Raw genomic sequence first — 65,790 nt, forward strand, 5'->3', positions numbered from 1 at the left:
CAGGGCTGCTGTGGCAAAGCAATGTGAAATTAAAACAGACAAACATTTAGATCATTTATTCAGGGAGTGTGATATCACCCGGTGGCCACACACTGATGTGATGCTGGACTGGCCTGCAGTGAGTCTTTGACACTCGCGTTTCAGCCGCATAAAACTAACCACACATGAAGCCACAAACATAAATAAGCAGAGTGCCGCAGCAGTCACATCAACGCTGTAAATGTGTTGAATCAAATTAAAAGAAAAGAAAATAAGGAATTATAGCTCTGTTCTTTGCAGGCACTGCCAAAGCAGCTTACAAAGAAAGTGAACGTACTGTATTTGTCAGAGCAGGTCAAATTGTGACCCTAAAGATCAATGAGAACAATGTGCCACTACAGCTGAAGATCAATAAAAGAGTCAGAAAGAATAAATAATTGTGAGAATAACTATAGATAAAAATATTAAAAGATGTTTCTTTTCTTTTCTGTTATGGCAATGTGGATCGCACAGTGTGGAATTTGGATCTTCATCACCACCTTCTGGAGAACTGAAATAAATGCTACACTAGGACAATCAATCCAATAGGCCTACAAACTGTGTTTGATGTTAGTAAAGATATGCATATGCTGTAGAGTTTACTCACGTGTGAGATATGTGTAAATGTTTTGACATGGTAAGAGATTATGTTTGCTGTAGTTAAAGTACAGATGCATTACACCAACCCTAATACCCAACACATGTCAGGAATAGAGTAACAGTGCTTACGATACTCATTTAGCCTGGCTCCCAGAGAACGGAGTTGTAATTAATGAATTGACTATATTATGATCAAATTAATAGAGTTGCATTGTGTTTAGGTTTTAGGCCACTATTGTACCACAAGTATTTACTGCCACATATGCATTCTTAGCCTTCATAACCAAAAGTATATCTCAGTTTAAAGGAAAAGTATATTTTGTAATATTGATCTGTTACTCACCCACAACTATCATATCGCTTCTGAAGACACGGATTAAACCACTGGAGTCTTATGGGTTACTTTTATGCTACTGTGGCAGTGGGGGCATGGTCAAGCGCCCGTCTGGGAGAGATAAGGGCGCTTACACCTGAGCTAAATTATGTCTAACACCTGTCTCTATTTCAGTGAGCACGGGGAGAGCGGCATAAAAAGGCAGCGAGAGGGCCTCCAGGGGAGGGAGACGACAAGCTAACCCAGTGCGCTTGTGTCATATTGTGTGTTATTATAAGTTGTATAAATTACGACGGCATTAAAAAGCTTACCTTGTGGTGAAGACCTGCTTCCTGTCCTCCTTTCCATTGAATAGTATTACAGCTACCTTTATGTGCTTTTTGTGGCTTCAAAGTTCTGGCCAACATTCACTTGTTGTATGGAGCTACAGAGTTGAAATATTCTTCTAAAAATTAAATTCTTCATTTGTGATCTGTAGTAGAAAGTCACACATCTGGTATGGCACGAGGGTGAGTAAATTATGAGAATTTTCATTTTTGGGTGGACTGTCCCTTTAAAAATCTAGACTATGACGGCTTAACATTTCTAAGTAAACACAATGTGAACCTGAAAGTTTAAAGGATACTCGTCTTTAAACAAGTCTTTACAATTGAGAGCATTGTGTATATATCTTTCGTTTTTTTTTTTTTTTTTTTTTAATGTTTTTTTCCTATGTTCATATTTTCTAAATGAGATGTGCTTAAAAATTGTAACACGGCTGTGATTCGGCGCGACCTCGGGTTGCGATATTGCTGTTACACAACAGTTCAACAAACAAGTCAATTACATTAAATAACTTACGTTTCAGACAAAATTGGCTAATTGCCCAGCAAAAGTTGTTCTAAAAGAAGCCTTCAAGCACAACTCCACTCTGCGCTGCTCTCACTGGAGTGTTGTTCCGGTTTAACGAATCGGCGTTCTTGAACAAATCTTTTAAATGAATGAATCGTTCTCATTCACTTCAGTGTTTTTGGCCGTTACCAAATCATTTGAAACCAATTACTCACTCATAGCATAAAAGACGCTAATTTGCAGCTAACTGTTTGTCACCTAACTGGTGTTAAGATTTTACAATCTACAAAATGTTATCACCGAATGAATCAGTGAACAAAATAAACTGTACAATGAATCAATATCACTATCAATTATCTTGGAACACCACTATGCCAATCAGATTCGAGGACCAGAACGGTTTGTTTTATAATATACACAGGGTTGGGAAGTAACGGAATTACATATTTAAAATACAAAATATAAGTAACTGTATTCCACTAGTTACAATTTAAATAATTGGTAATTAGAATGGTTACATTCAAAAAGTATTTTGATTACTGAAGAGATTACTTTGCATTTTATTGTCATTTGTTTAATTTAACATTTAGTCCTTTCAGATGGAAAACATTTATACATATATATGATGCAATCCAAAGTGCATTTGAACAGCGGTGAAACACTTTCTTATAATGTGTTACATTCATACGAGCAGACAGAGAAGTAAGTCTGAAGTAAGTTTGGAGCAGAAGAAATAGAAATAAACCTTGTGTAAATTGTTAGCTTTATGCTAAGCTAAAATGCTATTTCAGGCCAACCACGTTACCAGACAAGATCATATTTTTTATCAAGAAAATTCACATTAGATCATAATTTCTTTTTTCTTATAAGACCTTTGATATTAGGGCAAAAATAGTATTCTTGATAATAATTTTTGTATTGTTTTCCTGTAAAAATATATTGCATATATTCTGTAATCTGTAGTAGAATACATTTCAAAAGTAACCCTCCCAACCCTGAATATACAGTACATTGTTACTAATTTTCATGGGCGAGCTAGATGGCAATCAGGTTGATTTAATAGCTATCTTTGTAAATCCATAATTAATTGATATGTCCTCCTATACTTGCCACTTTAAAAGCATCCATACTATGCAATCTGAATGTAACCTGCTGGTTTTCATCAATAGAATCCCTTGAATTCTTACCTATTCCGGCTCTGTAGAAGTCAAGGGCTGAGTTTTGTGCATACCAACTGAAACTGTACTTTTCTGTCTTCTATAAAATATACCATTTAAAATAAGATGTCTTCTTCTCACCATTGAAGACATCAGAAATGGTTTAGGTGTTTAAATGTTTTTAAAAAGGTTTGTATTTTAGCAATAAGCCTTTCCTTTTTAACAAACCAAAAAGTTAGAAAATATTCAATAATAAGTGGGTTGTCTTTTAGAAAACCATTTATTTACCACAAGAGGAATAAAAAATGCAGTGCACCAAGATGTTATTAGAAACGCTCCAAGCAAGAAAATTTCACAAGTTATTATAATAATCAAAACTGCACACGTCATTTTAGGTTTAGATATCTCTCCTCAGTCAGAAAATCCATGTGTCTCACAATTTCTTTCAAAGAATGTGAGTGTTCAGCCCTTGGCGTGGTGCAGTAGTCCCCGGATCCTGCGCGTGAGGGCTTGTATGAAGGTGTGACGGGAACGGGCTTTGCCATACAGCCCTTCTACCTACAACAACTTCCTCTGTAGTGGCTCGTTAAAGCTATTCACAACATCACTCTGCAACAACACACACAGGAACGTGTCAACAACAACACAAAAAAATAAATAAACAATTTTTATTTCATATAGTTTTTTTTCATAATACCATGTTCCACTATATTTGTTGACTTACTATGCAAATACCATGGTACATGAATATGGTTTTCATTCAGACTTATGGAGAGTATATACAGTATATCAAATGCTATGGTAATTCTATCTGATACCATCACTTTACCATGGTACCGGCACAGCACACAGTCATTTTTTCAAAAAGGATTCACCTGTTCAAGATCTTGCTGGCTCCCTCTTGACACACCTAACCCTCTGCCCAGACTAGGATCTACACAAAGAAAAGACAGGAATTATTCACATATTTGGCAAACATCTCTCCATATTCTTTCTCCAGAAAATGAAATCATATTCAATATTTCAAGAAAGATATATCGAGGATCAGCTCACCTTTGTAACCTGGCATCAGCGAGCAAGTAGAGCAAGTAGAACTCTAGGTGGCGCAAAATCACAAACAGGCATGTCTCAATAATATCTTTAGAGAGAAATGTCAAGAAAAACATGTAGGATGCTGCCCCTCTCCTTGTGTAACCAACATTATAATGATCCAAAACCTAAAGTAAAAGAAAACAAGTAGAATTACTGAAGATACTGAATTTGGAAAGAAAACAGGCCCATCCCTAAATTTCACTGGCAAATCAATAGAATAGAGTGTGTTAGGATACAAGAGCAGAGGGCAAGCAGTTTGGCTCGGTTGTTGACCAACTGGACGAGCCGTCGTTTGGCAAGCACAGTTCTCTGCACTGACGGGATCTTTTCTACTCCAGCAGAACCAGGAACCAGACACCAGACCCTGGCACAGCTGTATAAGGTACAAAAAGAAGTATTAAACTTATACAGCTTATGTTTGTCCAGTTACAAACAATTAAAACGAACAATAAAGAAAACTGAATATATATATATATAAAAAGGCTTACTACTTCAGTATACTCCTTACTTACTAAGAGTTTGACTTGTATATTATATAAAAACGGTGATGTGCCATCTTTTTTGTGGGAAGTTTATGAAGTAACTTGGATATTTACACTGTTGTGCAGCTCTCATGTTGGTGTAAACATGGGACTGCTTGAGCACCAGCACCATTACAGAGCAAAAGGGGTCTCAAATGAGTGTTGATCTTGATTTCAATCTATATAAACACTGTTCTCCCTATCATCATTTTGTGTATACCTCCTTCAGTTCTTCAGGGGGGAGCTGTTCTACTCTCTCCAGCTTGCTCAGGCTCTGTCTGTGGCTGTCATGGTATCTAAGGCAGCCGGCAGTGGTGGTGGCGTAGTGGGCTAAAGCACATAACTGTTAATCAGAAGGTCACTGGTTTGAGCCCCACGGCCACCACCATTGTGTCCTTGAGCAAGGCACTTGACTCCAGGTTGCTCCAGGGGGATTGTCCCTGTAATAAGTGCACTGTAAGTCGCTTTGGATAAAAGCGTCTGCCAAATGCATAAATGTAAATGTAAATGTAAGGAAGTTGGTGGCACTGTTCTTCAGCATGAGGAGAACCACACCCAGGCTGGGAACCCATGCAGAAGAAATGGACACATCTGATACAGAAAGAGAATGCACAGGGAAACACCACGGCTATTATTGTTTGCAGAATATAAAATAGTCAAAAATAAATAAATACATTTTTTATAACATAAATCATTTTTAGATTTTAATAAACAGTATATTATAAAATGTTACATTTTTACAACCTGCCCTCATTAAACATGAAAATGCAACTAGATGGCAATAACACTAAATGGCCCCAAAAATTATAATTATATCAGTTAAAAAATACATTTTCCCAGACCTAAAATACTAAAATTAATATTAAATATACTGACAATAATAATAAAACTTACAATCATAGAGCAAAAAAAAAGATGATAAAACTAAAAAATCTGAACTATTAAGTGAAGTAACAGTAGCCAACCAATATTTTACATTTTAGCCCCCCCACATCATATTTATTGTAAATGAGAAAGTGATTATTTTGTTTTGAGTCATTTCCCTCTTCCATGATCAAATCAATAATCTTGTGTTTATATCAAACTGTAATTCCAGAATTTGCTAGAATAAACAAGCTCTTCCGCATCACTGAACGCTTGTCGAGTTTAGTATAAGCACGTGCTGTGAGGAAGTCGCATATTACTGAACTTATAAGATTCGACATGCGAATGGCATCTCTTGCAATAAAACTATATTTTCTGTTTATAATCAAGAAAGTAAAGCTGTCAACATTTGCAAGCTCGGGACTTCGGAGCGATCTAGTTTTGACACCTGTGTATCGTGGTGCTCCCTCGCAATACAACACATTTGACAAGAAATGATTTTTGTAAAGCTACAAGAACTACTCTGGGTAAAGAAAACCTACTGCAAAAAAAGAAAAGAAACTCTTAAACACCTATTTATCTCTCATCTCCATCTCTTTAGAATTCCAACTGATGTATACAGCTATTTTATCTGCCATGTGAATCAGTCAATTTTAATAAGTATGCAGGTCTCCAGACTAAAAAAATGACTTAGAGCCATTGGCTCCTTAACTGAAACATTATGGAGCCAAATGGCTGTTTTTAGTCCCCAAATCAAATAATTGCTTGATATACTGTAGAATGTAGTTCAAAAACAAGATAGAAAGCAGAAGAAATGGAGACAGCTGATAACCCATTAATCAGAGGTTTAATAAACAGTATATATAGTTGAGAAGATGTGTTCATCAATGTACACACCCCTTTCATAATTTATACAAATATAAGAGATACTTTTTTATTTTATTTTAGTACTGCCCTTCAGAATCTACATAAGTGGATATTTACATAAAGTATAGTATACAGCCGTGGCCAAAAGTATTGGTAGTGACATACATTTTGTGTTTTGCAAAGTTTGCTGCTGCAGTATTTCTAGATTATTTTTTCACATGTTTCTATGGTATACTGGAAAACAATGATAAGCATTTCATGAGTTTTAAAGGCTTTTATTGGCAAAAACATTAAATATGCAAAGAGTCAATATTTACAGTGTTGACCCTTGTTCTTCATAACCTCTGCAATTCGCTCTGGCATGCTGGTTATCAGCTTCTGGGCCAAATACTGACTGATGGCGATCCATTTTGCCTTATTAGTGCTCGGAGTTGATCACAATTTGTGGGCTTCTGCTTGTCCACTCGCCTTTTGAGGATTGACGACAGGTTCTCTATGGGATTAAGATCCGGGGAGTTGCCTGGCCACGGATCCAAAATTTCAATGTAATGATCTCCGAGCCACTTCATTATCACTCTTGCCTTGTGACATGGTGCTCCATCATGCTGGACAATGCACGGATCATCAACAGATTGTTCCTGGATCGTTGGGAAAAGTCCTCTTGCAGGATGTTTTGATACCATTCATTATTCATGACAGTGTTTTTGGGCAGAATTGGGAGAGAGCCCACTCCCTTGAATGAAAAGCAACCCCACACACCTTTTCTTCTCCGGACTATTGATTTTCCAGATGTTCCAAAGAGTCGGAAGGGGGTCTTCTGCTGTCCAATCCTTGTACTTCCTGCAGAATTTCAGTCTGTCCTTGATGTTTTTCTTGGAGAGAAGTGGCTTCATTGCTGCCCTTCTTGACACCAGGCCATTGTCCAAAAGTCTCACTGTGTGTGCGGATGCACTTACACTAACCTGCTGCCGATATTGAGCAAGCTCTGCACTGGTGGTGACACGATTCTGTAGCTGACTCCTCAGGAGGAGACGGTCCTGGTGCTTGCTGGACACTCTGGGACGTCCTGAAGCCTTCTTCACTGCAGTTGAACCTCTCTCCTTGAAGATCTTGATGATCCGGTTAATGGTTCTTTGCAGCAATTTCCTTGCATGTGAGGCCATTTTGATGCAAAGCGATTATGGCTGCACGTCTTTCTTTAGAGGTAACCATTGCTAACAAGAACACAATGATTGGAAGCACTTCTTTACTCCTTTTATAGCAATCAGTCTGCTCTTATAATCCAATCAGAAAGATAGAGTGATTTCACCTGACTTGTACTTGTTCACACTTTCCCAGGTGCTGCTGATATGATTAGTGAAATTATGTTGGCTGGTAATTTTGTGCCAGGGCCAAAAAACTTTGAAATTTGGGTTTTTGTGATAAAGTAAAACATTTTTGCAATTATTTAAAATGCATTTGATCACTCTGCACAATGTGTATCAACACCACAACAACTGAAGCAGAAAACTTTGTGAAACACAAAATTGATTTCACTGCCAATACTTTTGGCCACGGCTGTACATAGAAGTGTGTTGCCTTCTTGAGCATCAATGAATCCCTCAATTGACCAGAAGTGTCAAAAGCTGGATCTCATACAGTGCTGTGGAAAAGTATTTGCCCGTTCTGATTTCTTCTGTTTTTGTGTATTTTTTTTATACTAAATTGTTTTAGATCTTCAAACGAGATATAACATAAAACATAGGCAACTTGAGTAAACACCAAATATATATATTTTTTATTGAAGCAAAAAAGTTTTCCAACACCTATATCACCCATGAGAAAAACTAACTGCCCCCTTAAACTTAATAGCTGGTTGTGCCACCTTTAGCAGCAACAACTGCAACCAAACGCTTCCGATAACTGGAGATCAGTCTTTCTCAACACTGTGGTGGAATTTTGGTCCACTCTTCTTTGCAGAACTGCGCTAGTACAGTGACATTGGAGGGTTTTTGAGCATTAAATACCTGTTTAAGTTCCTGCCACAGCATCTCAATCAGGTTCCGGTCAGGACTTCGACTATGCCACTCCAAAACTTTCATTCTGCTTCTTTGAGCCATTCAGTGGTGGACTTACTCCTATGCTTTGGATCATTGTCTTGCTGCACAATACAGTTGCTCTTGAGCTTCATCTCATGGACTGATGACTGTACCTTCTCCTTTCTGGTAGAGAACCTCAATTATTGCAATTTCCCCTGGCCTTGAAGCAGCAAAGCATCCCCACACCATCACAATACCACCACCATGCTTGACAGTAGATATTATGTTCTTTTTGTGGAATTCTATGTTTGATTTGCGCCAGATGTAATGGGACCCCCGTCTTCCAAACAGATCCACTTTTGACTCATCAGTCCACAGAACATTCTCCCAAAATGTTTGAGGATCATCAAGGTGTGTTAAAGAAATATTTAGACAAGCCTTAATGCTCTTCTGGGTTAGCAGTGGTTTTCGCCTTGCCACTCTTCCATTGATGGCATTTTTGGCCAGTGTCTTTCTGATAGTAGAGTAATGAACAGTGACCTTTATTGATACAAGAGAGGCCTGCAGTTCTGTGGATGTTGTCCTTGGTTTTTTTGTGACTTCCTGAATGAGTCATCACTGTGTTCTTAGAGGAATTTTGGAAGGTTGGCCACTTCTTTTCTCCATTTGGAGATAAAGGCTCTCATTGTGGTTATCTGGAGTCCCAGAGCCTTTGAAATAGCTTTGTAACATTTCCCAGACTGATGTATTTCAGTCACCTTTTTTCTCATAATTTCTGGAATTCATTTTGACCTTAGCATAGCGTGTTACTCTGTGAGAACTTTTAGCCAACTTCGTGCTGCTGAAAAAGTTCTTATTTAGGTGTTGATTTGAACAGAACTGGCAGTAATCAGGCATGGGTATGTCTAGTACAGCTGAACCCCATTATGAATGCAGTTTCATAGATTTGGGGATTTAGTAACTAAGGGGGCAAATACTTTTTCCACACATGTCCAACTTTTTTGCGTCAATAAATAACATTATAATTAAAAAACTGAATTGTGTTTACTCAGATTGCCTTTGTTTTATGTTAGATTTTGATTGAATTTTTGAAAAAATTAAGTATGAGATATACACAAAAATAGAAGAAATCAGGATGGGACAAATACTTTTTCACAGCACTGTGTGTGTATATATATATATATATATATATATATATATATGAGATCCAGCTTTTTTTAAATAAAGAAGCCCAAAATACTCATGGGACCTCTATTTTGAAATGTTTGCCTTCCCAGTTGTGAGCTCAATGACGGATGGTTTGCTTAGAAAGTGACTGATTCAAACTGCTAACCTGAGCACCTGAGTTCAAACCCTCAGTTTTTTTTCTGTTGATTCATGAAAAAGATCTGGTTCAAATGAGTCATTTGTTCATGACTCTCTCGTGCTGGGTTTGTTGTTGCATGTGGTGCAGCAAGCAAACGTTTATGATTTACTTTCTAGTAGTTAGTTTCAGTCACCATTTTTCATTGGATGAAAATTATTTTGTAGGTGACAGTGCATGGTAGCATCTTTTTTGTGTTCCACAGAAATTATAAATTTATACAGACTTGAGAGTGAGTAATGATGACAGAACAATAATGAATAATGATTGCATCATTTCTTTTTGGGAAACACATGACTAAAGTGGAGTACCATAATTACATTTGCATTTATTGATTTGGCAGATGCTTTTATCCAAAGTGACATACAAAAGAATAATAATACATAAGCGATTCATCTCAAGGAGTGATACGAAAAGTGCTGCAGCACAAAATTTCACTAGTATCAGAATAGTAGTAGCCAAGACAGATTAGAGTGCAACAAGAATATAAGAATATAAATATATATATATATATATATATATATATATATATATATATATATAAATAAAATACACACACACACACACACACACACACTCTAAAGGTCTAATTTTTTACACTATTTTTCACATTTTAGAATACCGGTAATAGTAAATTCATCAAAACTATGGCATAATCAAATTATAGTTTTATAATAAACTAAATTTATATGTTGGCACAATTATATTTTTGTCTACAAAACTAATTAAAATAATTTATGCTTATGCCTCCAGATCAAAAGATTTTTAAGATCATGAGAAACATTTCAGTTAAGGGTTTCAAAACTTTTTGGCCGGTAGTGTATATAATTTTTGTATTTTATTTTTATGAGTGATTGGTTAAGTGCGCATGGAAAATATGTGTTTTTAACCATTTTTTGAAGACAGAGAGCATGTTTGCTTCCCGGATGGAGTGGGAAGGTCATACCACCAACGTGATACATTGAAACAGAAAGTCCGGGAAATTGTTTAGGTGCCTCTTTGTGTTGGTACAAGGCGCCGCTCGCTAGCACCCGCAGGCTTTTAGTGGGAACATAGCTCTGCAGAAATTATTTTAGTTAATAAACTAGAGGCAACCTCCATACATAACAATGGTCATTATGGCTAAACAGTAACATTTTTGTTTCATTAGACCAGAGAACATTTATTCAAAAAGTAAGATTTTTGTCTCCATGTGCACTTGCAAACTGTGGTCTGGCATATTTATGGCAGTTTTGGAGCAGTGGCTTCTTCCTTGCTGAGCAGCCTGTCAGATTATTTCGATATAGTACTCGTTTTACTGTGGATATAGATACTTGTCTACCTGTTTCCTCCAGCAACTTCACAAGGTCCTTTGCTGTTGTTCTGGGATTGACTTGCCCTTTTAACATCAAACTATGTTCATCTCTAGGAGACTGAATGCGTCTCCTTCCTTAGCAGGAGGCTGCATGGTATCATGCATGTTTATACTTGCGTACTATTGTTTAGGGCTCCAGACTGTGACTAAAATGGTCGGAAATGCAACCCATAATAATTGTTTGTGACACTAACTTAAAATCTAGTTGCCACTGGTGACAGTCGGGTTGTGTGTTCATATGCGGTTTCGTCAGATATCATCTTGTGAGTTATTGAATATATCTTTTGAGGGTGTACCAGTGTGTCTCGAGCCGCTTTTCACCCATTCTGTTGAGATGAGCTCACTGCGCCACACACAACTCTTTTGAACAGAGTCTGTTTCATGAATAACCTGACAAGAGCTCGTTTGAACTCAGGAGCTCAGGTTAGCAGATTGAATCAGAGTCACTTTCTCAGCAAATCAGCCATCAGTATGTTCACAACTGGGAGTGCAGACATTTCAAAATAAGAGTCCCATAAGTATTTTGGGCTTCTTTATAATTAAAAGTCCTGCACCACCATACAGTATGTATGTATGTATGTACGTACGCATGTATGTATCTATCGACCGAAACTTAGGACAATTGAGGGACTCAATTATACAAGGTGCAAACATTCATTGATGCTCAATAAGGCAACACACTAATATGTACACACTTACATACTTTATGTAAATATCTGCTTATGTAGATTCTGAAGGGCAGCACTAAAATAAAAATAAAATTTACCTCTTATATTTGTATAAACAATATACAAATATAAGTTTACTGACAGATTGTGAAACAATCTGTCAGTAAACAATTGTTGGAAAAATGACACGTGTCATGCACCAAGTAGATGTCCTAAATGACTATCCTTTAGGGCTGGGATAAACGATTATTTTTTAAACGATTAATCTAGCGATTATTTTTTCGATGCATCGATTAATCTAACGATTCATTTTTTTTCAGTCCGATTCGATTTCGATTCGATTAATCGACTTGTGACAACACCAGTAATACCTGTTTCATCGGGGGTAGGGGTGTATAAAATGTAAAAAAAAAAAAATAATTGCCGGGAGTTTGATTGACAGGCGATCTGATCAATCAATCATAATACGCCATTTTTGTCCGACAAAGTAGTCAGGAGAGAGAAGATTAACATCGGTGGATTTGAATTTGAATAATGGATTGTAGGCTACTGTACTGACATCTTTCCGTGGATAAAACGATAGTCCTTCTGATGTAGGCTACATTCATGTTTAGCCCATTTGATGCTATAAATTAACCAAGGAAAAGATGATCGGTTCACGAGCAGCTTTAACTGAGGCAATCTGTCACGACACATTAAAGAGCCACAAAATAGTAGGCCTATTTATGGTTGAATTTTCTTTGAATGACCAAATTTGAAAGTTGAGACTTTATTAAATGTTACCTGCTTGGTCCTGTCTGTCAGCGCGTTGTCAGTGTCCTCTATGTATTTTTCACGACATTCATAGCTATAAGCGCATTATTAATAGCTATAAGCGAAAACATTAGGTGTCGACAACGTATTATAGCCTACTCCAACATCGAGTGCAAAGTGGGGAGTTGAAAAAAAAAACTTACGGTGCTCTGTCATCTGCGGCTGCTCCCGGGTGGCGCTAGAATGGAAGGCCATCTCCATTTTGCAAAGATGACATATCACGGAATTTTTTCCTTTTAAATTAAATAATTCCCATACTTTAGAGGAACAAGTGCATGCCGCCTTGCACTTCTGATAGTCTGAGGAGCCACTCGTGTTGGCGCCGGCATCTTTGTTTTGGGTCTGACAATTCGACGCACATATTTTGCGTCGACGTATTTTTTGCGTCGACGTCATCCCAGCCCTAGTGCTGGTGCATTGCCGTGGTGCTAGAATGGAAAGCCATCTCCATTTTGCAAAGACGACATGTCACATAATTTTTTCCTTTTAAATTAAAGAATTCCCACACTTTAGATGAACAAGTGCGTGCCGCCTTGCACTTCTGGTAGTCTGAGGAGCCACTCGTTTTGCTTCTACTCTCCGGCGCCGCCATCTTTGTTTTGGTCTGACGAATCGACGCGCATAAACGTCATCGATTACGTCGACGCGTCGTCCCAGCCCTACAATCCTCCCAAATATGTCTACAGAGAAATAGTATATATGAAGAATTTCAGTCAGGATTTAGGCCTCATCACAGTACAGAGACTTGTTAGAGTTACAAATTACTTGCTATTATCAACTGATCGTGGCTGCATTTCTCTTCTAGATCTTTAGATCTTAGTGCTGCATTCGTCACGATAGACCACAACATTCTCTTCAATAGGCTAGAGAATTATGTTGGCATTTGTGGAGTTGCATTAGCATGGTTTATGTCATATTTAGCAAACCGCTACCACTTTGTCTATGTAAATGAGGAATTGTCAAATCAAACAAAAGTAAAATATGGAGTGCAACAGGGATCAGATTTAGGGCCTCCACTTTTCTCCTTGTATATGCTTCCCCTGGGAGATATTATCAGGAATCGTGGAATAAGTTTCCACTGCTATGCCGACGATACACAACTTTATATTTCTTCAAAACCTGATGAGATTTCACAATTCTCGAAATTAGCAGAGTGTATCAATGAAATAAATGATTGGATGGCCAGAAATGTCCTTCTACTCAATTCTGACAAAACAGAGGTAGTATTTATTGGACCAAAAAACTCAAAAAATAAACCACTACAATATAATTTGACTCTCGATGGATGTACTGTTACATCATCTTCAACAGCGAAGAACTTAGGTGTTATATTTGATATCAATCTGTCCTTTGAAAATCTAATTACCAATGTTTGTAGAACAACATTCTTCCACCTAAGAAATATTGCTAAATTAAGGCACATGCTCTCTGTTGCTGATGCCGAAAAACGAATTAATGCGTTCATGACTTCAAGATTAGATTATTGTAATGCATTACTGGGAAGATGTCCAGCAAGATCAATAAATAAACTTCAATTGGTTCAAAATGCAGCAGCCAGAGTGCTAACGAGAACCAAGAAATATGATCATATTAGCCCCATTTTATCGTTGTTACATTGGCTACCTGTTAAATTCCATATTCACTTAAAATTCTGTTAACTACGTACAAAGCTTTGAATGGTCTAGCTCCGCAGTACTTAAGTGACCTTCTGATATGCTATATTCAATCACATTCAATCACGTTCATCACGATCGCAAAATTCTGGCCTGTTAATAGTTCCTAGAATATCAAAATCCACAAAAGTAGGTAGATCCTTTTCATATTTGGCTCCTAAACTATGGAATAGTCTCTCTGTAAAGCGATCAATGGAAAGGAGGAGGCGAGAACCGGCTTTTCAATATAAATCATATTTTAATGATAAACTTAAAAGACAACATAAACACACACATGACGGACATATCCGTAAACGATCTCTCTCTCCCGCACGATCCTCTGCAGTCGACTTTTATCCTTCACAGAGGCTTAATTAGCCTAATACGGGACCAGGTGTGTAGGTTCACGACCCGGCCCCGCCCTCAGCCCTGACACACTCCCTAACACTGTTCGAGATTCAGACACACTCCCTCAGTTTAAGTCTAGACTAAAGACTCATCTATTTAGCCAGGCATACACCTAATTTATCCTCCAACCCACAATTAGGCTGCTTTAGTTGGGTCTGCCGGAACCAGAAACCAGAAACATTGACCATGATTTATATCTCTGCAATAAATTGAATGGCATCCAAGCTTATATTATTTTATTTGTTTCCCTGTCTCAACCTCGGGACTCCTATCCTGAGGTCACCAGAACCGGCTGGATCCAGCACCATTCCTGCTTCGTGTTGGACTCCACTGCTACATGTCGCAGAATGATGATGACTAAATGCAGCTGGTGCCAGCCAAACATCACTTCAGTCTATTATGATGGACTTCAGAGGATGAACTGATGCCAACTCCAACCATAAGACATGGGATGCTTCATATGCCATTGTCTGAACCTTGGATTTAAGATGGACCACACCGAACCTCACCAAAATTACCGGCCAGGTTGAACTGCGTTTCACAAACCTGATCTCTGCCTGCATCACCTCAGTCTATTGATGGATTACAATCTTGAAATGCATAGAATAACAATTGCCAACAAAAGCCTTCATCAGCCAATTAACAAGGACAATTGCATCTATGTGAACTTCTGCAGTTAATCCAGGATGGACTTCAAAGACATTAGTCATTAATCTTACAGTTCAAATATAATCGATGTTTAAACACTGACCCTTAACACTTACTTAGTTTAATAATTTTAAACCATGACTTTAACTATACATAAGTAATATTTACATTATATTCATGATGTTAGCCAGAGGGGAACTGGCCCCCACAGTGAGTCTGGTTTCTCCCAAGGTTATTTTTCTCCATTAATCAACATCTTATGGAGTTTTGTGTTCCTTGCCACAGTCTCTTTCAGCTTGCTCACTGGGGTTTTTCATACAATTTTATTTATGTTTGATAGTTTGGGGAAGGAAAAATACTAAGGTATACTAAGGTGGTTCCTAATTATCCATTCGGTCAGAACACAGGATAGGATCCAAACAGCCAGGTTCCATTCAAAAGGGGTTTATTTACATTGAAGAAGCCACAAGTCACAGGCACATGACTGGTTGCATATTCAGGTAGTCAGGTTGATATGAGGGTATAGGAGAGTATTTGAACAGGTTTATACTTGTGTGTACGTGTCTATGTGTGTGTGGTTAGCCACTCATGGATGCACGCACACTTTAGCACACAAAACAAGTTATCTTAGCACATATCACGGGCATGTATTTCGTCTGCCTTGCTCTGCTGTATAATGTCGTTGATTGACAGGCGCTCAAAGCACCGCCTTTCCAACAATTTAATTACTTAATTTTAAACACGATTAACAATCAGATTTTATCTAATTACACAATGATGATTCATTGACATTGTAGACATTACAGATTTATCGTCTGTTAATGCCTGATCTTCTGTAAAGCTGCTTTGAAACGGTGTGTGTTGTGAAAGGCGCTATAACAAATAAAAATTAATTGACTTGACATTATTTGCAAAACAAAAATAATCAAACCAATAAACAAAAACAACCTTGAATTGGGTACTTCAAACCTTAAATATTCTTACTTTTAAACTACCTCAATCACTGCACACCTGTCGAAGACTAACTAGTAGCTATCTTGTGTGGCAATTTATACCCACGGGTACAACCATTTTTCTGACAGAAAATGTTAAGACAACATTTTTACTTCTACCTACTGATGAACAATAAAAACAAACAATTATAATAACTCAATTCATGCAGAGATTTGTGGAAGTTTAAAAACACAAACATTATAACATACAAAGTGACCCCGAGTGCCCCTTTAAGTACTTTATAACTCTAAATCTTCGCTTCCGGTCAGCAGCAGTACGTACATGTTAGGTGATCACTTTGGATGAACTGATGCACGTGCTACACACCCGAAAGGGCAGCAAAAGGGAGGAACGCTGTACAGAAGCTTAGTTGATTTTGGTTTAGATCAGTATTTGTATCCGTTTCTTTAGTCACAATGGTGCGTTTGTATGCTCATCCTGTATGTATCAACAGATAGAAGAATGTAACATTACGTCCATAACATGCCGACGCAAATATGTCACATGAGAGATCGTGTGAACTCCACCCTCCACAAGCTTACAGGAAGTGATGGTTTATAATTAAAAAAATAATTAAATAAATATTTTTTTCACACCAAAAGAGATCAGGTCGCTTTAGAAGACATTAACTGCTGGTGTCGTATCGGTGACGTTTATGCTGACTGTCGTGATATTTGGAGATTCAAAATTAGGTCTTTTTTAAGGACCTAGTGAGCTAAGATATTTTTCTTTTTTCCTTCAAATGTGTTCTGCAGAAGACAGATATTCATACACACCTGAGTAAATGATGAGAGAATTTTCATCTTTGGGTGAACTAACCCTTTAAGGACTGTCAATAGACTATAGAAGTCTTTCGTCATCATTTCATTGTAAACAAGTGCCTGGAGCATAAACACTTCTTCCCACCAGTCAGACAATAGAATGAAATTATCCAATTAGTTAAATGCATTAAATCTGTGAGACAACTGTTACAATAGTAAACAATTAATTCATTTTTATTAATGCAAGTTAATGCATTAATGTTGCCAGCCCAATAACTTGAAGTTCACCCAAAAATGCAAATTCTGTCATAATTTACTCTTACTCAAAACCCATATGTCTTCTTTCATCTATGAAACACAACAGGAGATGTGAGGTAGTATATTAGTCATCATTCACTTTCATTGCATCTTTTTTTTTCTCCTTACAATAACAGTGAATGGTGACTGAGGCTGCCTAACATCTCCTTTTATGTTCCATGGAAGACAGAAAGTACTACAGGTTTGGAACAACATGAGGATTTGTAAACGACAGAAGTCATTTTTGGGTGAACTAATACCTGTACTGCCCCCTGGTGGTGCTGAGATGTAGTGGAGGTTAAGATGACTTGCATCAGTCTGAGAGTAGGAAGAAGGATCTGTCTGTATCATTCAAGAGGACTAGGAATAAACCCTGATGGATCTCTCTGACCAAATGCTCTAGAAGAGAGATGGACAAAATGCAGAGAGTAAGACCGAAACCAACAATGGAAACTTTTCTTTTTTTTTGCTCATGCTCTGACCTGAGTGCATCATTCTGAGGCAGCATGTGAAAGACCTGGCATTCCACCAGCTGACCGACCAGCCCACAGCGCAGGAGCTCATTGCACCTTGTGCTGTCTTAACCACACAGGTAAGCAGTGCCATTTTGGACTCATATATGTATAAAGGTTTCAGCAGTGGAGGCTGAGGTGTGAGCATTGTTTGCAAGGCAACATCATCTTGTCTCAGGCTCTCGACCAGCACACGCAGATAGCCACTGTTACACAGGTACACCAGCCACTGGCACTGCCTGTCTAAAGACAACACCCTGTCCAAAACAGCCAGAGCCATCATATGAAAAAGAGAAGATATGCTTGAATGAAAAAGGAACATGCTGCTATCCCAACAGCCCATTTCCATGTTGAGATTTTCAAGCCACAACACCCCTTCTCTGAGTAACTCTTTGATGACTTGAGATTATGTTGATTTGTTTGCCATACCCTGCCAATCTCATGTCCGTCACAAGCATCTCTGCACACCACTTCCATCAGGGCGGTACCGTAGCTCTCGATGATGGCCAGGTTCTCTCTCTGCAGCTTGGAAAAACAATCTTCAGGGGCAGTCAAGCAGGGTGTGCTGAGTGACTCCAGTCAGGTCTCCTAAGCAACCAAATTGGCCCGATTGCTAGGGAGGGTAGAGTCACATGGGGTAACCTCCACGTGGTCACGATAATGTGTTTCTCGCTCTCGGTGGGGCACGTGGCGAGTTGTGCGTTGATGCAGTGGAGAATAGCGTGAAGCCTCCACACGCACTAGGGGTCCGCGGTAACGTGCTCAACAAGCCATGTAATAAGATGTGCGGATTGACTATCTCAGATGTGGAGACAACTGAGATTTGGCCTCCACCACCCGGATTGAGGCGAATCACTACACCACCATGAGGACTTAATAGCACATTGGGTATCGGGCATACCAAATTGGGGAGAAAAAAAAAAAAACATTAGTTAACTGCATTAGGTAACATGAACTATCAAGTAACAGCATTTGAACAGCATTTATTCTAGGTTGATGTTAATTCCAACATATATTGGCATATTTTTTTACAATAAAAGTTTGTTCTGTTGTCATTATTCTGTTGACATTATTCAATGCACTATGAACATAAAGGACCTAATTGCAAAGTGTTTTCAATATTATCTGTCTATGATGACAGTTAATCAAATTACTCACTCAAAATAATACCATAGTAACACGTTTTTTTTTGTAGGTCAACTATGTGAGGCTCTAATTTCTTTCATGCAGTCTTTGCAATGTTTCATAGATGGCAGCACCGTTATTTGCCGCCATACTTTGTTGCATACAGGTTTATTTTGGTGTTGTCCAGAGCCCCTTCCCCAGATTTACATTCCTCTTAGTGTCACGTTTTAAGGCGAACTGTTGTTAGTAGTGTCTACATCAATCAGATGGTGAAAAAACATTTGAAAACTAAAGCCATTTTATCTTCTATTTAGTGTTTATTCATATTGTAGTACACATTTATAGTTTCAGTTATTTTTCTTTTTTACAGTTAACAAGCATATATTTTCACAGCTAGTTTTCATCTTAGTAATCTTTTTCGTTAACAATAAAAACCTTGGTTCAAACCAAACATTTTTTGTTTTTTTATGAATTTATGGTTTAAAGAACAGCCAGTATTTTTTGACCAGGCCTGGGTCTCAAACCTTGGGCAGGTCGACATGCCCACATGAACGATGTGTCTACAAAACAGCATTCTAACCAAAATGGAACCTCTAAGTAACTGCTTTTAAAGGAATATTTCAGGTTCAATACAAGTTAAGTTTAATCATGTTGATTGCCACAAATAATAGTTTAGACTCATCCCTATTTTTCTTAAAAAAAAAAAGCATAAATCTGGGTTACTTTAGGCACATACAATGGAAGTGAATGGGGGACAATTTTTTACGTCAAAATCCTAACTTTTTCAAAAGTATGGACAGAAGACAAGTGTGTTAACATGATTTTAGTGTGATTAAATCACTTTCTAAACTTTTCTGTGTAAAGTTATAGCCAATTTTCAAACTTCAAATCATTGTCATGATGACAACGCTGTAAAGCCTAAAATAACCATAATGTAACAACTTTACAGCTCAAATAATACACAAGATTTAACAAAAGAATTGCAAAGATTTTAAGTGCTTTTTAAGTGCTTTTATAAAATTATAAGCTTCACATTTCTGCCTTTAAACCCTCTAAAAATGTACCACTTTCACTTCCACTGTAAGTGCCTCAATGTAAAGGCTGTGTCTCACAAGCCGATTTTTACCAATGTTTGTCAGGTGATAGCTTCATTAACATAATCACCAGCCAGGTAGAGAGAGACACAGCAAGAGAAATTAATCACTTGACTGTCGGGAATCCCTGCTGAGTTAATGGCTTCAAAGACTGAAAAAACACATCCGGATTGTTTGACAAAATCATTCTGTTACTTAGGCGGGGTCTTGTGTTCTCATCAAGTGACCAATGAGCTTCTTTTACTGAAGAACAGACAAGAGGTCAAGCTGATGTGAATGTTTTGACCACTCTCAGATTCTGTCACCAAGCTTTTATCTTTCACTAAATTGAGCCACAACAGTCATTTTTTATCGGCTGCATTTCTTTACTCACTGAAAGCTGCATGTGGACATGCATTCTACAACCAGCCTCTATTGGATAAATAAACAATCAAGCACTTTCATAAGGAAAACTTTATTTATTATAATTTTATCTATTAAAAGAAAAAAAAATCTGCTGCCAAGATCATGAACAATGTGACTAAAAATGTGTATAGCCTTTTACATTTAATTATTGGGTCTTATATTATTTTATAACATAAACATAAGCTTTGTATTTGTATACAGCTTTGGATTACATTCATATATTGTAGTCTATATTTACATAACATTATGTATAAATATGCATACCTTACATGTTTATGCTTTTGTTTTATTTTAGTTTATAGTGCTTTAATATATTTTTAAATGCTGTTGATTGAGCTCAACTTGTATTGAACCTGGAACTTTCTTTTATTAGTTATAATATAATTATTAATAATGAACAATTCCCTTGGCTACAGGATATTATACCTGTCAGGAATGTCTCAGGTTCCTCAGGTTTCTGGGCAATTTGAAGGTAATAGAACAAAGCACCATAGAGGTGAGCCCGCAGACGCTGAAAACCTTCACCTTTATGATGTAAACACATTGTTAAACATTTACCCTTTGACAATGCAATAACAAAATACCCATCTTAGCTGTTAAGTCTCAAGTGTGAATCACACCTTTCTAACCTGTGCACATGATAAATTCCAGCAGCTTTCTCAGGATGAGGATGGTCTCTACAAGACTCCTCCAGCTCTGCAGAGCGTGACGTTTAGCACTCAGACAGCATCTCACACGATTCCTCTCGACCACCTGCTGCAGGATTGAGTTCACCTCCTGAAACACAGAGAGTGAGAGAGAGAGAGAGAGAGAGAGAATGAATCAAAGAACCAATCAGCAAAAGGAGACACACTAGATTATAGAGAACAATGACAGGTGAAACAAAATGAAAAAAAAAAATAAATAAATAAATAAAATAATTATATACTATTTATATTAGAAGCAACTGCAAATATATAAAATATATATTTATATACATATTACTGAATAATAGTGTTTTTTTTTTTTAATCATAGCACAGCAGGTCAGTGCCACACCGACATACCTTGACATTGCAGACCATGTGTCCCTGTTCGTTGACATGTTCACAGTTGGTGATGACCTGTTCAATCTGAGCACGCTCAAAGAAGTCAAGCTGCAGAAGCTCTGGGGCCTCCTGACTGAAGTCTATAGCATCTCATAGAACACTCAACAGACTCCTGCGTACTAAAACAACCAAAGAACGCATTGTACTATGTTGCACTAGTCTATCACAAAAAAGGCGAGAGCTGGTGAAAGGTTTTTACCAGTCCGTGACAAAATGAATTTTTGCCTTAAAAGAAAACTAAATGGCTGTATTTGGCAAAGTGTGGCAATGAATCTTCAAGAAAGATATTCAAGAGATTTTTTTGAGGCAAGTAAATAAGATATTCACATCTGTATAATCCACTTGGTTGTCAGAATTATGAAACTCTGAAATAATCAGTACCATTTACTTCTGGACAGAAGATATTTTGATCACAAAATTGACAGGCATTTTCCAATATTTCACGTATAACATCAATATGATCAAACAAACCTTCTATTCATCATGTAAAAAAAAAACTGACTGTGGTTTAGCATTGCACGGTACACCAGTGCTACAGGAGTGGTGGTGGCGTAGTGGGCTAAAGCACATAACTGGTAATCAGAAGGTCGCTGGTTCGAGCCCCACAGCCACCACCATTGTGTCCTTGAGCAAGGCACTTAACTCCAGGTTGCTCCGGGGGATTGTCCCTGTAATAAGTGCACTGTAAGTCGCTTTGGATAAACGTGTCTGCCAAATGCATAAATGTAAATGCTATGGTAGTATAGCGATACTCAAGCTTCAAAATACTGCCAGTGCCCCAGTATTTTTTAAACTGTACTACCGTTAATACAGTAAAACCGTACACATGCTTTTGCATACTGGTAACAGGCTTGTGTCTGTTACAATGGTAGCACTGCAAGCTATGTTGTAAGTGCGGTAGTAAATATTATTTTCGCTAAATCCTTCATTTAAATCAGACATATGTCTGCAATAACATTCAAAATATAGTCTTTTCGAATGCTGTCCCCTTCACGCAGTGCCCTTCAAGAGTGCAAAATGCGGTTTAGAATTTGCCCCTTATCTGGTATTTTTTATTTTTCAATGAGCGGTTCTCCCATGCTTCAAACACACTTCTGAATCCCAGCGTGTTAATGTGGTGGTTGTGTCTCCTAACATGGATTTAAATAAAAGTTTGGAGAGTGAGAAGCTTTTAAAAAACACAATTCATGTAGCGAGGTTTGGAATTATTTTGAGTTTTGCCTGATGAGACCGGGAAAACCCATTTGACATGGATGTTGACAGATTTCAAGTCAAAGGGGGAAACACCTGAAACGTTATTAAACGCCTTCAGACACATCCCACTGCTTCTGCAGAATACACACATGTTAGTGCCACTTCATTTAACCTAAATGGCTTTCTCTCAACATTTACAGTTTCTCTGAAAAAAACTAATGTTTGCACTCCATTTTTTTCATATTGCACCTTACTGACTAAATGAGCATTTCTTGATCAGAGTAAGCTACAATGTGTGACTGACTTTCTGTCAATAGTCAAAAGTCTGAATCTGTGTGACTATGTTGGTACATGAAGTCTTTCCCTTACATTTAGAGACAGTACCAAAGTGTAAATAACCGTTGACTGATCTACTCTCCTCCTCCATGCTCTCTCCATCAGTTAAAAAATAGAAACAAGCTGTCATGAATGTTTCCTCTAATTCAACAGGAACTCTGTATTGCTGTGTGTGATTGCATGTAATACCTGCATGTAATGTGTGTGGCTGGTCATCAAGGAGGAGGTTGAGTAGTCTCTGTGAATGTGAGCGCTGGCGGTTCAGTGAGGTCACTCTGAGCTCGATGGCTGCAGTCTTCAACAACCAGGACATCTGTGATAATGTGGCGATCTCATTCCCTATAGGACATTCACATGGAATCAATCAAAACTGAGAAACAATGAGATCCTAACAGTTGATATCTAAACATGTTATTATGACCATAAGTCGCATGAGTTAATTTTTTATCCCGATAAGTGATTATAAAGGGATAGTTCACCCAAAAATAAAACATTCTGTCATCATTTACTCATCCATGTTATTTCAAATCTGTATGACTTTCTCTCTGTGGAATACAAACGGAGATGTTAGGCAGTATGTTAGCCTCAGCAACCATTTACTGTCATTACACATTTGTTATATACAATGAAAGTGAATGATCCCTTTTGCCATCCATGGATGAGGAAAAACATGAGGTTGAGTAAATGATGGCATCATTTTCATTTATCATTTTCATCTCAAAAGAAAACAAGGGCAGATAACTATCACTCACCAGATAGGATGAATGGCAGGTGCTGCAGTTGAAAAAACAGGAAGTCCTGGCTGGTCCTGAGGTATCGCATGGTGGGCCCAGATGTGTCAGGACATGCACACAGCTGACATATCACCTGGCACAGACAGACACACACAAAAAATATATTTTAGCTTGAAATTATTTGAACATAAATCAATTGAACTGGGTGGTAAATGTCATGTGTGTGTACCTGGTAGCAGAGTTCAGCCAGGTGAGGGGCCTGTTTGGTGAGCACAGGTCCAGACTGGCTCTCACTGCTTCTCTGGAGCAGACTGAGGATTGCATGCAGGCAGCTCCGTGGACAGCCAAGAACACCTTACGCCAAAAACACAAGGTTCTGGTTCAAAGCTATAGTAATATAGACTCAAACAACAACCTATTGTTTATTTAAAAATAAACTAATTATAAACTATAAACTATTAAGAAATAAACTAAATAAATAATAACATGGCATGGTATGGTATGGCGTGCATATCAACACCCTGATTTTGATATTGAGCGGAGATGTTACCTGGATCCTGCAGGTTAGTGGAGTAGACAGGCTTCTTCACTTCATAACCCAGCAGATACAGGCCCAGGTTGAGACCTTTCAGCTTCAGAGATGTGATCAAAAGGTTCAGGATGTGGATTTGTCTCATGACGGATCTTGGCCACCCGTTTCTCAGGGTCTGCGTCTGAACCAAGAACAAATGGTGTAAGATTCTGCTCTAAAACATAGTAATGATACATAGGCCAAGGCAATTAATCAGCTGATATTTGGCCATTTTGAGATTATCAGCATTAGACCGATTGACGAAAGTGTAAACTCTCCCTTGCTTCAAATCCAAAATCTACTGACATCACAGTTAATGGGGTAACACTTTACAATAAGGTTCCTTTCGTCAGCATTAGTTAATTCATTAGGTATCATGAACAAATAATTAACAATATATTGTTTACAGTATTTATTCATCTTTGTTAATTTTAGTTAAAAAAACCCCACAATTGTTCAGTGTTAGTTCATAGTGCATTAACTAATTTTAACAAATACACATTTTTATTTTTAAATGTTGAAATGAATATTAAATATTATTAATAAATGCTGTAAATGTATTGTTCATTGCTAGTTCATGTTAACAAATGGAACCTGGATACACATAACTGATAATGTTCTATTTTCAAATACTTAATTACGATTATTTATTACTTAATTACTAAAAATATTATTATTATTAATAAGGTAACACTTGACAATAAGGTTCCATTTATTAACCTTACTTAAAATTAAGAATATTAAGGGATATTCTAGGTTCAGTACAAGACACTCCACAAAACCAGCCATCAGTTTCTCGCTCACTGCCTGAACATAACAAAATATTTCATTAATATTAAACATTATTCTACTCATTAACATTCTGTAAAATTTTTACAACAGAGCTTAAATTAGTAGTCGACTGATATATTTTGCCGAGGAAGATCAATTTTCCCATTTGAATGATTTTTTTTCTTGAGGGCGCCAGAAATCGCCTGCTTGTTAAAAAAGATCTAATTCACAAACTTCACGAAAATCCAGTGTTTTCTTCACGTCGAGCACACAAGTTTCCTTAAGAGTTCCATTCATTCAAAACAGATGTCAGTTAACCCATGTACTGATAAGGCAGCAAGGTAGCAAGTTAGCTGCCTGCGTTTTCAGATCTAGCCCAAGGTAAAGTGCTTCACATGCACTATGAGTAAATGTCTTATTCGCATTGCACTGTATGTATTGGTTTGATTCTGTATTTTTGGAGAAAATGTGTTTTCTAACGTGGACATGCCATCCATGTTTGCTGGACTACTGTGTGTGCTGTTATTTCCTTCTTCCTGATATATTAATAATTTCTTCATGTGCAAATAAATTACAAAAATTTGATGACTAAACAGAAATCAGAAGAAGCTGCTACCATTTAAAATACAATATCATTTTTTAGTTTTGTGTGAAATTGAGTAAATATAGTGCTAAATAATAGTTTATAAAAAATGTTTAGCAATTTTATGTTTGCTATTTACTATATTAAATTGTGTAATATATCGGCATTGAATCAGCCTATCGGCCACCCTGCTCTCTGGATATCGGCATCATCCTTAAAAAAAACCATATTGGTCTACCACTAGTTTGAATATCCATTAAATGGAAAATGTCAAGTGTTCCTGGCCCTATAGTATAGGAGTTCCTATACAACCTAAATATAGAGTAGAAAATTGGTAACAATGTATAAAAACTTTAATTAACAACAATAAAATGATTACATTATATAATGATTAATAGATAGTAAATTTAAACTCAAACATAAATGTCATGATAGGGGGGACTGGGTAGCTCAGCAAGTATTGATGCTAATTAACACCCCTGGAGTTGCGAGTTCGTGGATTGACTGTCTCAGAAGAGGAGACAACTGAGACTTGTCCTGCACCACCCGTATTGAGGTGAGTAACCGCACCAACACGAGGACCTACTAAAGTAGTGGGAATTGGGCATTCCAAATTGGGATAAAATGGGATAAAATATATATATATATATATATATATATATATTTTAAATATCATGATATTTTGATTACTGGCGACCTATCCAGGGTGTCCCCTGCCTTTCGCCCAATGTTAGCTGGGATAGGCTCCAGCCCCCCGCGACCCTGTACACAGGATAAGCGGTTGACGATGGATGGATGGATGGATGGATATTTTGATTTAAAAATTCTCCTATTCATATTTGAGAACAAGAAAAACACAACAGCAAGCTGAAATGTTGCTATGTCAGGCTGATTGGGATGCACAAAGTTGAAAGTACAACAAGTATCAGCATTAAACTGGCATTGGACAAAGTATTTAAATATCCAAAAATGTCCCACATAATAATATTTAAGTATAATATAATCTTTGTAAATAGATTAATAATTGAGGTCGATTTAAACCACTGTCAACAACCTTGCAGCTGTAATATGATATAAAAGGTTCCGCCGAATAGCAGCTCTCAATCTAACCAGGAAAGGAGGCGTATGTGTCTAGCTTGTGGGCGCCCTCCTCCAGCAGACTGAGACAGAGAGAAAGGGTGGGTGAGTCATTCAGCAGGTGGAACATCAGGCTGTGCCCTGGGGGCTTATGGGCCAGCACCTGCTCTCCCTGCAGCTCCACCATCTCCTTCAGAAAGTCTGATGGCTGCGGCTCATATTCTTTTAGAAGTTTATGAAACACCTCCAGCACTGCCTCTGCTACCTCCCACTATACAAAGAGAGAAAGAGGGAGTGAAACAGGACAAACTAGATAGGAAGCCATTAAAGAGTCATTAGGGGCCATTCACAAAGGATGCGTTTCAGCATTAAAAACAGCTAGACACAGCGCAATGAAATTGAACAGAAGGTGCACTTATAGATGCATTACCTCTTATAAACTGTTACTAAAACAGATAATCAATAAATTTGGCCATATGTAAATATGCATATCCCACACCCCCAATTAGAAGAAACTAGAAGGGGGAAAAAATATATAGAAAAAAAAACAAAACAATTGAAAGCAACAAACGTTTTCTGCTGGGCGCCGGTAGGCCCGTGTGGGGAAGGCAAGGAACACAGTCACGCAGGAAGTCAAGGTAAGGCTGAAATCCTGGTGCACGCAGTCCTGCTCCAAGATTCACAGGAAGAGCACTCTCTATCAGAGTACTGATCAGATGACAGAAAGCTCTTGTCAGTGGATACTCCTCACAACTGGATTCAATCTCATTCAGCTCCACCTACAGGAGAAAAAAAATAATGCCACAATATAATACACATACTGGATATATTCAAATAAGTCACACATGTTCAAGTCACAAGCAAGTCTCAAGTCTTAACTATCAAGTCTCAAGTCAAGTCTCAAGTGCAGTGCAGACAAATCAAGCAAGTCGAGTCAGTTCACCTTGAAGCTAAAATTGAGTTCTATTTAATTTTCTTTAGGCAGCATTAACTGTATTAACAAACGCAATACAACACACATTCAATAAGAACACACATTTGGTAGCATTTTCTGGGAACACAAGGGAATTTACTAGGCTTATTTATGATGATGATTATTATAATAGTCTTTACATTTATAATTGTCTTCTTCATTTGTATGTGGTTATTCATTTTTCACCTGGTGTTGTAATGGCAAATGGGGCCGTTGGAGATGGTAAATGTTTGGATTTGGGGAGGTGGATATATATAAGATTCTTTACTCACTTTGTTATTTTAATTGCCTTTTTGGTTTTGTTTAAAGTTAAATTTGAATTTAGAAATGTCGTTTGTTCAAGTTTTTCATGTTAATTTAATTATTAAAATTAAAATATTTTTTAGATATGACCCAGCCCAAAAGTGAAGTTATATTTTTTATGAACAATTGTAAAATGAAGTAATTTTATGGAGATCTGCACAAACACATGTACTCAATTCCATATTGCAACATGTTACCTATTAATGTTTGCATATTTGTTTGATTTTGAGTAGTCATTTTATTGAAAAAATTGGTTATATAGTAATTAATAGTAAATATAAATAGTAAATTATTTGTTTGTGATATGGCTCTTTCGAAAAGATTAATCAACCAAAAATTTTAAAATTGGCACCCAAGTGAATAAAGGTTCCCTTCAGAGATAAATTAATATAACATGGTAAAAAAAGTATTGGATTAAGGACTTAAGTCATAATCACTATGAGAGCACTTGGATTTCATTTATTATTATTATTATTATTCTGTATATTTTATACTTGTCATGTTTTAAATAAAATGTTTTGACTGCAAATCTGCCTGTTATGTTTTTATATTGCCAGCAAATGGTTATGGCATATTGTTGACTGTTGAGAAAGTTTAGAAAAGGCACACAAATTTAGAGGCAATGTCGGGTCATTTCAAACTAGTCATACTACAAAACATGAGATTAATCGTGAATCATTTTTATTTACTGACAACCTCAAACATTTGAACAGTAATTTTACATATTAATCTATCTGGATAATGAAATAATGAAATGATTTATTTACCTTTCCTTGTGGTTTTTGAAATGTCTGATGAAATTCGAGGTTGTGGTGGTTGTATCAGATATTTTTATGTTGCATATTTTCATACTTTTTTATTCACATGGTCCAATTTGAAATCTTTACATCCAAAGGAGATTATTTTGGGAACTTGACAATCATCTGTCATTTTGGCATGTTGTGAGCGCAGATGCAGATCAGTGGTGCTGGTGGGCTGAAATGTTTTGCATATGAATTAATTGATGTTGCAATATATTTTTTTAAACATTTCATTACTGTTTATAATAAGTTATTGATAATAAGTCATGCAGGCCAAGTCAAGTCTCGAATCAAAATCAAGTCATTTTCTTCATTTAGTCAAGCACGTCACAAGTCCTTAAATTTGCGACTCGAGTCAGACTCTAGTCAAGTCATGTAACTCGAGTTCCCAGCTCTGGTATTAATATACACACTGTTTACTGTATAATAAACAAGTGACAGCTCACCTCAATAGCTGCTGCTGTCTCTGGCCAGAAGCTTTCACTGTCTGCAGGATCTGAAAATGTTAAACATAACATAACGATCAAACACTAGGGATGGGACAATATGATTCTCTCACGATTCGGACCGATATACAGCATGAGGTTCACCGATCAATATAATCTTGATTTGACATAATAACAATTAAAGGACAAAGTATGACAGAAACTTGTGTTCATATTTTGAAAAATGTTTGAGCAAAATTCACATTATAATTTCTCATCAAAATAAAGTTCTTTAATACAAAATATAAATGCGAGAGTTTTTCTTATGCATATCTCTATAAGAAAATATCACAAACAAATAAGCCTTCAAAAATAGTGGACTACATTCAGGCTGATCAGGTGCAGAACAAGCAACAGAATTGAACAGAACCTGTATTTAACGTGCTTACTAACAATAAAGAGGACAAAATCATCTTTTAAAAATACCTCTAAATGACATTCACTGAATTAAAGGGTGGAAACTACTTGGATTTTTATTGTTTAATTGATTAAAAATTTCACTGCAAAAAATCCTATTATTATCAAATGTTTTTGTCTTGTTTTCGCAACATATAAGATATTTAGACTTGTATCTTAAATATAAGTGTATTTCTTTCACTTGTTCATACTTCTGCCAGTGCAGTAAAGAAAAACATATACTCATATTCAACATATATGCTCTTAAAGAAAGTATAATTATCTTAAATGTTGCTTCTCAGGTGAATTTATCTTGTTTTAAGGACTTTTCGATATTTTAAAATATTTAAATATTACAGTTAATGAAATATTATATTCAAAATTCTCTGATAACAATTTTTTCTTCTGCAGTATAGCTGCTAAAGTAAATGTACATAAAGAGTTTTAGATATTTATATTAGAAAACAAACCAAAAAAGACAAATAATTAAAAAAAAATGTACATTAATGGGACAAGACTACACCTTCTCACCTTTTTGTTCACTTGATTTCGATCCATCTTTAACTCTCATAAAACAAACTCTTTCTTCTTTATAATATTCACACCGTGACACTCATATTATAATTCACTACGTCGCGAGCAATCACTATAAACAAAATCTAGCTGCAGCAAGCGCGAGAAGTTTGAAACTCGCTGTTTTTCACCCGACTCATACAAGCGGCTCAGACCGCACAGACAAATGACAGTTTCAGAGTTTGTGCATATTTACAGCCCGCTTCCTTATTATTTGAACTTTAATAAAGGATGCATTAATTACAGTATATAACGGCACGGTGTTTCCTTTTTAGACACTCTGACAGGCAAGTTTTGCTCAAACGGAACACCAGGTACGGCTCCGCTTTATTTCACGATGACACTGCTTCTGTATTTACTTATTTTGCATTTTTGTATTATAATACTCTGCGATCTACATCAGCTTAATCTGTTTGGAAAGTCTGGAGTGAGTCTGGACTGCGAGCTGTTCTTTCTTCCTCTCCTCAATCAAGTGCGAGCTGAAGTGCTGCTCTCCCGCGTCATCATTAGCGTTTCAAAAGATCTCATGTTGTGTTAAATTAAATCAAACGACTATTCGACAATTAACATTTTTGTCTACAATTTGGTATTGTCGACGTTGCCGATAATGTTGACTAATCGTTTCAGCCCTAATAACAAGCACTAAAATTAAACGTAAAGGAACGCTGCATCTCAGTGGTCTGGTTAATTAATGAGAGAGAAGTCTAGTTTTTCTATCGCATCTGTTCATTGTGTGATTAAAATAATATCTCTTTTTTACTTTTATATCTGACTGTAGAGAACAGAAAGGATATAAAAAGACACCATATTCCAAAAGTGGAGTGTATCATCTTTGGACACATATTACATGGAAGAAATGTTGTTTTAATCTCAAGCACTTTTCAACAAAACAAGGTGATTTTTCCAGTTGCTAAATTTCAAGGACCTTGTGCAAACCCTGTAAACGGTGTAGAAAAAAGTGCAGTAGTGGTAAAAATCAATCTATAGAGAGATAATGATGTTTGACAGGTCATTTCATTTATGATCACATGGACGGAAAACAATGTTTCAAATTTTGAAATACAGAGTTTTGACTCAATATGGTTAGTCATTTTTTTGGTTGGTGATGTATCAGAATTCTATTTATCTAGGACTGCAACTAACGATTAGTTCGATAATCAATTAGTCTTCAATTATTTCTTCGATTAATCAGATTAAAAATAAGTTTTATTTCCGGTATTTGATTAAAATCAGGTTTTTTAAAAACCAGAAATGGTGAAGGGCGTAAGGATTTTGTTCGATTTATATTACTGAATTCATTATTTTATACTCTCACAAAACTTTGAACAAAGCCTGAATCATGATAAGTTACATTTGAATTTCTTCTTATTATTATTATTTTCAGTACATAAGCAAAACAGTTCCTTTCATTACTTATACAACTTTGTAGAACAAAAAGGACTGTTCATTACAGGGTATTCAGTAATTCTCTAGCTAGTGTTATCATTGCTTTTCTTAGTGTTCTTTAAGTACCGATATGACAGTGGTGTTAGATGCTGTACTGCCATCAATCGACATGGATGAGATTGATTGTCTCTGCTGCAGCTTTGGATTATCATTTGCATCTGGAAAATCTCGAAGTTTGAGGTAATTTCTAAAGTTATTTATTACTACTGTAATATAATTGCTTTGCCTAAAAACAAACATCAGAATTCAAGTGAAAAGACTTTGGACAGAATATTAAGGACAGAATATTATATTATATTCAGAATATAAACATAGACTCTATGTTTCAGGTTATTTCTAAAGACAGTTATTACCTTTAGTAGAGATCTGCTTAGCATAAAATAAACCTAAATTATCTAGCGATACAGAATGTCATGGTAAAGGAAAGATTAGAACTGTTTTTGATGATCAAATTTAGCATGTCCATGAATACTGTATTTGAAGAACTCATTTTTTTTCCAAGCAAACCAACATCATGGTTTACTCAAAATCATCAACAATCACTGTGCCAAGCTACTAAACGAATGAAGATGAATGCCGTTTCATATAGGTGGATGTTGATGTTACCATAGCTGTGGTAACACAGAAAATCAAATGACATGTTGCTTTCCAGTTACGTTTGTAAACACCGCTTAAAACTGTCCATTACTAACATATGTTGACTACACAAATAATTTTTAAAAGTTTGATGGAAACTTATGAGTTTTCTGTCAATTCCACTGATACTATTTTATTGATCTAAACAATTAATAATTCCTTACCTGTCCAACAAAAAAAGAAGCAACTACTCATGTTTTTATCCGTCATCAAATCTTTACATCCTTTGTATGCCGTACCGATGTTAACTCAAGTTGAAGGGGTGACCCGCACCATATATAATCAAAACACTTTTTACAGAAAACTATTATGAGTATAGTCTTCATCTCATGTGAGTGTACAACATTCAGATCACTCTTCACAAAAACAATTAATTTGTTAATGTGTAAAACACAAGTTACTGAATGCACCTTTAAAGAGTAAAATGATCCATCAGGGATGGAGTGGGACAAAACATCAGTCCAGCAGAGGGCAATGATGACACCAGAATAGAAATATTAATAATTCTGCCCAGCTGAAATTTCCATAATTATGTTAGATACATAACTGAAACTGAAAGCACGGTATGATGTTGCACTAGTTTAATCAAAGTGATTGCGCACCCTTTCTCCATTGCAAACAGTTTGATTGACGTGGATGTGCGCTCACATGCTCGGTTAAGTTTAACAGAGACAAGCATGAGGTAAAAACAAGGATAATGCTCGGAAATATGTGCCTGATTTTGAATTCATAATAAGTATACATTCTAAAACAGAAAACTGCACTGAAATGCAAGTCATGTGAGAAACAATTCTCAAGCTTATCAAACGGCACAATCACTACGTCAATGCACCTGACGCATCAACCGCTCCACATTAAACTCTATGCTTAATATGATCTTATTTGAAGTGTTTATAAAAGTGCTCTCGTGTGCTGGACAACTTTTTGTTGTTTTTTCCGCTTCAACTTGTCTCCGTTGTTTTTCAAACGAGTTTCATCATGCAACACATTTTCACTGAGCTGTAAAGTGACGTCACTGATGGAGCTTCTCCGTACTCAAGGCATATATCCAACTACTAGATAATGAAATCTGTTGTCAATGATGTCCATTATCGATAATAATCTATTTTATCGATTAGTTGTTGCGGCCCTTGATTTATTGACATATCCCTAACCAACACCAATGATGTCCACTTAACTTAAAAAAATGGAAATAACTGTAAAGAAAACTGTCACGATTACTCGATTAATTTGACTACTCGATTAATACCTGGATTACAAAATTGCTGAATAGACAAATCTCAAATATGGCGGAAGTGATGCAGTCCACAGACAAGGGTGCAAACACATACAACAAGAGGTGTCAGCTGTCTGACAGCGCTTCACTTTACATTTGAAAAACTATGCAGGACCTAAAAAACATCACTTAAGCAAAGCAACAGTACTTGAAAAGATGACATCCAGTTTTCAGTTTTCCAGGTAAACTAATCTGCATGTGACTGCACTTCTGTGTGTCCAGATGCACGAGAGAAGTTGAGCCCTTTATCGCCGCATGGGACACGCTGAACTCAAAAAACAAAAAACACATTGGAATGCAATTTAAACCTATTTATCAACACAATCGTTTTGCAATATAGGCTTGTATGAAGCAACATAAAATAATGTCACAAAAAGTCAGTCGAACTTGATTCAAATTACACCCGCATTATGGATGCACAAACACATTCTGTTCAATAAATCTGACTGAATCCAGATGGCCTAAGAAGATTACTTTCTGCAAATTATTGTTTGAGTTCTGTTCTGTGTAAATGAATTACCATTTGAATGTACTGCCATCTTTCTCTATGTAAATTAGATGATTATTTACAATATAATCACCCAATTCCAATTAATATTTTATAGTTCATGGCCATTATTAAAGTTAAACCTCAATGTGGGAATCCAGAGAACTTTTATTTACTGAATAAAACCGCAGGTTTGTCTTTATTCTGTCAAAGCTAAACGGGAGTCTGTTGTTAAAGTCATAGCTGCGCATATAGTGCCCTACAGACACAATATAACATTTTGTCTTGCCTGAAGGGGAAATAATGTGAAATAATTACGTTTTTACTCAGTAAGGAACTGAATGTACAGATGCTTAAGAGCATTTTACACGGTGCGTGCCAAGCGACAAGCTTTTGCGATCTGCATGTAGTACAGGCACAACAATGCCCACAATGGCTGCACCTTAACTTAAAAGAGTGAAAAAAAATTATCATGTGAATACTGTGAATATTGTATTCTGAATGCATTCAAGTATTAGAGCATTAAAAACAACAACAAACAAATAAAATGACTTTTATATCTCTATAAAATATAGATGGGTGGGTAGACATTGTTCCTGAAAAGATAAAATATTTTATTTCCATGGCCTGTTTTCACATATTTGAGTTCTAAACTAAAATGGGCAGATCGTATTGAACTAGTTAAAGAAAAAAGTAGATCTTGCATTTAAAAAAGTTGGGCACGCCTAGAGAAGCCAATCTCTTTGAAAGAAAAATTGTTAGATTACTCGATTACCAAACTAATCGATAGTAACAGCCCTAAAAAAAACTACAGAAATTGTATTACCAAAACAGTTTGCCCATCTCAGTTTCAAAATATCTGACTCCTACTAAAACATGTAAATGTGGTCAATTCAATTCTTCCTTCCAGCATAGGTTACTTTGTCTCTACAGACTGGGTTTTTTAGTACCTGAGTGTACTCCAGAGACTGCCAGAGGGAGGCAGCTATCTCGGGTGATTTGCTGAAGGCAGCAAGAGCGTGCAGGATCTGAGCTTTCAGAACAGGTTGAACACTACACTGCAGTAAACCCAACATCACCACAACAGGTGTCCACTGAGGGTGCTGCCAAAGAGCCAGTCATGCATTCTCACTCTGAAAAGCATAAGAACAAGAGTGAACACTCATAAACCTTGAATAGTTTAAAAACTGCAGCTAGAGCAATAATATATATATGATAATTAAATTATGTGACTAGGCCTGGGTATTGGCACAGATTTTTCATTACATTTTGATCGCACATCAATCTTCACACATCAACTGAAAAAGGCATATAGTGCATTCAGAAAGTATTTAGTACTTAATTTTTTCACATTTTGTTATGTTGCAGCCTTATGCAATGCTTTACGTTTTTTTTTTTCACATCAATCTACACTCCATACCCCATAATGATAAAGAAAAAACTGAAATATCACATTGACATACACTGGTGCCAAAAGTTTGGAATAATATGCAGATTTTGCACTTATTTTTGCACTTAAAGAAAATGTTATTTTTATTCACCAAAGTGGCATTCAACTGATCACAATATATATAGTCAGGAAATTAATAATATGAAAAATTACTATTACAATTTGAAAAACTACTTCAAAGATTTCTCATCAAAAAACGCACTGTAGCAATTGTACCGTGAAACCGGTATACCGCTGCAACCCTACTAGCAATGAGGAGATGCTTCCATCTGTCCACTCTGCCATAAAGCCCAGATCATTGGAGTGTTGCAATGATTGTTGTTCTTCTGCAAGTTTCTCTAATTTCCACACATGATCTCCAGAGTGACCATCGGGTTCTTGGCCACCTCTCTTACCAAGGACCTTCTCCCCCGATTGCTCAGTTTTGCCGGGCGGCCAGCTCTAGGAAGAGTCCTGGTTGTTCCAAACTTCTTCCATTTAAGAATTATGGAGACCACTGTGCTCTTGGGAAACTACAATGCAGCCCAATTCTTTGTAACCTTCCCCAGATCTGTGCCTCGACACAATCCTGTCTCTGAGCTCTGCGGGCAGTTCCTTTAACCTCATGGCTTGGTTTTTGCTCTGATATGCATTATCAGCTGTGAGACCTTAAATAGACAGGTGCATTCCTTTCCAATTCATGTCCAATCAATTGAATTTGTCACAAGTGGACTCCAACAAAGTGTAGAAACATCTCAAAGATGATCCCAGAAATGGGATGCACCTGAGATAAATTTCAAGTGTCATAACAAAAGGTCTGAATACTTATGTCAATGTGATATTTCAGTTTTTTTCTTTTGAATAAATTTGCTAAATTATCAAAACTCAGTTTTTTGCTTTGTCATTATGGGGTAAGAAGTGTAGATTGATGTTTGAAAAATTATAATTTAAAGCATTTTGAAAACTTTCTGAATGCACTGTAGATTAAAACAGTTATGTTGGATATTAACAACACAATTCAGATTTATTTAATTGAAATAAATTGGAAAGTCGATATTTTGACCCATTCCTACATGTCATTAATGTGTTAACTGTAGCAGCCTGTGCTGTAATTTTGAAACACTTGTAGTCATAGCATTCTGTAATCAATAACTGTATGTATATGTAATACCCATGTGATTATAGTGGTGATCAGCTGCAAAAATGCTGTGAGGCCCTCCAGCTCTCTCTGAGTGATGTCTCTGATGGGCAGGGGGCGGTACTGAGTACTGTTGACACTGGGCATGTCCCGCCTCAGGTTCTCATGGTAGAGCATGAGAGAGTTGAAAAAGTGCTCCCAAGACACAACACTGCCCCCCCTGACGGTTCTCTCCTGAAACAGCCCAAAGAAACAAACTTTTAGGAGCTGTTCACACAGAACTCATATATCAGTATTTTCTTGTATGCTCTAAAGATGTGGTTATCATGTGGAGCTCCACTGGTTTTGAGAAGACTGAAGCAGTAGTGTGAGCACTGAGGACCATTAGCAAGTCCTCTCAGCATGCGTAAATAAGGGATGTACAGACTAGCAGGGAGAAGATCACCCATCTGACGTACAAACTTTGAGAGAACCACCTGATGTAACAAACACAAACAAACAAACAAACAAACATATATTCATAAATGAAGGCCGTAAATGTTTCCAAAGAAATTATGATTGTTGGATCACACCTTCTGGGTTCAAATCTGCAACCTTCCATTAACCAAATTCTATCTTTACCTATGCCACCCCTAAACATATAGTCTATAAATTTCAACGCACAGCACTGCCGCTAGTAGGTGTTAGGTTTTCTCTGACACCTGTTTGTGAGGGGGTCGCTGAAGAGCTACTCCAAGAAAAGATCCTGTGAGTGAGGTGTGCTGAAGAGACTCAGAAGGGCACCAGAACTCCAGGGCCATCTCTAGTCCAAATGGATCTTTACTGTAAAACTCTCTGATCTAGAACCAGACACATAAGCACACACATAAAAGAAAGCATTCAACACTGAATTCTGCAGCATTCAGAATTTTTTTAAAGTCCCGTTTGTGCTATATTACTAATAAATACGGTGAATAAAATATATTTCTGCATTGTAATTCCGCAATGGTAGCAATGGTGAAAGTAAGTAATTTCATGGCTGTAGAGAGCTATAACAAATTGTATAATTTTTATGAAGAACTCAGTAGTGTATGTGTCCGTAGTAAGTGCTAAATTTAAAGTAAGACTCACAAGGTTCATGAGGTGATCCAGGTCTTTGTGTAGAGAAGATGGCGGCTCGCTGCCCATCTGCAAAGCCATGTGGACCAGTCGAGCATCTTCGTCGGCACGTTTACGCAACTGCTTTACCTGCAAAGAACACTCTTTATTCAAAATCTTCATTAACACACAACATGTATGGTCATACTTGAAAATAAGAACTGACTATGTGAATAAATTCATGATTCTCTGCATAATCGACATCCGCTTGCCTTCATGGGCATAAGAGCAATTAAATCAGTAATGAGAGAATGCAGTTGGCGAGTGTAGAATTCCTCTTGACTGAAGCCATCATTACCCAGGATGCCCTCTGTGAGGACACCCAGAGCTTCATCTGCCTCTGTGTACTCCACTAGAGCTGAACAGTAAAAAAAAGGACAATGAAAAGACTATGAAGTTAGTTCCCCTTATTAATGAAGGACATGTTCCATTAATGTCTGACGAAAGAAAGTGTTCAAATATTTCTTATCTTCATATTGAACAGAATATAAATTCTTTTTATCAATTACGTTTTGTCAAATGTTTTACTTGAAGTGTTCTTTAAAAAAAATTCAACTTGCTATGATATTTTGATATCTAATGCAATGACATTTCTTCCAAATACTTCCACATCCATGTAAGGTGTGTAGGTACCAGCGCCCTGTGGGAGATGCGAAAGTGTCCTCAGAGACAGAGCCCAAGCCAGTTGCACCACTGCCTGCAGTCCCGGCAGTGTCCAACCTTGACCCTCCACCAGCCGACTGTGCACTGCTGACACAAACTGCTTCTCTGTCAGTAAAGGCAAAGCCTGGAGCAAGTCTAAAGCACACACAAAAATTGTCAATTAATAATGTATGTGGGTGAGTAAATAATAACAGAATTTTTTTTTATTTAAACTATTCCTTTAAACTTTTACAATTTTAAAACATCCAATAACTAAGGAAATATTCAGTTATATTTTAAACTCAGCAAAAAAAAAAACATCCTCTCACTTTCAACTGCTTTTATTTTCAGCAAACTTAACATGTGTAAATATTTGTATGAACATAAAAATAATAGGACTTTTTTGCTATTTATTATCATGCAGGGACACACTCACAGAATGATTGATGCATGTCATCATGAAACAGATTCCCTCCACTCCAAATCTGATCATAAGTAGTTACAGAAGACGGAATTAAGCAACCGGGTGTAAACAACGATGTGTCTTGCCAGCCAACATGTGATTGGATCACACGAGACGCATCTTAAATGGGGTCATAAATACCAAAGAGTTGTAATAAAGCATTAATACCTTCTTTATCCTCTGTTCCTTGCTCCAGGAAACTACAATCTAGGCAATAAAGCAATGCCATGACTAAAGCAAGGTTGACGCTATCCAATGAGCCGTCAGCTTCGGCTGTCACTGTCTCCAAGTAACCAATGAATGCCAGGGTGTCATCTTTGCTTAGAGCTGACTGGCACGTCCATGCAAACAAACATTCTGCCAATGACTGTCTGCACTCTTTGATTATGTCAGATATCTGTAACATATGAAAAAATGTGAAAATTAACATTTTGCATACCGGTACTTTGTGTATGTTATTATCAACCTGCAGGGAAGCCTAGCTGTAATGCTGGTATCACATCTTTCCTGTGCTTCTCATTGCCAAGACCTCGCTCCTTCTGAAGTCGCCCAAACTCACAAGTCAGGCTGATATCAAGTTCAGGATTTGCTTCGTCAATCCTTGAGCCATCAGTTCATCTGTGAATCGGGTGGTCAGATTCACCAATTCAGGACTGCAGGGGGAAAGAACACAACAATAGAAACAATTGTAACGAAACAAAACTCTCAAATTAAAAACAAACCTAGGATAAAAACATGAATGAGAAAAAGTCTATTTTGGTCCTACATAAGAAGGTCCTAAAAAAAAGTAATTAATATTTTTGGTACATTTTCCCAAGATTTAATATTTTAAATAAGCGTATCTGCTAAAAGTGAATTTTGTACACCCATTTAATGATGTCTGCAACAAAGGTTGTGGGCTCAAAATCCCATTATCTTGAGAGCTGCAGAGGGTTGCCCCAGCAATTAAAGTACTGGGAAAAAATATATCCTAAATGGGTAAAAACCAAGCATTGGAGGGAGGACTAGATCTTGTTGAGGTAATCTATGGTGGTTTCCTCTAACCTCAAGTCAAGGGTGAAAGTCTTCCCATGTCTAGACTGAATGAGCGAAAGAAGTGAGTTGGCCACACAACACTTGCCGTCCCAGTAGAGAAACACAGCTACCAGACCTCGAGTCAGCCCAGGGAAATGAGGCTGTTGGTGCTCTCCTTAAGATAGACATAAAGAGTACATTAGTACAAAACATCTTCAATGACTTGACAATGTACAGCTCCTATCAACAGAACTTAATGTTCAGAATGTGTGTACACCTGCCAGAAGCAGTTCTAGGGCAGCTAGTTCTCCCAGATCACTAAGGATGAAGGATTCGGCGATGAGTTGTGCAGGAAGAAGTCGAGCTCCCTGCTGACCTTGTATAGCAATGCCTTCTGTGCTGGCTTTCCAAACCTTCTCCCTCTGTTCCACATTCTTTGGCTGTTTCGCAAAATTTAAAATGACTGTTTTTACAAGAAGTCATGCATAACTTTATGGGTTACAAAAGCATGTTTCAACCACATTTTCCAAAGTTTATTTCCTATTTAAGCTCATGTCAGCATGCACAACTGATGTTTCAGTGTTTTGAACCTATAGAATGGATAACCTACTGGATTATTGAAAAGGGAAAGGAAGTAGGGCTTGTGTTTTTTCAACTGCAGATCTAACAGATGAACACTCTCTGGCTGACGTCTCCATATCGCTCCCTCCACAGCTTCCCAGAGCTCCTTCAGTGGCCCCCACAGACTGGCTCCCGCAAACACATTTTAAACAAAATAGCTACAAAATCCAGATTTTTTTTCTTCGTCTTTCTAATATACCGGTACACACTCTGTCAATGGAATTTGTGTAGGTGGTGGTGGTAATGTTGGTGGGCTGCTCATACTGTATTATCTGTAATAGTGATTGGTAACAGTGGTAATTGGTGCTGTTCAATTTGTAACAAAAACAAGCAAATTATCAGATATATATATATATATATATATATATATATATATATATATATATATATATATAATTCTTTAGTGCAACGTTGTTGAATTACCTTGATAATATGCCTTACTCCAATTAATATATTACCAAATGAAATCAATTCAGTGCATAGTTCAATTTAATGTGTTTTGGCTATGAGCTGAGATCAAATGAACAGTCCACAGCACAGATAAGATAGATGCTTGTTTTGCAATGACTGAACACCTATTAATAATAATGTATATCATAATACATAATGTAGTAGTTTAATGCCTATGACCACACACACTGTTATTATTAATAATGAATGTGTTAACATGACGAGGTGATCAAGTATATTATTAAATTCTGTAGCTTTACTTCGGTTTAAATAACATACTTTTGTCAGCAGCCTATACTGAATTAGGCGAAACCAATCAACTTTTAATTAATAAAAACCTTCCTGAAAACAAACAGACAGCATGTCTAAATTTATTAAAGATTTATTAAACTTTCCAGTTAGAAAACAGAATACTGGGAAAAGCGAACGAAACCAGTTAGACTAGAAAAGGCAATTCCAGAGCCCACATACCCAGCAAACATGCTCCATTGGGGCCCGTTTGGGGCCATTGCGGGCAGCCCACTGTGGGCCCAGATACCGGCGCGAAATGCGGGGCACGTGTGGGCACCACACTATGGGACCCAGGTGGGGCCCCAGTGGTACACCCCAAAGTGTGGGCTGACTGTGGGCAGGCCCACAGTAAGTAGAGTGGGCCCCCATTGGGGCCAGTTGTGGGCCCACAGCAAACCCCTTAGGGGCCCATGTGGGCAGCCTATTGTGGGCCCAATACCGGTGTGAAATGTGGGGCACGCGTGGGCCCCACACTATGGGGTCCAGGTGGGGCCCTAGTGGGACAGCCCAAATTAGAGTGGGCCCTCATGTGGGCTGGATGTGGGCACACTGTGGGTGTAGGTGCAAAGTTTGAGCACACGGAGTGTGGGTACTTTACTATATACAGAACAATTGCACTTGTTAAAGGTAGCAGCAATAAATCGAGGGTCATGTTTTTTTTTTAAATAATTTATTTACAGACATTAATAATAATTATAATTAATAATAATACATTGAGATTTATTTTTAACCAGCAATAAAAAAAGCAATAGAGCAGTTTAAAACAGCAATAAACACACAAAAACAGAACCACAGAATATTTAAAACACATATGAAAGTAAATTAAAAACCAATCCCCTCAGTAGGTATTTCCCTCACTGCAGTTCTGGCCCTTCCTTGCCTTCCCCCATCTCTGTCCCTTGTATTACGGAGCCACGTTTTTATGGACGCTTCCACCTCGCATGCAGTGGCTTGGCTGCTTTTTGTCACAGCATCTAAGTGAGAAAGGATCAATTGAAATACAAATGTTAAAAACAAAATAAGGGTTGTTCAAGTACTGTTACGCCATTTCAACCTCCTTTGCACTTTGACGAGGATTACTGGCTACAGGAAACATGGAGACAGATCAAACATTGTTCATTTACTGTACATTTACACCTGACTACTGATTTTTCCTTCCCATTTATTAATTTTTATTCCTGTTATACGGGCTTATCACATATAAACATTATATACTGTACCTATAACTGCTTTGCAGACCAACATCTGCCCAAAGGCCATCTTCTGGCCAGAGCCCTCCCAGCACAGTTGCTGGGCAAGTGAGGTGGTCAGCATGCAGACCAGAATACGTCTGGTGTTGGAGGTTGGGCTTGTACCCCCAACTGTTGCCAGATACTTGCCTAAATTAAAGCAGTAACACATTAGTATATTCACAGTACAGCTATACTGAAACTGTAGTGAAAAAGTACAAAACTTTATTTATTTAAATGCATTTATTAATTTAGCAGGCTTTTAAAGAGGTGTTAAATACCAAATATGTGTGTTAAGGAGTGACTCACTGAATCGTTCAAATTCAAACTCTTCGCACCACTCTATTGTCTGGAGACGCAGGCGCGCAACCGTTTGGCTGTGGCGTTATTTTGGAACTATTAAACAAAACATCTAATATTCGAGTTTTGGGGGCTCTTATTTTGGAAGACAACATCAGAATGTCCTGAAACATGTAGTTGACACCTTGAGAAGGTGTCCTCCCCACCTGAGGTGAAATTGGTCTGTGGAAGCTAGGACTTTTATTTTTATGATTTTCTGAATGTGTAAACAAAACATCTAATATTCGAGATTTGGGGGGCTCTTATTTTGGAATACAACATCAGAATGTCCTGAAACATTGTAGTTCACACCTTGAGAAGGTGTCCTCCCCACCTGAGGTGAAATTGGTCTGTGGAAGCTAGGACTTTTATTTTTATGATTTTCTGAATGTATGGACAAAAAAGGTAATATATGAGTTTTGGGGGGGCTCTTATTTTGGAATTCAATATATCATGCAGTGACAGGTTGTGAGGTGTGCTAAAATCTTTCTTTCTTTCGTTCTGTCTTTCTGACAGACAGACAGACAGAATAAATGAATGCATGTGAAATTGCCTTAGCAGGAATTTAACCTGTTTTAGTTCTGACGGTCATACCGCAATAACCAGTGTATACGCGCACCACGAAATATAGGTGCGGCCGCTCATTTCGAAGTGGCGGCTGGCTTGACCGCAATAAATGTTTGGAGGTTTCACCATGAAAACAACTCCTTGGTATTTAAAAATGACTGACATTTAATTTAGTGAAATTTGGAAATATGATATTTTCAATTTGACCAGATATTCTCCATTAGCGCAAATGCCCAAATGACGTCACACAGATATAACGACATTAACGGTTATTGACGGTGTAGACGGTAGCAAAACCCGTTTACGTGAACATTAGAGTTGGTAAAAGGTAGTCCGTCAATTGATAATTAATTGGGTTTTATATAAAATATGAAGACGGGTTATATTATTATTATTAATGTGTTTGAAACTGCAATAGCCTAAGAAAAACAAATTCCCTCAGACCGCCTGTGTCCTTTTTTCATTGATATACGTTTTCTTAAAATTGTCATTGATATTTGTATTGGAGTTATAAGTTTTAAGTTATTTGAATACAATAGTTTAAAAAGTATTTTACCTCAGGAAACCTCTTTCTTCAGGATGTCTTCAGTACAGTCAGGATGTCCACAGATGGAGTCGTCGACGTGCTGTGCACTTGATTGCCGTTGATCAGAGCTTTTATACCGGCTTCCAGGTTCTTTCGCGGGCCTTGCACGCGAGGTGTAAAGTTGTAAAGTATATTTTTATCATTTTTAAAAAATAAATTTATTATAATATTACAATATTAATGTATTTTATATATATATATATATATATATATATATATATATATATATATATATATATATATATATATATATATATATATATCCTACCTTTTATGTCTACCTGGCGCAAGGAAAAATAATAAAAAAAATTAAATGAATGTATTTAAATTATCCAGCCTGCAAGTGTCTAGTGTTTTTTTAACTGCCATAATCCATGTTAATTCTTTAAATGGTAAACTCGTGGTGGTGGTGGTGGTGGTGGTGGTGGTGCCCCCCCACACACTTGTATTTGTAAATTGTATTTGCTTCTTTGTCTCCCATAAACTAGGCTTTTAATATTAAGTTCTCATACTACATATGTAGGCCCATTCATGACAGCAGTCAAGGCTATTTTTGTCCTGTGACAAAGAAGTCAATTACCTAACATAAGTTTTACTAAACATGTATGAAGTTAAGATTTTATAAGAAGTCTTGTGCTCACCAAGGCTGCATTTATTTCATCAAACAGTAAAGTAAAAATTGTAAAATATTATTACAATTGATCAATGTTGAAAACTGTTTTTGCTGCTTAACATTTTTGTAGAAATGTATACTTTTTTCAGTTTAATAAACAGCATTTATTAATTTTATTAAAGCATTTATTGAATAGAAATCTTTTGTAACTTCATAAATGTCTTCTGTCACTTTTGTTCAATTGAATGCATCCTTGATGAATAAAAATATTAATATCTGTCTTTTTTAATCTTACCACATCATTGTTCCACAAAAATGTTAAGCAGCACAACTGAAATGTTTCTTGAGCATAATTGAGTTTATAATTGTATATTTTAATAACAACAGATACAATAACATTTATTTTAGTAAAATAATAATAATAAAAAAAATATCATGAATTGATTTTATCTATTTTACAGCTTAATGATCATTGGATGGGACTATATCTCCCACCCAAAAAAATTGTAGGCTATACCATATGAGATTAGTTGGGTTTGTGACAAAATCTGGCAACCAATTAAAAAAGACCCACATAAAATATTTAACTTTTTAACAATTTTTTAACAAAAAATGTAACTATTTTTAACTATATGCTAAATGTGGGTTGCCCACAGTAAATCCTCATGTGGGTCCAAATGGGCAAAACTGCTATGGGCCCCTAATGGGCTAACCCACTGGGGGCCGTGTGGGTTTTCTGTGGGCAAACCCACTGTGGGTTGCCCACAGTAAATCCTCATGTGGGCCCAAATGGGCAAAACGACTATGGGCCCCCGCATGGACTAACCCACTGGGGGCCTGTGTGGGTTTTCTGTAGGCAAGCCCACTGTGGGTTGCCCACAGTAAATCCTCATGTGGGCCCAAATGGGCAAAACGACTATGGGCCCCGCATGGACTAACCCACTGGGGGCCTGTGTGGGTTTTCTGTGGGCAAGCCCACTGTGGGCTTGCCCACAGAATGCCCACATGGGGCCCCAAAGGGTTTGCCCTTGCCCACACTGTCCCACAGAAAACCCACACTTACCCACAGTGGGCCCGCACTGGCATGTTTGCTGGGTATGAGTGGAAAAGAGAACTACAGATATAAAATGCAACATATATAGCTGAATTTACCGCCATCTGCGCCGCCATGACTGAAGCGTGACTGGACTGCCCGAAATTTTGCCGGGTTTAAAGTAAAACTTTCGGTTCTGTTTCATTCCTACTGACCGCCAGAGGCAGTATAAACACTACTGGATTATCGCAGCGCCAGCAGATAGGTCGAGAGAATATACCAACAAAGTCACATAACGTATGCTGGGCCCTGGGGGTTATAAACCACAGCCGCTCAGCACTCTGCCTCATTCGCTTTCTCGCCTGGTTGAGATAGGTTGTTTTACCTAAGTGATATATTGCGCTGTTAAGTGCAGCTTACAAGAGCAGCGCGATATCGACCTCACAAGCTGTGTCAGCGCGCATATACGCCACTTCAACGGATTTGAAGTGCTTTTAGCTGCATTTTGGTGAAAGTTTCATTGCTTTTCGTCGGTAACACTCTGTGCCTCTCGGTGCTTTTCAGTGGCTGGGGTTTTCCGCGCCATAAGTGGGACATTCTAAAACGCTTAACGTGGCTTACTGCACTAAGACAGTGATATTAAAAGACCAAACTCAGTACACATCATATTAATAAACCATACTATGTATAAAAAAGTAAGATGAGTCCAAAATATGAACGCAACGCGTTTAATTACACGTTAAGCATTTTCTTCCCATAGAAAACGTATCGGTTACCTAACGTAACCTCGGTTCTCTCTAGATGAGGGAACGAGTATTGCGTAAGCTAGCTTACGCTACGGGAAAGATTCATCTTTTCTGAGATATTGTAGCCAAAAAATTATCCTTAATTTTTGTATCCATTGTCAACGCAGTGTGGCAGCTGCAGACCTTGAGCGGGCTAGCTAGCGAGCTCATAGGTTGCTCTGCGGCAACTGCTGCAGCCTATAGACGAGCTTGGGCGAACTCGCATCCAATGAGAGGCGTCCGCGCGCTCACTGCATCAAAGCCCGCCAAAATGGGCGTGACTAGAGTGCATATAAGCGTAGTTCGTAGGCTGGAACCCTGGTTTTCATTGACTGAAGCGAAAAGTCGCTCGTGGCGCGAGCACGTCCGGCTACGCAATACTCGTTCCCTCATCTAGAGAGAACCGAGGTTACGTTAGGTAACCGATACGTTCTCTTACGAGAGGTTCTCTCGTATTGCGTAAGCTAGCTTACGCTACGGGAACCCATTGTCAACGCCGTGCGCGCCAAGCATCCACTGTATGAGCCCCAGGGAATTAAGGGGGGACCCGGGGGAGCCCTTATGAGTGGGGAAATAATATTTGGCCGGCAAGAATGCGGGTCATTGATTGTGTAATACATAAGCACATAGTGGGAAGGGAACGACAGAGCGGCGGTGCCGGTCTGTGTGGAATGTGTCCCATCAGTGCAGCTCACCAGGGGAGCTGTAGCGTATTAAACCGCTAGTAGTTTTGCCTGCAGAGCGGGCACTTCCATATTGTAAAATCTGACAAAGGTGGAGGGGGAAGTCCATCCCGCTGCCACACATATGTCATGAATGGAAATCCCGCTGGACCATGCCCACGAGGATGCCATGCCTCTAGTGGAGTGAGCCCTAATGCCCAACAGGCATGGCAGGTCTTTTGACGCGTATGCAGCAGCAATAGCGTCCACTATCCATCTAGATAGTGTCTGTTTCGAGGCGGCGAGCCCTTTGGTGCGCCCTCCGAACGAAACGAAAAGCTGCTCAGAGCGTCTGAAAGCAGCGGAGCGCGCAGTATACAATCTCAGTGCTCTGACCGGGCAAAGGAGATTGGCGTCGCGTTCGCTATCGGGTGCTGGCAGCGCCGATAGGGAAATGACCTGTGCTCTGAAAGGAGTACCGATCACCTTGGGAACATAGCCGTGTCTAGGCTTTAAAATGACCTTGGAGTCACTTGGTCCAAACTCAAGACACGCAGCGCTGACAGATAGCGCGTGAAGGTCTCACACACGTTTGACTGATGACAGGGCAGTCAGAAAAACGGTTTTGAGTGAAAGGTATTTCAAATCCACGGATTGAAGTGGTTCGAAAGGGGGGGCTTTCATAGTTTCGAGAACTATAGAAAGATCCAGATAGGAACCGATGGGGGGCGCGGGGGGTTCATCCTTCTAGCTCCCCTGAGGAAGCGGATGACCAGCTCGTTTTTACCCCATGACTGGCCGTGCAGGGGTTCAGCGAACGCCGCAACGGCCGCCACATACACTTTGAGCGTGGATGGGGATCTGCCCTTATCCAGCAGCTCTTGTAGAAATACGAGCAGCGACGACACCCCACATGTCCGCGGGTCCAGGTCTCTGTCGGTGCACCATTTTGAGAACACAGACCATTTTGACGCATAGAGTCTTCTCGTGGAAGGGGCTCTAGCGTGTATGATGGTGTTTATTACTCCTTCTGGCAGAGCGACGGGTAGTCGTTGATCACCCACGCATGCAGCGCCCAGCGCTCTGGGTGGGGATGCCAGATTGTGCCGCGAGCTTGAGAGAGGAGATCTGCTCTCACTGGGATGGGCCACGGCGCTGTCAGTGACAGCTGCGTAAGCTCCGGGAACCATGTCTGATTCTCCCAACGCGGGGCTATGAGGAGCACCGAGTGACGCGTTTCCCTGATCCTCTGCATTACCTGTGGCAATAGCGAGACGGGTAGCGAGACAGGAGGGAAGGCGTAAAGCGGGCGTCTGGGCCAGTCCTGGGCCAGCGCGTCCTCGCTTTTCGAGAAAAATATAGGGCAGTGAGAGTTATCTTTGGACGCAAAGAGGTCTATCTCTGCTCTGCCGAATAGGTGCCATAACGTCTGGACTGTTTGAGCATGCAGGGACCATTCCCCTGGGGGAATATTGTCTCTGGACAGTCTGTCCGGGCCGTCGTTCAGGTGGCCTGGCACGTGCGTCACCCTCAGCGAGCGCAGGTGGCACTGGGACCAACTCAGTATGCGTTTCGTCAGATGGAAGAGGTTCCTGGATCTGAAACCGCCCTGACGGTTTAGGTAGGATACCACAGATCTGTTGTCCGAACGGACCAGGACGTGGTGACCCTGAATGACCGGGAGAAAGCGCACGAGCGCATACTCGACCGCTATCATTTCCAGACAATTTATGTGAAGGAGCTTTTCCTGAACTGACCATAGGCCGAAAACCGGAGAGCCCTCGCAGACCGCGCCCCAACCCGTGTTGGACGCGTCTGTCGAGATGACTTTTCGGTGAGATACAGCTCCCATTGTCACTCCCCGCTGATACCATTCGGCCACTGTCCAGGGCTGCAGAGCTGATATACAGGTCTGAGTCACCTTGATGGGCTGGCGGCCTGTGGCCCAAGCCCGGCGAGACGCGCGGGTGTTTAGCCAATGCTGAAGCGGGCGCATGTGCAGTAAACCCAGCTGAAGTACTGCTGCGGCTGAGGCCATGTAACCTAGCACTCTCTGGAATTTCTTCAGAGGCGTGAGGCTGTTCATCTGAAAAGATGCGGCTAGTCGCTGAACACGGCGTGCGCGCTGTGTAGATAAGCGAGCCGTCATTGCCACGGAGTCTAGTTCTATTCCCAGGAAGGAAATGGTCTGACTGGGCTGTAGTGAGCTCTTGGTCCAATTGACTGCAAGACCCAAACTGTTCAGATGGCTGAGGAGAACTGCTCTGTGAGACAGAAGCTCCATATGTGACTGAGCCATAATCAGCCAGTCGTCCAAATAGTTCAGAATTCGCAAACCCTGACTCCGCAGGGGTGCGAGCGCCGCATCCATGCACTTCGTGAAAGTACGGGGTGCTAAGGACAGGCCGAACGGAAGGACGGTGTATTGATAAACCTGGCCGTCGAAGGCGAATCTCAAGAATGGCCTGTGACAGGGATTTATCTGAATCTGAAAGTATGCATCTTTCAGATCGAGAGAAATAAACCAGTCCCCCTGGCGCACATGCGCGAGGAGTTTCCTGATTGTAAGCATTTTGAACGGTCTTTTTGCAAGCACCTTGTTCAAAACCCTGAGATCTAATATGGGTCTGAGGCCGCCGTCTTTCTTGGGAACAAGAAAATAACGGCTGTAAAGCCCCGACTCGCTCAGAGAGGGTGGCACTTTTTCTATGGCCCTTTTGCACAGAAGGCTTGCTATTTCTGAACGAAGCATGCACGCTGCTTCCGTGTTCACAGTGGTTTCGAGCCGCGCTCTGAAGCGAGGAGGGCGGCGATCGAACTGTAGCAAATAGCCCTGTTGTATTGTGCTTAACACCCACTTGGATATCCCTGGAATAGCTTCCCACGCTTTGAAGCGTAACGCTAGAGGGTGAATGGCCAATTCGCTCTGATTGCCGCACACAGAGCGCTGAACAAAATGTGTGAGCGCGTTTAGTGTGTTCATGCATGATTGCTCGCAGACAGCATGAACAGGCTGTTTTGTGAGTGACTTCCCGATTGGAATGAATGGGGAAAGAGTCACATCTGTTACGTGATGCGCAAGCATAGTCATGGGCACGGGACTTACACACAGAGGAATGTTTGCTGGCCGTGTAACAGAGCGGGCAGAGAATGGGCGCGCGCACGCATTTGTGGGCGCCTTCATTGATTCTGACGCTCGAGCGGTTCGTAACCGCTTTATGTGAGCGTGCTCTGGTGGGGACACGAGACATGCAGTGCTTGTGTGCAGAAGTGAACACTGGATTGTGGGCACATTTTCTACACATAGGGCTGGTCGTGTGACAGAGCGGGCAGAGAATGGGCGCACGCACGCATTTGTGGGCGCCTTCATTGACTCTGATGCTCGAGCGGTTCGTAACCGCTTTATGAGAGCGTGCTCTGATAGGGGCACGGGATGTGTTATGCTTGTGTGTAGGGGCGAACACTGGGTTGTGGGCACTTTTTCTACACATAAGACATGTTTGCTCTTTACAAGATTTATTTGGGTCGCCGTGAAAACGGCGTTTGAGTGCAGGCAAGCGGGCAGTGTCACCGGCTTGTTGGCTGCTAAATTCACCACTGTAGTAGCCTGAGAGAAGGGGACTGACAGGGGGCAAAGTTTTGATGGTGGTCCGGCCGCGGCGGGACTGAGCCGTCGTTTGTTCAACAAAGTTAGGAAGACTTCGGTTGCTCTGGTTTCAGCGTTACCTTAAATCGAGGCCCGCGGGGGGGCGGCGGTCTGCGGCGGCTGTCTGAACGCGATCGAGGGCAGCCGCCCTGTCGACGCTGAGAAGTCTGAGTTTGTTGAACTGGGCGCTGTGAAGAGGCTCGTGCAGGAGGCTGGTCACGTGAGCGGCCTGCAGAGGAGCTAGCGCGACGCGGCAGGAAGAGGTTCATGGCTTGGGTGGCTTTCTGGACTTCTGAGAAGCGGTCAACAATGCCACTCACCGCGGAGCCGAAGAGACCGGTCGGAGAGAGCGGTGCGTTGAGGAACGTGGAGCGCTCTGCTTCTCCCATGTCGGCTAGTGTTAGCCATAAGTGTCTCTCGGTCACAGTCAGCGATGCCATGCACTTCCCTAGAGCTTGGGCTGCAGCTTTGGTAGCGCGAAGGGCGAGGTCTGTCGCGCTTCGTAGATCAGTAACAGCCTCTGGGTGCCTGCCTTTCTCATCCCACTCCCGAAGAAGGTCTGCTTGTAGGATCTGTAAAACGGCCATTGAGTGCAGCGCAGATGCGGCTTGGCCGGCGGCGGAATAGGCGCGGCCAACATAGGCGGAAGTCGCTCTGCAGGCCTTAGACGGGAGCACAGGCTTGGAACGCCATCTCGCGGAGGGCGGACAAAGGTGTGCTGCTACCGAGTCCTCGACCAGGGGAATGGATGAGTAGCCTCTCTCAGTGGCGCCGTCCACCGATGCGAGAGAGGTGGAGACGTGGGAACGGGTCCTGGCTGAAAAAGGAGCATTCCACGACTTTGCAAGCTCTGTATGTAATTCCGGCAGGAAGGGAGCGGCCCGGGCCGCGGGTGTAGAGCGGCGATGGCTTTGAAGAAAGCAGCCGTCGAGTCTGTTGGGTGCCTGCTCAGGGGCGGTGACCACTCGAGCCCGAGGCGGTCGACGGCCTGTGTGAGGAGGCGTGTTAACTCCCCTTCGACTCCGGCGCGGGTCCTGCTGGATTCCTGGGCCGAGGAGGAGGCTTGGGAGCCTGACCACTCCTCGCTGTCCGAAGCCAGGATGGAACAGCGGCCCTTATCCTCCGCCTCGTCATCCGAGATGGCAGCAGTGCGGCCGCTCGGCGGCAACTGCGCGTCCCGGGGGGGCGGGGAGGGTGAAAGCGATGCTCGAGGGAGAGGCTCCGGCGAGGCAGTCGCTTCAACCACAGTTTCCGGCAGCCTTTGTGAGCGGCGCTTCTTCCTGCGCGGCTGAAGGTAAGGCGGCGCGGCGGTTTCTGCTTTGAGCGCTTCGAGTCGAGCCCGCAGGGTCGACATCGGTAGCTCCTCACAGAAATCGCATCCGCCCTCAGCGAGGGCGAGCTCTGCGTGCCCCAGTCCCAGGCAGAGAGCGCAGATGATGTGGCGGTCTCCTGTGCTGAGAAGGGCGCGACATGAGGCGCAAGTGGAGCGAGGCATCTTGAAAAAGACGCTCGTACTCTTTTGTGAATAGTTTGTGAGAACTAGCTTGCTTTAAAAGGATACGTCGTCGGATGGCGTAGCTCGCAGGATGGCTGAAGGTGGCTGAGACGGCCGGCTTCTTCTAGCGCTGTCCACGCTTGCTTGATGCCCCTCGAACGACGACGCGGCTTCCAGGTCAGCGATGCGAAGAGCTTCGCTGAAGAGATGAAAATCAGGGTTCCAGCCTACGAACTACGCTTATATGCACTCTAGTCACGCCCATTTTGGCGGGCTTTGATGCAGTGAGCGCGCGGACGCCTCTCATTGGATGCGAGTTCGCCCAAGCTCGTCTATAGGCTGCAGCAGTTGCCGCAGAGCAACCTATGAGCTCGCTAGCTAGCCCGCTCAAGGTCTGCAGCTGCCACACTGCGTTGACAATGGATACAAAAATTAAGGATAATTTTTTGGCTTCAATATCTCAGAAAAGATGAATCTTTCCCGTAGCGTAAGCTAACTTACGCAATACGAGAGAACCTCTCGTAAGAGAACCGTTATAAGAAAACGCTTAACGTGGCTTACTGTACTAATACAGTGATATTGAAAGACCAAACTCAGTACACATCATATTAATAAACCATACTATGTATAAAAAAATAAGATGAGTCCAAAATATGAACGCAACGCGTTTAATTACACGTTAAGCATTTTCCTCCTATAGAAAACCGTTATAAGAAAACGCTTAACGTGAAAAACGCTTAACGTGGCTTACTGTACTAATATACTATAAAATATATATTATATTATTCCACATATAAACATATAATCATATTTATTAATATGATGTGTACTGAGTTTGGTCTTTTAATATCACTGTCTTAGTAAGCCATTAAGCGTTTTCTTATAACGGTTTTCTATGGGAAGAAAATGCTTAACGTGTAATTAAACGCGTTGCGTTCATATTTTGGACTCATCTTACTTTTTTATACATAGTATGGTTTATTAATATGATGTATACTGGGTTTGGTCTTTTAATATCACTGTCTTAGTGCAGTAAGCCACGTTAAGCGTTTTTCACGTTAAGCGTTTTAGAATGTCCCCTATAAGGGAACGGTCTCCCATTGACATTTTCATCATTCATTCAGTTGTTCTGAACTTTTTTCCTCGAACTTGATACTCTGCGCCCCTTGGTTCAATCCATCGGCCATTTTAGATATTTATTTATCTTTTTCGTGAGATATTTCTTGACATTACCTGTCTGTTCACCTGCAGGAATTATATAATTATTATTTTCCCGTATTCTGCTTCATTACGATCATTCAGCTTGAATTAAACCTTACGGTTCTATCCGAAGGTGTTATTAGCGAGTAACTATGACTCACAGCTCGATTGCCACTGGTTTCCCACTGACTTGTAAGCTGTGCCCTAATAATCTCCTCCCGGACGACGGTCATAACATCTGCCCATCGTGTTTGGGTGTTCAACATCTTAGAAAGGCTCTCACGGACCCGTGTCTGCACTGCAGTCTTTTACCTATGTCGGAACGGCGAATCCGTCTTGCTGAGTTAGACCCCAATTCAACCGTGAAACTCGGGCAGTTGGATGTAGCCCCTTCTTGCACTCAGAAGCGCAGGGCGTCTGCGGCAGCCGGCGCTCCCCTCCCATCTAAGAGTAGGGCCACATCGCAAAGTGATGAATATCCGTGTGTGGAGGAAAATTCACTCTCTAAGTAGGTTTCTGTACTTTTTCAGAGATGGCGGAGCTGAAACGCTTGCTTCACTCACTTCAGCCTGTCACATCTGCTTCACCTGTGAAGATGACACAGGAGGATGAGAATGTTCTGAATCGTGGAACTGGGGAAGAGTCGTTGATTCCCCTCGTATTTCACATCATTCTGACTTGGATGTGCTTTCTACGATTGCTTCTGATTCTTTTTTTCATGATCATGGGAATGCTGTGGATGTTGCGGCGCAAGCATCATCTCAGGATGTTTTCGCTGGTTTTCCAGCAACGGAGGGGTCGAGTGGGGGGTCAGTTCAGTCATCTGGACAGGCCCAGCCCTCTTCTGATGATACTTTGACTGTGCTTCCAATGGCTCTTGCTCGTCTAGGACTTGATGAGTCACCTGTCCAATCTGCCCAAACCAATGTCTTTTTCAGGCAGGCCACAGCTGCGACTTCTTTTGCCATGCCACCATGTAAAGATTTTGTGGCCGAGTTTTCAAATGCCCTCACTGGTTCTGGTCTGCCTAAACGGCGCTCAAAGATTGCTCGGACGTTAGCATCTATGATTCCATCGGGGTGAGTCGTGCTCCAGAAATAGAGCAATCTGTCAGACTACTTGCTGCTACCAGTATGCTAGAACCAGCAAATGTTGATCCTTCAATTTCACAGTTTATGCAAACGGCTCTTTTGGCAACGGGCCATGTAACCCGCAAGCCGGGTAGTCTTGCAGCCACGCTTCTGGCAGCCCACCGCCAAGTGTGGCTTGCCCAAGCACGGCTACTTGAGGACTGCAAGAAAACCTTGAGAGATTTTCCATTCGTTCCCGAGCATCTTTTTGGTCCTAATGTTCCGGAACTGTTGGAAAAGAGGGTAAAGCTGTCTGAGGCCACTCGTCAACTGACGCAGGTACAGCGCAACCCTACCTTTAGGATGCCAGCAGTTCAGACCCGACATCTCTATGCCACACCGGAGCAATATTTCCGCCAGCATGCTACACCTCAGTCACAGCCCCCTCAAAGGCCTCGGGCTAAAGAGAAAGCTAGAGTTTTTCGGCCACCTCATCGACATTTACTAGGAGGACCCCGTCAGCACCCCCCCGCGACCACTAAAAGTCGCACACATAAAGCCTGAGACACTCAGGCCGGCGGTCGATAGTTTTTCAATAGAACAGATAGAGTAATGGAGGACCAACACAGCAGACCCTTGGGTTTTGACGACTTTGAGCAGGGGATATACTCTATATTTTCGACGCCGGCCTCCCAGATTTTCAAGAATCATTCCTACGGTTTGCAAAAATGCAGTTTGTTCAAATGCCCTCTCTCTGGAAATTCATTCACTGTTACAGAAGGGAGCCATAGAAAAAGTTCATCCCCTCATTCAGGAAGAGGGGTTCTTTTCAACATATTTTCTTGTTCCGAAGAAGGATGGTGGTTTCCGCCCAATTCTCGATTTGAGGCATCTGAATTTGTTCCTGAAGGTCCTTCCTTTTCGAATGCTGTGCACAGCCGACGTTCTTCGGTCTGTGGCAGCAGACGATTGGTTTGTAAGTGTCGACCTGAAAGATGCATACTTTCACATCCCAATTGCTGTTCATCACAGAAAGTTTCTGCGTTTCAGTTTCCTGAATCAAGCCTACCAGTTCAAGGTTCTTCCTTTCGGTCTTTCCCTTGTTCCTCATGTCTTCACAAGGTGTGTGAGCGCAGCTCTGTCTTTTTGGATGAGAGGTATGCGTATTATGCCTTATCTGGACGACTGGCTTCTTTGTGCCCCCACAAAACAGCAGACTGTGCAAGCCTCCAGACTGCTTTTGAGACATGTGCAGACGTTTTTCTGTGAACGAGAAAAAGAGCTGTCTGAATCCAACACCGATTCCGTTCATAGGAATAACCCTGAATTCACCTCAACAGTGTTCCGTCTAAACCACCAGGGTGGCACGAAATCCTGCAGGTTTCTACAGCTTACGCACGAGATCCTGACATGGTGCCAGCCGCGACTCGCTTCACTAAGGGCAGCTCATATTTCAGGAGCATGCAACCAGACAGCGGATGTTTTTTCTAGGGATCGGGTACATCTAGGACAGGGGTCTCCAACCTTTTTGTGAGTGAGGGCTCCCTGTAGGAATAAAATAGTCTAGAGGGCTACTTGTTTGATATAGGCACACGGACACACACACACACACGTTTCAAGTTTTGAAAAATACAACAACAAACAGTAATATTGTTAAATACTATGACAATTGAATTTATAATTATATATTAGGGGTGTAACGGTTCACAAAATTCACGGTTAGGTTCAATATGATACAGTGCTGACACGGTTCGGTACGTTTTCGATAGAGCAAAATGAAAGAAATACATTTTTTTATATAAAAATAAACAATTTCTCATTTTTAAAATGTCATAAAATAAACATAAACACTGTGGCACTTTTTTCACTTTACTTTTAATCACCAAAATATGTCTAAGTAATGAAATGAATATTAACATCATGGCTTAATAAATGTAAATCATTTCTCACAAGCATTTTAAATGCTCCATCAGTTGTTACTGATACCAACTTTTCAAATGGCACGTTCTTTTCCACGAAGTACTTCTTCACCGCATCATAAATATCAACACCCCTCGTTGTTGTCTTGAGGGGCAGTAATGTTAAAAATTCCTCTTTCACTGACAAATCACTGAATACCATTCTGATGAAAACCATGAGCTGCGCTGTACTACTAGAATCCACAGATTCATCACACTGGATGGAGAACCATTTGCACAAACCCAAGTCTTTCTCCAGCTGCTCCATTACGTTCGCTGACATAGCCGAGACTCGTCTCGCAATAGTGTTAGCCCCAAGTTGAACATCGGAGACTGAGGACATTATTTCATTTCCATTCTTGTGATCTTTAAACAGAGTGTTGGTTATCACAGTCATTGCTCCCTTGACAATTTCACCATCAGAGAAAGGTTTTTTGTGTTTCGTTAAAAAATGAGCAAATCTAAATGAAGCTTCGGTTGCAGCCTGTGACTTTTTAGCGGGTTTTGTAAAAACTGATTGCTGCCTACTTAATGTTGTTTTCATCTCACTAACTTTTTCTTTTCTAAGTGATGTACCTGGTGGATAATGAACATTGAAGGTCTTGTGGGTTGTGGTGAAATGTCTCTCCGCATTGTGTCTCTTGGCAACCGCAATGCTAGCTCCACAGATGAGGCATACAGCTTTATCTTTAACGTTAGTGAAGAGGAATTCTGTCTCCCACTCCTCGTTAAAATAATAAGTCTTCTTCTTTTTTGCATGACCTGCATCATCAGCCATAATTAATATTTTTTTCTTTTTTATAGTTCAATTTATCTTATGTACCGTCTGCCCGCGACCTCCTCAACTCACAGAAGTTACGTTACGTTTTTTTTTTTTTAAACGTGCTCGACGTGCAGATTCTAAATATTTTAAATTATTTTATTATTTTATTATGTTTTAATGGTATATGAAATGTTACCATTAGTTATTTTCTCATTTTATGCCATCATCATAAATAAAAAATAAAAAAACTAAATGAAAGATTACAATTCAGGCTATTTATAGAACGTGCTCGGCGGGCGACTCAGAGACTCCATGCGGGCTACCAGGTGCCAGCGGGCACCATGTTGGAGACCACTGATCTAGGAGAATGGAGACTTCATCCAGATGTTGTGCAGGAGATCTGGCTACGATTTGGAAGAGCAGAGGTGGATCTTTTTGCTTCGGAGATGACCACTCACTGTCGTCTATGGTTTGCAAGGACAGAAGTGTCCAGCCCCTTGGGCCAGGATGCACTGTCTCACGAATGGCCGAACTGCCTACTATATGCGTTCCCACCTATCCCTCTGTTATGGGAGGCGTTACACAGGATCTCCCTGTGCAAGCACAGAGTGCTATTCGTGGCACCACGATGGCCAGCCAGACCATGGTTTACTTTGTTGCTAAGACTTCTGTCAGGCAATCCATGGAAGCTTCCCCCCAGGAAGGACCTCCTCTCCCAGCTGGAGGCCAGCGTCTGGCACCCGGATCCAGCTCGCCTGCAGCATTGGGTCTGGCCATTGGGTTAAATCCTTCTCTGGAACATTGTAATCCTGCGGTTATTCACACAATCTCCAATGCTAGGGCTTCTTCCACACGACAGATCTATGCTGCCCGTTGGAGGCTTTTTTCGCCATGGTGTGAGAAACAAGGGCTCGATCCTGCAACGTGTGACATTCCGAGCCTCTTAAGTTTTCTTCAACATTTACTGGAGGAGGGCAAAGCGGCTTCCACGTTGAAAGTGCATGTCGCTGCAATTTCTGCATATCATGTTCCAATTGGTGGATCATCTCTTGGATCTCACAGTTTTCTGAAGGGTGCACGGCGTCTTAAGCCTGCTCGGAATCCTCACTTTCCCGTGTGAGATTTGCCACTCGTGCTTGCATTCCTTTGCTCATCCCAGTTTGAGCCCTTACAAAGCATTGACGTGAAATGCTTAACCTTGAAGACTGCATTTTTGTTGGCTATTGCTTCAGCGAAACGAGTCTGTGAGTTGCACGCACTGTCTGTTAGCAAATTGTGCTTGTGTTGATTGCCGGATGACTCCGGGGTGGTCCTACGACCCTATCCTTCTTTTCTTCCAAAAGTCCTTCTTCCTCAGTTCATTAACCAGCACATTGAACTGGCCTCTTTTCAGACTTCTTTAGGGTCTGATTCAAGTGCTCAACTTTTGTGTCCTGTTTGTGCCTTGCAGTGTTATGTGGACACTACTGCTCAATTTAGACAATCAGACCAGTTATTTGTCTGCTATGGTGGTGTGAAGAGGTGCTCCAGTGTCGAAGCAGAGGTTGTCAAACTGGATAGTGGAAACTACTGGCTTACAAGGGAGCAAGGCAACCATTGCTCCGGGGGCTAACTTGCCATTCCACTAGGGCCATCTCATCTTCATGGGCTGTTTTTAGAGGAGTTTCGTTGGCGGACATCTGCACTGCCGCTACCTGGGCTTCCCCATGCATGTTTGCCAGGTTTTATAAGGTCAACGTTGCTGCTCATCATGCCGTGAGTTCTGCAGTTCTTCAGGAGCGGCCTTAATTTTTCAACAGGTCAGTGGCATTCCTCATGACTATGTTGGTATGGGTCATCCAGTAGCAGTGACGTGCGGTGATGTCTTAAAGAGGCTAGGCACTGAGTTATGAAACCCAGATTACCTGATTTATTGTTTAAGCTAATAATACGTAATAACAGTGAACATTACACACAAGCGCGGCATATCAAGAAATGTACAAATCAGGATGTTTATCGTGTGTACTCTCTCTCTCTCTCTCTCTCTCTCTCTCTCTCTCTCTCTCTCTCTCTCACACACACACACACTCACACACACGCTTAAACAGTGAACGTTACGCACAAGCGCGGCATATCATCAGCAATATCCCGCTGAAGTCCAAACAGTCTGACAGGTTGAAAAAAAGCAGGCAGGGATAGCAATACAGCCGCTGATTGTTAGCACAGCCACATAGCCAATCTTTTCTTACATACCAATCAGTTTGAAATGATCGGATACTTTTTGGGCCCTTTTGCTGTACTAGTCCATATAAGGCTGGCGTAGACCTCCCTCTTGCAATTAACTATTTGGAATTAAAATCGAGCTTGGAAAAATTTCTTAATTCCGTGATTACGGCCGGTGCTGTCATTTTGATTTTGAATTTGGCGGGGATTAGGCATGTACGCTAGCTGTGGTGTAATGACGTTAGCTACACAAATGTCCAGGAATATCTCGATTTTAATTGGTCCATGTCTGATACGTAACGGAGATGATTACGGGCATAACATATTTACGTCAAAAGGCACAGCAGATTTGTGCTTTTTGCCGTACATGTTAAAGAATACAGGATCGAAGTGCGCATGCGCAACATGGGTTTTCCGCTTGTCGTCTGCAATGAATGAAAAGCACTGCTTATTCTACAATTTGTTTTTAGTTGATTATGCGTAACTGCTACATTTGTCATCATAACGTCTAAACAACTGGAATAACACACATATTGCATATATAAATCACAAGAATAAAAAGTAAAAATACAAGTTTATTATATATTAAACATTTTATTTTTGAATTTTGGCAGGGTAGGCAGTGCCGAGTTTGCCTACCCAGACCGCACGTCAGTGTCCAGTAGTGTTTATACTGCCTCTGGCGGTCAGTAGGAATGAAACCGAACGTTAGTTACACATGTAACTGTGGTTCTGTGAATTCCGGATGACCGCCAGAGTTCTTGGTCACTCGGAATCCGCGAGAAAGGCGTACCAAGGCAGAGAGCTGAGCGGCTGTGGTTTATAACCCCCAGGGCTCAGCATACGTCACTATGTGACTTTGTTGGTATATTCTCTCGACCTATCTGGCTGGCGCTGCGATAATCCAGTGTTTATACTGCCTCTGGCGATCATCCGGAATTCACAGAACCAGAGTTACATGTGTAACTAACGTTTCTTTTGTAAAAACATTTTATTTAAAATTCATACCCACATAATTAATGTACGAGATTCGTTGTTTTATCTATTTAGGGTTTCTGAAACATGAAATATTGGTTTTGTTGTTATTGTGGGGTAACTTTAATAAAATGTTATAGTTCTGTACGTGGGTAGAATGGCAATTATATCATGACAACGGGATCCTAAAATGAAAGGGGCTTTAGCGGGCCGGAAGTCGTCTGATATTTATTTATTTTTTATTATTTTTTTGAATAAAAGACTTCCATATATCATATACATATATCACACACAAAAAAAACTCTTAAGAAAATAGAAAACTCGAGGTAGAGCAAGGCAATAAAATAAAATTTTAAACAAGATAGTCTACAAAACAAATATTTTCACAAAACATCAAAAAGCTAAAGAAATTAAACACCATAAATAATAATAATAATCAAATAAAGCTAAATAATAAGAGGGAAAAATAATAAAATAAATAATTGTCACCTTCAGGAAATCAGGAGGTAACTCTTATAATGAAACCATAATTTTTTAATCAAAGGTGCAGTTTCAGCGCCTTTCTTGTTAAATGATAAACAAAGAGAGTCCTAGAATAATTTTAGATCGATACAAAACAGCCTAAAATTGGGCTTAGAATGAGTGATTTTACATTTATGGAAATGAAATTGTCCACAGAGGGTTAACAGTTTTAACCTGTCATCCATCTCATTTGACCCGGAGTCCCAAAACAAAAACAGTACATTCATTATTCCAAAAATAAAAGATTTGTTTTAAGCAGAGAAAATAACCCAGGCTACTTCTTTCCAGAACTCCTTTGCATAATCACATTCAAAAAATAAGTGTGGTATTGTTTCAACATCAAAGTTAGAATGTACATTGTGAAATATAAACTTCGAAAGAAAAGAGTTACACGGATAGTATTTATGAAGAATTTTAGAATGAAGTTCTTTCATCTAGTTAGGTAACAGAAACGTATTAATGCCAGTCCATATATTAATAGTAGCAAGAGAAGAATAATTTAATTTCCACCTGAAAAGAGATTTGGGGTGACAGCTGATTTTCTTAATAAGGATTCTTCTAATCCAAACATTTTTACATTTGACATTGGAAAGCTCAAGTCGTCTGTTATTAGTCAGGAACGATGGGACTGAATAATAATGTTCCTATTTTTTACTTTTCATTTTTTATTTTACATTTTCAATTTAATGGATACTAGATTCTCTCTGTCATTATTTAATAGAAAATTACTGTTCAGACTCCAACTAACACTCTAAAATCGACCACTTTGTCACATTTTTCGTGTTCCTTTTCTCATAGCTGGTCAGGATAGCCCAATCTTAGTCGATTGTGGTAACAGCGATTAAAGCATGTTGTAAAACTATTTTACAGAGGATATTTCTTTTTTTTTTATTGATGCTCAAAACTAACGCTATACTTATATAAGCAGTAATACTATAATTATAAGTAGTAAATCATAATAAGTAATAACAGTCAACAACAAAATACATACAAAAAAATATTTAAAAAAAAAACTAAACTAAAAGCTGGGGGTGCACACAATATACATTGAAAATATTGACAAATTATGAGAGTTACATGACACTGAAAAAAAGAAAAGAATTGCAAACAGATAATGTTTTTAAGGCGTTTTTGTTCTCAGACAATTTAATTGAAATTAGGTATTTTTCAAGTTATTTCATAAAAACAAGAAAGAGAGGTTTAGCATTTAGAACTTGGCCAGTAACAAGATCAGATTAATGACATAAAATTGAACTTTTTTTTAGATTGATCCTAATCAACAAAGCCTAGTAACACATCCTTACGATACAACACACATTCATTATACATTTAATTCCTAATAAATCCTAAAACATCTTGCCAGAACATTTTAGTAAAGGGACAATACCAAAAAAGATAAACTATAGTTTGAGTTGACACAGAAAGAGCAACTGGAGGAAAGATCCTTTTTGAACTTTAAGCAGTGGTTTGCAGGGTGGCACTTATGAATTATTTTAAAAGAAATCTCTTTTACTTTTTTCCAACAGATATTATCTACTGCATTATTCCAGTAAGCAGTCACAGGTGGTAAAGTAACAATGTCCTGCTGGAATAATGAACGGACTGATCTATTATTATTTTTGTAGGGTGAAGCAAAACACAATTTACCAACAGGAGTATTAACCAAACTCAAAGAGACTGGAAGTAGAGATCAAGCATCTCTCAATAAAACAAGAACACCTGATGGGATTGAATGAGTTGGAGTCTGCAAATTCTTTGGGAGAAACGTGAAACTGAAAATGATCTAGAAATTCCTTATATGAAAACAACAACCCTTGAGAATTGATGAATTGACAGACTAACAAAATATTTTTATCAAACCAATTCTGAAATAAATATATAGATTTATTCTTGTATAAAATATTACAGTTATTCCAAATAAAATATTTATGGGGTGAAAATTGTGCTTGAATAGTGCCTGTTTATGAAAAGCAGATAATGTTGCTGGTCATTTTTCAGTTTCGTAGTTACATAACAAGCGGAAATGAAGGCCATCAAACTGAGAAAATATATAATTGGGAATAAAGTTCCATAAAGACCCTGGGTTCTTTCTAAACTGCTTCAACCAATTCATTTTAAAGGTATATTTTAAAGCGCTAAAATCCAAAAAATTAAAACCACCCTTTTCATTAATGTTCATTACAACAGAATTTCTAACACAATTAATTACATTCTTCCACAAAAAAATTAAGAGTATATGGTCAATAACTTTACTCAACTTTGGCCCCAAATGAACAGATTGAGCAGCATAAATAAGCCTTGAGAGGCCTTCAGCCTTTATAAGAAGAACCCTACCTCTCAAAATGAGATGTCTTTGTAGCCACTGGTTAAATATCTTTGAATTGAATCTAAAAGTAAAATTAAATATATTTTTCTTCACTATATGAACTCTTAAATAACAACCAATTTCTTTCACAGGAATATGAATAAAGGGGTCATTGCAGTTTTTAATGGCCAAAAGCTCACATTTTTGAATATTTAAATGCAGGCCCAAGGCTTTGGAGAAAAACTCAAATTTATTGTCAGAGGGATCTGCAAAGCATCCCTAGAGGGTGGTGTCATCAGCAAGCTGACTGATGATCACCTCTCCTTCAGCAATAGCTACTCCTTTCAGATTGATAGTTTTTATGTGAGTACAAAGAAACTGAGCAGCAAGAAGGAAAAGGTATGGGGAAATGGGACAGCCCTGCCTAATTCCCCTTGAAATTTTAAAACTGTGGGTTGCACCATGTATTAGGACAACAAAACTACTGCCATTTGTGTATACAGTTTTTTTATGGCACTACAGAAGAAATCTCCAAATCCAAACTTTTCAAGACACTGAAAAATACATTTATGATCCAAAGTGTCGAAAGCTTTACAAAAAAAAAGAAAACATCATCAGAAACTAGAATAATCTAAAACATCTAAAACTAGACAAATATTATTTGAAATATATCTATTATTAATTAATCCAGATTGAGCCTCATCTATTATAGAATCGATCACATTTTTAATTCGTTTGGAAAGTATGTGAGTCAAAATCTTATAATCATTATTTAATAAACTTATTGGGCACCAATTGTCATTAAAAAGCAAATCTTTGTTCTGATAAGGAATGAGGCAAATCTGCCCCTGGTCGGCCCACCAGGAAAATGCCAGGTATGCCAGATTGCAGTCTACCCCCTAGACACCAGAGAAATAGAGCTGATTTCAGTCACAATTAGCTCCTTAGATATTTACCAACTTCATATTTTAAAAGTTCCTAATATCTACCAAATGCTCCTTTTCTTTTGTGCCAAATGTAAAGAATTATTATTATTTATTTTTTTTTAAGTTCTAATTTAACTAAATCATACATTAGGTAAGAATGTTGAATATGTTCATTTTCCAAAAAGGACTACAATGTGGCTCTACAAAAATCTAATATTTATAAAAATTGCCTTGTGGTCTGTTAGGGGAGTAACAAGAATATTTCTAAAACATTCTCATTTGGAATGCTACCTGCAACCAACCAAAAGTCTATGCGAGACTGCCTCCTGCCATTTTTACTGCTCCAGGTATACATATTCTGACTAGGGTGCATCTCCCTCCAAATATCCATCAGATTGTATTTTTGCATAAAGGTTTTCAACATATTACTGGATGAACCCGACTGCTTAGGAGGCCATCTGTCAACCATGTCATTTAAAGTAATTTACAAAGGATATTGGGTCTGAATTTACAGAGGATAATGTGTCTGTGAGAGTGGTGGTGGTGTAGTGGGCTAAAGCACATAGCTGGTAATCAGAAGGTCGCTGGTTCGAGCCCCATAGCCACCACCATTGTGTCCTTGAGCAAGGCACTTAACTCCAGGTTGCTCCGAGGATTGTCCCTGTAATAAGTGCACTGTAAGTCGCTTTGGATAAAAATGTCTGCGTGTGTTATGTTGATCTTAGCATCTATTATATTTATAATGTACACATGACTTCAGGAAGACAAAAATAAATAAATAAAATAAAATGCAGAAATCCGTCATCAGATTGCAATGTGACTCTTTGAAGGGTTCGGTTTTCAAGCGCACCCCGGAGGAAGGCAACATGTCCCACAGTCAATCCGTCTGAACTCTGAAAACTTTTCTGCCCAATGGTGATTTCTTTTTAGAAAAGTACACCACATATTGCCTGAAAGGATGATGAGCCCATTTCTACCTGTACCCCTAACCTTACCAATATCACAGGCTGTTACCATCTGCCCATACTATTATTCCCCTTTTCAACTGGGTTAAAATTCAAACTCACTCCCTAGATGAAACCCCAACAAGTGGACATTAGCTCCAAGGTATATGAGGTCAAAATACACAAACACACCCATTTGGCTAAGGTATGTGAATGCATCATAAATGCTTTATCATAGTGATTAACATAGACAATGGTATTTACATTGGTCTCCAATGTCTTTAAAATAATAATATTGTTTTATCATCGCACTTGTCCCAAAATAAATAAAGTGTCTTAATGTTACGTGACAAAATTTGACTAAAAATGACAGTACAGTTGATGAGTTATGTTCGAACCCTTTTTCCTCCTCCCCCTTGTTCACACATTTATAGAGATGTTATGTCAGTATTGTTTTAGCAAATATAAATTCCAGTATGTGGCATTTGGAGATATAAATTAAACAGCTTTTTCACAAACTTTCGGTGACATACATTTTCTGTAATAAACAGTTTTTTCCTGGATAAATTGTTGAATATTATTTCCAAATCAGGATAATTGGACCATAATTTTTTTTTTAAAAAAGAATAAGAAAAAAAAAAAAAAGACACCCTAAGAGAAAA

The 65,790-nt window shown here is 39.4% G+C and overlaps 1 pseudogene; it reads right to left on the reverse strand.

Annotated features, from left to right (window-relative positions):
* Window positions 1-3,330: 3,330 nt before the first annotated feature.
* On the reverse strand, window positions 3,331-45,812 carry LOC127623003 (nuclear pore complex protein Nup205-like; annotated as a pseudogene).
* Window positions 45,813-65,790: the final 19,978 nt, after the last annotated feature.

This window comes from Xyrauchen texanus, chromosome 29 (assembly GCF_025860055.1).
Source record: "Xyrauchen texanus isolate HMW12.3.18 chromosome 29, RBS_HiC_50CHRs, whole genome shotgun sequence".
NCBI lineage: Eukaryota > Metazoa > Chordata > Actinopteri > Cypriniformes > Catostomidae > Xyrauchen > Xyrauchen texanus.